The following is a 72,089-nucleotide window of genomic DNA, read 5'->3' as shown; positions in this document are numbered from 1 at the left end:
GGTGCGAGCAAAGTAAGATAGTATGCCACCATACCCACTCGATCTAGTATTTGGAATGGGCCAATGAATCTCGGTGTGAGCTTTCCCTTCTTGCCAAACTGAAACACTCCCTTCATGGGGGAAACTTTCAGAAATACATGATCCCTGACCTCGAACTCTAGTGGTCGCCACCTCGTATCGGTGTAGCTCTTCTGTCTATTCTGTGCTGTCTGAAATCGACACTTGATAATGTCGATCTTCTCTGAGGTCACCTGAACTAACTCTGGGCCGATCAGGCTCTCCTCGCCAACCTCTGTCCAGCAATGCGGTGCCTAACAGGGACGTCCATACAAGGCCTCACAGGGAGCCATGCCAATACTCCCCTGAAAATTGTTGTTATACGCGAACTCTGCATAAGGAAGACAATCATCCCAACTATCCTTGAAATCAAGTACACAAGCTCGCAGCATATCTTTCAACACCTAGTTTATTCATTCTATTTACCCCTCAGTCTATGGGTGGAATGCGGTACTGAAGTTCAGTTTCACACTCATTGCTTCCTGGATACGAGTCCAGAAGATAGATGTGAATCGTGTGTCTCGGTCCAACACGATCTCTAAAGGAACTCTATGCAGACGTACAATCTCCTTGATGTACAACCTGGCCAACTTGTCTGCTGAGTTCGAAACTCTGATAGGGAGGAAATGAGCCGATTTCGTCAGTCGATCCACGATCACCCATATGGAGTCATGCCCCTTCCTCATCGTTAACAACCTTGATATGAAATCCATAGAGATGAAATCCCATTTCCATCCAGCTATGGGCATGGGCTGAAGCAGTCCAGGAGGTTATATTTGGCCTTGACATGCTGGCACGTGAGACAACGTGATACATACTCTACTATGTGGGCCTTCATGTTATCCTACCAGTATGATCTCTTCATATCTTGATACATCTTCGTACTTCCAGGATGCATTGCCAATTTCAAACTATGTGTAGCCTTGAGAACCTCCTGTCTCAAGTCAAGAAGATCCAGGACGCATAGGCGGCCATGGTAACGTAAGCCCCCATCCATACCAACTCTACACTTGGCGTCCTCATCGTTGCTAGCCTGCTCTCGAAGCTCAGACAATCGTCCATCATCCTTTTGGGCCTCAATGATCCTATCATCAATAAGTGGCCTCACACGAGCATGCGCGACACTCTCGAACGGCTCCTCCACAGTGAGCTTCTGCTCGAAGTCTCTCACAAACTCTACCATACCCCATTTTACCATCATCAGCTGAGCCGCAGACACTATAGTCTTCTTGCGGCTCAACGCGTTAACCACAAGGTTAGCCTTGCCCGGATGGTAGGAGACCTCGAACTTGAAGTCCTTCAAGGTTTCTATCCATTGCCGCTGCCTCATATTCAGGTCCAACTAAGTGAATATGTATTTGAGGCTTTGTGGTCACAAAATATCTCAAACTCCTCTCCATAGAGGTAATGTCTCCAGAGCTTCAGTGCAAAGATGACGGTCACTAACTCTAGGTTGTGTGTAGGGTAGTTCTCCTTGTGTTTCCTCAACTAACGCGATGCAGAGGCAATCACCCTATCCTTCTGCATAAGGACACAACTCAAACCAATGTGAGATATGTCGGTGTATATGGTATACTTTAACCCCTTGTGTAAGCCCCATATCCTAGACCGTACTATTCCGTGGACTTCCGTGGTCTTCCCGGTCAAATTTCGACAACCTTCGACCCTTAACTAGTATTTACACGCGACCCTGATTCACACGTCGTCAACCTGAGTCGACTCAACCCGAGACTTGTACCCTAGCGACCACACCGTCGCCACGGTTCCGATGCCACGTCTCGCGTGCTGATCCGATACTCTGGCCAAGAGATGTGGGCCAACGTTCGGTGTGATAAAAACGTCGTGCGTGTGAATTACGAGAGAATCTTTACGAGATGTCACCTCAATCAATCAATCAATCCATCCCATCATGTTAAGTATACATTACCTCTCACCCTTCCCCAAGCAACCCCCAAAGTCAAAAGTTTCTTACACAAGCCATACTTTTCTTACATAAATTACCTCAAAAGTCAAAAAAGGGCTCTTACACCCATCACTCACCACATCAACACATCCATCACCCATCTCTCTCTCTTTACAACCCTCACTCTCTCACTTTTTCAAACTCATTTCCAAGCAACCAAAATACCATACGTCCAAGCCTTCCAAGCCCTCCAAGAGAGCCACAAGTGTGGCCCACTTTCCTACCCTTAAATCTCCTATCTCAACCATCCAAACTCCATCTCCTCCGTTGAGATCAAAGATAAGGAGCAAAAGAAGCCAAGGGAGTAAGAAGATTGAATGGTGGGGGTGCTTCTATGAGCTAGTTTTTCTTGTTTTCATAATGGGCCAAGTGAGGCATATCGATCAATCGTATGGATCTCACTTTGGATCCTAGGTGTGGCCGATGGCCCACCTTGATCCACATGATCATTCCATGATGGGGCCATTCTCCATGAACCCCATCATGATGTTTATTTTCTTTGCATGGCTAGAGGTCATCTAGACCTTCCATTTTGGTGGAGAAGGGATCTCCACCATTGATCTTTGATTTGTTGGGCCCACATGTTATGGGACCCACTTGATGTATGATTTAGTGCAAGGGAGGGCTCATAGTGGCGGAGCCCTTCATCACGCGTGTCCCACTCTCTCTTTCTCTCTCTCTCTCTCTCTCTCTTTTTCATTTCTTTTCATGTGATGATATGGCCGTGTGGCCCACCCGGATGACCCCACCATAAGGCATGTGTTTAGTCCAAGTGATCCATAGGTGGGGGCCCACTTATATGTGTTGTATCCACACCGTCTGTGCATTGGTGGCCCACCTGAGTAAGGCCCACCTTGAATGCGTGTGTTATGGCCAAGTCGTCCAGTGTTCAGAGATGCTGGACGTGAAGTGAACTAAATATAAGCTTGATTCAACAAGCTTTTGAGTGGACCATGAGTGTAGGCCCCACCTTGATGAATAGTTCTAATCCAAGCCGTCCATTCCATTCTCTAAATTATTTTAGGTGTTGAGCTGAAAAATGGGGCCAATCTGCGGGCCATAGCATAGTAAACAACATATTTATCGTTGAAACACCCTCCAATGTTTCTATACACCAAAATATGCTCAATATTGGGCTTGTTTTGCTTGTCTTGAGCCATGGAGGGCCATTGGACGAAGTGAATTCTCAAGATGTGGACCTCACCTGTGAAAAACCACAGGAAAATTGGAAAATAAAAAAAATAAAAAAAAAAATAACTTAACACAGCAGTCGACGCTGCTGTGTCAAAGGCGCAGGCAGCGCCTGCTGCGGGCAGACGGGCGAACGGGCAGCAACCCACAGCCCCTACTGTGGGCCCCACCATGATGTATATCTGTCATCCAACCCGTTCATTGGGTAGGCCACTCCCTGAAGTGGGCCCACTCCAAAAATCAGCTTAATCCGAAGCTCAGGTGGCCCACACGATAGGGAACAGTGAGGTTGAGCGTCTACCATTGAAACCCTTTTGGGTCCTCGTTCTCAGCGGTTTGGATGGAAAATGAACATTTCGGTGGGCCCCATGTGGGGCTACACCTGATGTGTATGCTGGCCAGGCCGTCCAGCACTTGGACGATCACGATTTTTTTATATTATATTTTATATACTATATTATATGGTATAGTGTATATAAATCATATATAGTATATATTATATTATATATATTGCATACAGTACGTAGCACTGTCCAGGCCATCCAGGGCCTGAACGTGGATATATTATATTATATTATATATATATAATGTATACATGATGGTGGGCCCTATGTGAGACCACCTTTGCCCTCCTAGTGCAGCTCAGCTGCCGGTGCAGCAACCATCTAGCTGCTCCGTTGTTGGCAGCAGGCCCCACATTGATGTATATTAACACTATCCACTATTTGAACGGTAGGGCCCACCATGATGCAGGTGTTGTATCCATGCCCACCAATTGTGAGATTATTTTATAGCATAGATAATGGGTGAGTTAGATCTAAAGTTCTGGTGGACCCCACCATTTAAATAGTAGATAGTGACATCCACCATTCCAATGCCTAAGAACCACAGTAGTTCATGATTAAGTTGATATTTATTTTCATTTCATCTATCTCTATGTTAAATTATGAATAGATCGGATCACAAAGTATATAAGGGTGGGCCCGATTGATATACCTGAGGCCCATCAGTGCGGCCCATTTAATCAGCCCATTTGACTCAGCCCATTTGATTGGCCCATTTAATTCGGCACATCTTAATATATATATATATATATATATATATATATATATATATATATATATATATATATATATATATATATATATATATATATATAAGGCCCATATGATTAGACCCATCTTGATATAGTTATGGCCCATCCATTAAGGCCCACCTGATATACATAAGGCCCATGTTATGTGGCCCATTTGTTATATCTAAGGCCCATGGACCGAGGCCTAATTGGATGTACCCAAGTCCATTACAATGTGTGACCCTACCATGGTTTGAGTAATGATGTTTATGGCGGTTGTACCTTGGGAGCAATGTTGGTTTGACGTCCACATTGTAAGAATAATATTGGTTAAATGTCCGCATTATAATTCTCCCTAGGGCCCATTGTTAGGCCCATACTTGTAGGCCATCTGGGCCAATCTTCGTTATGAACAGCGTCCTTCACCATATAACATGTTTAGTATAGTTCCATGATTCATGATCATACGCATCATATGTATGCTTGATATGAGAAGTGACTGATCATAGCATATGCCTTCGGGTAGATTGTTTAGGGGCTCCCAGATAGGCGGTGTTGCCCTACATGAGCGCACGATATGCGTAGGATTGTTGTATGACTGGATAGTATGATTTATGCATTCACATTGTGTGATATGGTTACTGTACGCCCTAGCGACATCAGGGCCGTAGCCTCCACAGACGTATCGTGGTTGGCAAGATTGGATATCGAAAATCTTGTTCTACATGGGGTGCTATAGATATCCCTGGGTGAAAGTCCTAAACCCTTATGGTACCAAGAGGTTGCTCCAACGTCTAGACCGAGTGGGTGCATGAGCGCCAAGTGCCGATTACCAGACGGTCGCGCTTTCCACTATGTCGTGGTTGGTTGGAAAGGGGTGCGGCCTTACCTCCCCGAGATGAGGGGGCAAAGCTAGGTTGAATTTGACCAGCTCGAGGAATGGGTCCGCTATTGACGAGCCGAGCCTGATATTGGTAGGCAGATAGTGAGGTCTCTTCCACTCCTCTTATTGTGCGCGATGGGGCGGCAATTTGGTTGGAGTGTACTATACCCCGGTGATATTTCAGAGTTGAGCTGTATTGATATGTGGACTTAGATGAGGGTTCGCATGCTTGAGATGCATTTCGCACTACATGGCCTTAGTACGGCTAATAGCATTCATGGATTCATTAGCATATTTCGCATTACTCTGATACTGCATAACTGTATTACTACTTTACGCACACACTTACACCACCCTCTAAGCTTTCTATAGGCTTATGGACGACCGTTGTATGCAGGTGACGTTGGAGCGCAGTAGCGCTGAGGCAGGAGTGCTTTGTAGATCATCTTGGAGCTTTTTGTTCATTATCATTGTATTGCCCTTTATGCTCATTGTACTTGTAAAGTTTTTTATCATAGTGGAAATGTGATGGAGTTTTTGGTTGTTGTTTGTGGGTTATGCCTTTGGTTATGCTTATTACAAATTAAACTGATGTTGAAAAATCCTCCTCGTAGCATCCCAAGATCGGAACCTGGCGAATGGGCGCTGGGAGCCGAGAATGGGGTTCTATGGAGGTTGTCAGCGCCGGATTCGACGATCGGGAATTTTGTGAGCCTGGTTTCTGAATTTGGGGCATGACACCTTGCTCTGGAAATACTAGCACAGGGGCGGACGTTAGCTTATCCTTCAGCTCCTGAAAAGCTGCTTCCGCCTTCTCATTCCATGCGAACTTCAGATCTTTCCGTGTCAACTAAGACAAAGGTCTGGCTATCTTGGAGAAGTCCTAAATGAATCATCGATAATAAATTACCAGACCATGAAAGCTCCTCACCTCAGTAACAGAATCGGGCTGCTCCCAGTCCTGAATCGCGGCTACCTTAGTGGTTCACGGCTATCCCTTCCTTGGACACCACATGTCCCAGGAACTTGACTTCTTCTTTCCAGAAGTCACACTTCTTGTACTGTGTGAACAATTGGTTCTCCCTGAGAGTAGTAAAGACTGCCCGCAGGTGCTCCTCGTGCTCTTACCGACTATTGGAGTATATCAGAATGTCATCTATAAAGACGATGATGAATTGGTACAAGTACGGTCAAAATACCTGGTTCATCAGGTCCATGAACATGGTCGGTGCATTCGTGAGTCCAAATGGCATCACAAGGAACTCGTAGTGTCTAAAATTGGTCCTAAAGGCCATCTTCTGCACGTCCTCATCCCTGATGCGCAACTGATCATACCCTGACTGCAGATCGATCTTCGAGAAGTATCGTGCCCCCTTCAACTGATCAAACAGATCATCTATCCTGGGCAAAGGATACTTGTTCTTCACCATCACCTGGTTCAACCTGCGATAATCAATACATAATTGCAGTGAACCATCTTTCTTCTTTACGAACAATACGGGCGCTCCCCAAGGTCGTATAAAACCTGCCTCTAACAAATCATCAATCTGCCTCCTCAGTTTCTCCATCTCACATAAAGGCATGCGATACATTGGTAGCGAAATGGATGTCGCACCGGGTGCTAAGTCAATGGTAAAATTGACCTTGTGCTAAGGAGGCAACTTAGGTATCTTCTTGAACACAACCTCAAAATCTCAAACTACGGACGTGGTTTTAAGTGTTGGGCCATCAACATTCTTCAACAAGGAAGCGTAACAACGCAAGCGGCATGGTAAACTGACCTGAACTATAAAAGTAAAGGTCGTGCCCTTAGGTGCATGAGCTATCACCACTCTAGTATCACAATCGATCTCAGCCTTCATCTCGGTGAGCCAATCCATACCGAGGATAACGTCATAATGCCATAGTCGGGCAACAATCAGGTCGATGAGAATTGACCTGCCCCCTAAGTCTATCGAGCAATCCTTACACATCTTGGTAATGTATGAAAAAGTCCCTATGACGGCAAGAAGTCTCACTCCCTTCGTAGGACTAGTTTCCAACCCCAGTCGCTTAACTGCTGCACATGATACTATAGAGGTAGTGGACCCAGTGTTCACCAATAAGAAGACCGGTACACCTTGCATATGCGTTATGACTCCGAAAGCCGGTGGTACTGTAACTGTCATCTCAGATGCCTCAGTTGAAAGTGAGTGCACCTGAGCCTGCTGTGAATGGTTCGGTTGCGGTGCTAGAGGTCGCTGAGGCCGCCTGAATCGAGGGGCAGGTGGCCGAAAGGATGGATGTGCCGGTGCTGACCGCAGAGGTGGAGCTGAAATAGCCTGAGGAAGCTGACGGTTAATCCTCTGAGGCGGCGAGAAGCTGTTTCCCTCATCCTAGTGAAGCAATATGTGTCAGTGAGGCCTGGCCTCTTGTAGTAGGTGCACAATAAGTTCGGTCGCCTCAACTGAGTCAGGGGAGCCTGAAGTCTAGGAGGCGAATATGCACGAGGCCTCTTGCCGAGGAACGGCCTGCTAGACAACTCGGGTCGTGGCCTAGGAACCATAGGCCCATGAGTGGGGGATAACCTATCCCTGTCCTGCTCTGCTCGCAAAGACATGCCCACTAACTCAGCATAGGTAGATATGCTGGCGCAACACATCTTCGAGCATATCTCGAGTCGCAGGCCCTCTTCACTTTCCGTTTCATCCTCACTCTCGTCGAGTAGGTCGGGCTTGATACTGATGTGGCCCAATCTCCATGTTGTTGAGAGTGGTGTCATTGATGAAATGGATCGGCATAGGAAGTTCTACGCCAAGTCTGTAGGTGAATTCACGTGCAAGCTTGCATATAAGTTGGCCAAAGGAGAGTGAAATGGACATCCTGAAAGAGTGCCCAATCTGCACTATTTATGCAGCACATCGTAGACACGCACAACTTCTCTCCCTGCCCAGCTTGGTACTGAAAGTCTACCATCATGCGTGTGCACTCACTGCGATTGCTCCACCTAGGGTACACATTGTACGTGAATATGTGGTGGAGTAGGCGGAAGTCGTCGGTCATATTGGATGCCAAGAGACTATTGTTTGAATTCCAGTGGGCCAGTTGGCCACAAAGGAATCGCATGTGGCGATCTCTTTCACGTGCACTCCAAAGATTCTTCTCGCTAGCATGGACCTCGCCAAGCGGCACTCCCATAAGTCGGGCTATCAAGCCAGCATTGACTGTGAGATCTCGCCTTCCCACGGGAAATTTGAACTGCAAAGGCTCCAGTGTTGGCTCCCAAATGTGGGCGTAGAAGGCTCGGACAGTGTTCACGTTCACACGAGACTTGCCCTCAAATACGAGACCCCACCCAGCCTTGACCAGGCGGTCCATCACCAGATATTCTCCAAAGAGCTTCTCGTCTACATGTGCTTCAAAAATAACCTTATGGCCCTGGAATCGTCCATGGGACAGATCTGCCAGTAGGGCCCTCTCAAGGGGAGCCTCTGGATCGAGGTCCCACTTTGTCCTTATCTCTCGATCGACGCTTGCACTAGTGGTGGTGCCTCTCGATCTCCTTGAACGAGTAGGGTGACTAGGCCCGGCCTCATCCGTAGGAGCCCTCTTCTTCTCCATGAGGGAAAGAAGTATAGAAAGTGAAAATAGGGCCGTCACAAGCTCAAAAAGAGCCATTAGAGAGGAATAAAATGGGGAAATAGGATGGGTTGTTGGATCCCAAGATTTTTGAGACACAAAGTGGTGTTGGTGTGCTCAAAATGAGAGGAAATAAAGGAAGTAGGAGAGGGGTTTTGGTAATAAACGGTGGAGGGGCATAAGTCTTGTAGGAAAATGAGAAAATGGGAGAATGGAGGGGAGATTTGAGAGAGGAAAAGGGTTTGGGCCCATTTGATTCAGCCCGTTTGAATTGGTCCATTTGATTGATCCATTTGTTTTGGCCCACTTGAATCAGGATTTTTGGTGTGGTCCAAGCCCACTTGAGATCCATTGGTGCGGCCCGTCCATGGGGGCCACCTACCTTATATTTAAAGCCCATATGATGGGGCCCACCTGCTTGAATCTGAGGCCCATGGGCAAGGTCCATTGTGATGTATTCAAGGCCTATGGGCAAGGCCCATTGTGATGAATTCTAGGCCCATAGGCAAGGCCCATTGTGATGAATTCGAGGCCTATAGGCAAGGCCCATTCTGATGTATTCGAGGCCTATGGGCAAGGCCCATTGTGATATATTCGTGGCCTATGGGTAAGGCCATTATGATATGTATTAGGCCCACATTGGTGCGGCCCATTTGATGTATTTGAGGCCCACATGATGCGACCCATTTGATGTATTTGAGGCCCACATGATGTGGCCCATTTGATGTATTTAAGGCCCATGGGTTGAGGCCCAATGTAATGTATATAAGGACCATGAGTGGGCCCAACGAATCATATGTGAGGCCTTTACATGGGCCGAATGTGATGTATATGAGTCCCATGGTGATGTATATTATGCCCTTGTGTGAGGCCATGAGCCCACTATATGTTTGGCCCTATGTGGGCCACTCTTTAGGATCAATGTTAATTAAATGTCCACATTAATGGACAATGATGGTTGAATGTCCATATTGTGACCTTCCTTTAGGCCTTTTATTAAGCCAAGTCAGATTGTCGAGGCCGATTCCGATTCCGATTGTCGAGGCCAAGTCAGATTCCGATTGTCAAGGCTAAGTCAGATTGTTGAGGCCGATTTCGATTCTGATTGTCGGGCCTAATTGTCAAGGCCGAGTCAGATTATCGAGGCCGATTCTGATGCCGATTGTCGAGGCTGATTTCGAGGCCGAGTCAGATTATTGAGGCCGATTCTGATTTCGATTGTCGAGGTCAATTCCGATTCTGATTGTCGAGGCCGATTCTGATTGTCGAGAATGATTCCGTTTATCGAGGTTGATTCCGATTGTCGAGGTCGATTCCATTTATCAAAGCTGATTCTGATTGTCAAGGCTGATTTCGTTTATCGAGGTCGATTCCGTTTGTCGAGGCTGATTTCAATTGTTGAGGCTGATTTCGTTTATTGAGGTTAATTTCGATTGTCAAGGCCGATTCTGTTTATCGAGTCTGATTTCGATTGTCCAGGCCGATTCTGTTTATCGAGGTCGATTCCAATTGTCGAGGCCGATTCCATTTATCAAGACCGATTCCGATTGTCGAGGCCGATTGTTGTGGCCGATTCCGATTGTCGAGGTTGATTTCATTTATCGAGGCTAATTCCGATTGTTGAGACCGATTTCATTTATCGAGGCCGATTTCGATTGTCAAGGCCAATTGTATAGGCCGATTATCGAGGCCTAATGTGATGTATATACTGCCCATATTTGAGGCCCATTGTGATGTTTATTCAGCTCGTGTTTAAGGCCCATTGTAATGTATATGACGCTTATGTGATGAGGCCCATTATGGTGCATTTGAGGGCCAGGCGATGGAGCCCATTGTGATATATATTAGTCCCATGTGAGAGGCCGATCGTGATGTGTATTAAGCTCTTGAGTGAGGCCCGTGTTGTTATATTTTTGGCCCTTGTGTGAGGCCATGGGTCCACTATATGTTAGGCTCTATGAGAGCCATTCCTTGGGGGCAATGTTGGTTAAATGTCCACGTTGTCGAGGTCGATTGTTGATGCCAGTTATTGATATCGATTATGAGTATGTGACAGCATAACATCATGATACATGCCCATATGTGTCATCTATATGTTTGTTATGCGATGTGGTTGACCATTGCATATGATATTGGGATTGGACAGTTTGTTATGAGACTCCCAGATAGGCAGAGGTTATCTCACATGAACGCACGATATGTGCAGGATTGATATATAATTGGATTGTATGACTCGTGCATCTTGCATTGTGTGTTATTACTGTATGCCTTAGGGACATCATGGCCGTAGCCTCCACAGGCATATCGTGGATGGCCAGATAGAAAATCAAAAATCTGTTATTAGCATCGGTCTACCATAGATGGCCCTGGGTGAAAATCCCTAAACCCTCTTGGTACCAGAGGACGCCCCAACGTCGAGACCGAGTGGATATATATGAGCACATGAGGGCCGTATACCAGTAGGCTGTGTCTTCCACTGTGTCGGGGTTAGTTGGGAGGGGGTGTGGCCTTACCCGCTTGAGGGAGTAGGCATAACTAGGCTAAGTTTGACCAGCTCGTGAATGGGTCTGCTATCGACGTGCCAGGTAGATATTGGCTGACTATTAGCTAGGCGGATAGTGAGGTCTCTTCCACTAACCCAGTTATGCGCTTGATGGGGCGACAAGCTGGTGTAGAGTGTACTGGACCCCGGTGATGATCCAAGAGATGAACAGTACTGATATGTGGACTTATTGGACAGGAGTTTCATACCCATTCATTCGTTCATTTACTATCCACTCGGGCTGGTGGTACACAATCAAGTCATCATGTGTACTTTCACAATGACCAGGATTTCAGTTGGGGCGCGTGACTAACCTGAGATCAGGAGTTTACCACATTGTGTCTATGTATCCAAATTTAGGTATGGGACTGGTTTAGATAGAAGTCCTTTGTGGTAAACCCCATAGCTTACGATATCACGTACTATCATCCTGACTTCACACTCCAGCTTGGTCATTTCATTCGCATCGCATATTGCATTATATCCGCAGGCATATGACATTTTGGGTTGCTATGTTTCTGCACTTATACGGCTTAGATGGACTTAACAGGATTTACATATTGCATTGGACCCTCAGCATCTGATATTTGGTTCTATTTGACTCTTCATTTGCATAGTTGATCTGTATTGTGTATTCTGATATTGATTGACTCATGAACTTGTCTGTATTTCCTCTTACTTTGATATCATATGATTCATGATCTTACCAGTATTTCCAATATTGTATGATTATGGCATTGAATTGAATACTTGACACTTACCTTGTGCACACACTTACACTACCCTCTAAGTTTTCTATAAGCTTATGCACAATAGATGCGTGCAGGTAATGTTAGGTTACAGCAGCGTGGAGCTTAGAGCATGTAGCTGACTTCTGGAGCTTTGATTTTGACATATGTATTTCCCTTTCAGTATTGTATTCATATGTTTATATTAGTGGATATGTGATGATGATGTTGCCTTTGTGATTTTGGGTAAACTTGTGGTCATGCTTCTTACGAGATAAATGTACGTTGGAAAATTCTCATTGTAGGATCCTAGGATCGGAATCTGGCGTATGTGCACTGGGAGCCGAGAATGGGGTACTATGGAGGCGTCGGCAATGGATTCGGTGATCGAGAATTTTGTGAGCCCGATTTCCAAGTCTGGGGGGTGACAAATTGCCTCCAAGTGCAGAGGTTCGTAAGTAATATCTTGTGAATACAAGGTCGATCCCATAGGGAGATGATTTATGAGAATGAGAAAATTAAATGTAAAATTAACTAAGTAATGGAAACTAAACAAACAAAATGATTTTGAAGCTTTTAAATGTATGAAATTCAATTAATATGAAAACAACACCCAAGCTTCAAAGTTTCATACATAGGTTAATGTTTCATAAGTCATGATGACTTTGATAACACAACTAGGATCTGAGGACTATGGCCAGCCTAATTGGAAAATAAAACAATTTAAATATTTTAATAAATGATATAAAAGATCAGAGAATCATGGATTAGCATCATTGATATATATTCCCAAGTGCCAGTGATTTTAAGCATTCAATATCTATGAGAAAATGAATTAAAGAAATGTAGCAGGTTGAGAACATCTCCCATCTAAGAAATCTAACTAATCCAGTTTAAGCCTATCCATCAATATGGATCTCATATGATGGAAACATATAGATCTCATGTGAGGATAAAAAACCTAAACCTAGATAATTGATAACATGCATACACCATTCTTCTCATCATTGAAAACAATCGATCATCATAATTTATAAAATCATTAAACCAATATGCTTCCCTTCTAGCTTGGGCTAGAGGGGAACTAGAAAAATATAACTAAATTACAAAATATAAAAGCAACAAGAAAGAAATAACTACAAATAGAAAAGATCTAAAAGAAAAAATAATTTATAAAACTTTAATAAAATTGAAAACTCTTTAAAGACTCTAAATCTTGCTATTAAATGCTTTGAATGAAACCTAGGAATGCCCTGAGAAGCCCTATTTATAAGTGAGGAACTCCCTCCTTCAAACTGATTTGAAAAATCCCGAAACCGCCTCAAATTTACGTATTTGGTAAAATAAACTTTATTCTGCGCAGTTTTCCAAAACAGACTAAACTCTACGCAATTTCACAAAATGACCCAGTGTTTCAGAATATGTTTTTTCAGGACGATTTCAGGATTCCTTTTCTTCATTTCAAATCTTTAATTCTCTTCATTCTCACTTGGTTTTCTTGGATCCTTGGCATGTGAATTCTTCAATCTTGGTTCCTAAGATCCATCCCTTACCTTGGTGATTCTTGAGCATCAAATCCTTGCTTTTAACACCCTTTTCAATCCCAGCTCTTAAATTCACCTTGTAACACAAACATGAATAAAATAGATCATTAAGCATTATCATGTTCATAAAACTAAGATATAAATGGGGGATAATATGCAATATTTGACCCTCAATACTTTACAAGATGAATATTAGATAATAACTATGTAAGAAAAGTTATAACAATTTGAAAGAAATGAGGTGTGCAGCTAGTTCCTAGGCCACAAAACACATATTTCGTCGGGACCAAATAGATATAAAAAAATAAATCCGATGAATCCGATAATGTGGTGAGAAACAAAGCTAGACTAGTTGCGCAGGGCTACTCTTAAAATGAGGGTATTGATTTTGATGAAACATTTGCCCCTATAACGCGACTTGAGTCTATTCGAATCCTTATGTCCATAGCTTGTGCCTTACAATTTTAATTTTTTTTTCTAATGGATGTAAAAAGTGTCTTCTTAAATGGTGTACTTGAGGAAGAAGTGTACGTAGAATAACTAAAAGGATTTGTTGATCCCAAATATCCTTATTAAGTGTATATATTGATGAAAGCACTTTACGGTCTTGAACAAGCCCCACATGCGTGTTATGAATGGTTAACTTAATTTTTGATTAACCACAAGTTCACTAGGGGGACTGTAGATAAAATATTCTTTTTTTCAAAAGATCAGAGATTCCTTGCTTATTGCACAAATTTATGTGGATGACATAGTGTTTGGTTCCACACGTGAAGAAATGGCTCATCAGTTTGCCCACTTGATGTAATCTAAATTAAGCATGGTGGGAGAACTTGTTATGCCCCAAAATTAGAAACCGGACTCACAAAATTCTCAATCACCGAATCTGGCACTGACAACCTCCGTTGTACCCCATTCTCGGCTCTCGGCACCCATTTACCAGGTTCTGATCCTGGGATCCTAAAAGGAGGATTTTTGACGTGAGTTTGATTCGTAATAAGCATAACTAAAGGCATAACCCACAATAACAACCGAAAAACTTCATCACATTTCCACTATGATAAAAAATTTATAAGTATAATGTGCATAAAGGGAAATATAATGATGATAGACAAAAGCTCCAAGATGATCTGCCACATGCTCTAGCCTGAGCGCTGCTGCGATCCAATATCACCTGCATCAATGATCGTGCATAAGCTTTTAAAAAGCTTAGAGGGTGGTGAAAGTGTGTGCGCGATGTAGTAATATAATTATACAATATCAGAGAATGTGGAATATACTGGTGAATCTATGAAGACTATCATCCATATCGAGGTTATGCGATGCAAGGTATGAATGATGTTGGCCATACCAAGGCCATGCGATGCGAGATACAACTCAAGCACACCAATCCTCATCTAAGTCCACATATCAATACAGCTTAATTCTGGAATATCACCGGGGTCTAATACACTCCAAGTCAGATTGCCACCCCATCGCCCGCAACAAGGTGAGTGAAAGAGACCTCACTATCCGCCTGCCAATATCAAGCTTGGCTCATCGATAGCGGACCCATTCCTTGAGCTGGTCAGACTCAACCTAGCTTTTCCCCTCTTCTCGAGCGGGTAAAGCTGGACCCCCTTTCCAATCGACCACGACATGGTGAAAAGTGCGGCCTTCTAGTAATCGGTACTCGACGCTCATGCATCCACTTAGTCTAGACGTTGGAACAACCTGCTGGTACCATAAGGGTTTAAGAAATTTCACTCAGGGACATCTATAACACCCTATGTAGAATAAGATTTTTGGTGTGCAATCCTACCAACCACGATATGCCTGCGGAGGATACAGCCCTGATGTCGCTAGGGGGTACAGTATACATGTCACACAATGCTAGATGCATGAATCACACAATTTAGTCATACAGCTATCATGCACGTTCCGCATGCTCATGTGGGCATTTCCCTTTATCAGGGAGTCCCATAACAATCTGCCCAATGACATATGCTATGATCAATCACTCATCTCATCACAAGCATGTAGATGATACGTATGGGCATGTATCATGATGTTATGTTGTCATATACTCATAATTGGCATCGATAATCAGCATATAAATAAGGCGGGGTTCATAGATGAACAACTGATCAACCATAATATAAAGATCGGCCCTCGGCCGTGGTTATATCAAATCCGATGGCACGGAACCATCCATCTATGGAAAATGGGGCCCACTTATTTGGGTTAACCCACTAAGAGAATGATGAGAATGGGTCTAAAAGGCCTAAGGGAAGGTCACAATGTGGACATTCAACCATCATTGCCCATTAATGTGGACATTTAACCAACATTGCTCCCAAGGAGTGGTCCATATAGAGCCATACGCATAGTGAGACCATGGCCACACATAAGGGCCTAATATACATCGCCATGGGCCATGTATGCATCACATTGGGCCTCACCCATGGGTCTCAAATGTATCACAATGGGCCACGCCCATGGGCCTCGAATACATCACAATGGGCCTCACCCATGGGCCTCGAATACATCACAATGGGCCTTGCCTATGGGCCTAATATATAACGAGTGGGTCGCATCATATGGGCCTCATACATATCAAGTGGATCGCGTCCACGGGCTGCACCAATGGGCCTCAAACACATCAAGTCGGGCCCACCCTTATATATTTTTGAGATCCGACCTATTCATAATTTAACATAGAGATAAATGAAGTGAAAACCAAATATCAGCTTAATTGGAAACTACTGTAGCTCCTAAGAAGTTTGAATGGTGGATGTCACTGTCCCCATCAATTTTCGATGGTGGGGGTCCACTTGAACTTTAGATCTAACCCATTCTTTTACTCATGCCATAAAATGATATCTCAAATGGTTGAACAGTTGGATACAACACATGCATCATGGTGGGTCCCATAGATAGTCGGCGTGGATGAAACAGGTGGGACCCACAGAACATGCTGTCATTAGTACAGCAGCTAGGCAGCTACATATGATGCAGTTGTGTACAATGCAGCTGTTGCTACTTCACGTAACATAGGTGGGTCCCACGTAGGGCCCACCACAACATTTAATATATATATATATAATATTATATTTAATATAATAACCACGTCCAGGCCCTAGACGGCCTGGACAGGCGCATACGTCAAGGTATCACCCTACCCGTGGGGTGGGTCCCAACAACACTAAGCCCTGGATGGCCTGGACAGACGCATACATCAGGGTGTAGCCCCACATGTGGGGTGGGTCCCACCGTCCAAGGATGGTGTGGATAAAATACATGATGTGGGTCCCACGTGATGGCCCACCCTCCCCATAAAGTAGTAATATTATATTATATATTATAATAATATTATGAGTTTTTTTTATAGCTGGTTAGTACACCCCATTGTCAGTTCACTTTCCAGGTGGGCACCTCCAGTGTCCAGGTACACCGGACGGCCTAGATGCATGAATCAAGGTGGGTCCCACGTGGACGTGGCCCACTTGATTCAGATCAATCTAATATTTATGTTTTCCCATCACCAATAAGGTAGGGCCCACATGGCCTGGACGATGTAGATCCAACACAACCATCAAGTGGGTCCCACGAATGTGGATGACATGGATAAGATGCATACTTCATGGTGGGGTCATCCGGGTGGGCTACACGGCCATACCATCACCAAACAAAATGAAAGAGAGGGAGAGAGAGAAAAAAAAGAGAGACGAGTGATCGAGGGACCCCGACACTATGGACCCTCCCTTCCATCCTTTACAACATACATCAAGTGGGTCACATTACATGTGGGCCCATCGATCAAAATCAACGGTGAAGGTCCCTTCTCCACCAAAAGCAAGGTCTAGATGACCCTTATTCATACAAGAAAATTGAACATCATGAAGGGGTTCATGGAGAATGGCCCCATCATGGGATGATCATGTGAATCATGGTAGGCCATCGGCCACACTTAGGGTCCAAAGTGGGATCCATATCATCAATCAGTAAGCCCCACTTGGCCCCTCATCAAAAATATAAAAAATCTAAGCCTACAGAACACCCATCATTGATCTTCTTGGTCTGAAGGAAAGGTAGTCTCCTTACCTTCGATCTCAACGGAAGATGATGAAAATGAAGGGTTGAGATGGGAGATGGGGAGGTAGGAAGTGGGCCACATACAAAACTCTCTCATGGAGGTTGGGAGAGCTTGGACGTGTGATTTTTGGTTGCTTGGAAAATGGGTTTGAGAAATGAGAGAGAGTGGGTTGTAAGGAGAGAGAGAGAGAGAGAGAGAGAGAGAGAGAGAGAGAGATGGGTGATGGAGTGATGGGTGAAGTGAGTGATGGGTGTGTAAGAGATTTGTTGACTTTTGGGGTAACTTGTGTAAGAGGGGTATGAGTTGTGTAAGGGAATATTGACTTATGGGGTTGCTTGGGGATGGAGTGTGAGGTGATGTGTACTTGACATGTACTTGACCATTGATGGGATTGATGTGACATTTAGGTAGAGATTCTCTTGGGTTTTGCATCGCGCGACATTTTTCCTTGAACTGAACGTGGGCCCACATCTCTTGGTCAGGGTATCCAATCGGCGCATGAGACGTGGCATCAGAACCACGGCGATGGCACGATCGCTAGGGTACAAGTCTTGGGTTGATTCAACTCAGGTTGATAGTGTGTGTCTTAGGGTCTCACACAAATGCTGGTTATAGGTCACTGGTTTCTAGAATTTGACAGGGAGGATCGCGGGAATCTACGGAATGGTATGGACTCTGATAGGGGTCTTACAGAACTGAATTTCTTTTTAAGCTTACAAGTCAAGCAACTCAAGAATGATATTTTTATAAGACATACCAAGTATGCAAAAGAATTACTAAAATGGTTTGGACTTAAATCTGGTCGTACACATTACATGCCTATAAGCACCACATTGAAGTTATCTAAGGACATATCTAAAAAAAATTGAGGATCAACACTTATATCGTAGCATGATAGGGAGCCTTTAGTGTAGGAGCATGTGCTTGTTTCAGGCCGAACCAAAAAAATCACATATAAGCGTTGTGAAGAGAATCATTAGATATGTGGCTGGGACCATAGATTTTGGCCTCTGATACCCGTTTGACACCTCGACCACAATTGCCAGGTACTCAGATGCCAACTAGACTGAAAACATGGATGATAGAAAATCGACTAGCAGCGGGTGCTTTTACATAGAAAACTGCTTAGTATTTTTCCATAGTAAAAAAGAAAATTTTCATTTCATTATCCATCGCCGAAGCCGAATATATTACAACAGGTGGTTGTTGTGCCTAACTTCTGTGAATGAAACAAAAGTTGACGGATTATGGGATTAAACAAACTACAATGACATTATTTTGCGATAATACTAGTGCCATATATATCTCTAAAAATCCGGTGTAACATTCTAAGACAAAACACATAGATATCTAGCATCATTTCATTCGAGAGCTTGTTGAGGAGCATATCATATCACTGGATTATGTGCATACTTAAAGACAATTAGCTGATATATTGACTAAACCCCTAGACGTAAATCAATTTGGAAATCTTCAAAAGTCCATTGGGGTATGTGCTACTTAGGTAATTTTCAGCTTTTCATGACTTATTAACAAATCTGAGGATTTCGAGACTCATTTTGTAACATTTTGTTGTTATTTTTAATTCTTTTTTACTTACTTTCGTCTTCTATGGGTGGGTAATTATAAATCTTAAACTTCAAATTTTATATTCACTTCAAGTCAAAAAATTGCTATATACACTACTAAAAGAACAAAATTCATTTTCTGCACTTCAATGACACTTTGATGCCATCAAAGCTACTTCGATCCCATTGAAATATCGGGTCTATGTTTAAAAAGGGCACAGTTGTTCATCTTTCAAACTCACCTTTTGACATTTTGAGCTCCAAACCTTTGTACCCACTGTCCAAAAGTGATTTTAGGTTTCTAGCACACCGTGTTTTCCTCCATTTGCTCCGGTCCACATCGTGCATCTCCGAATCTTATTTTACTCTGCTTCACCATTGTGGAGTAGGTTGTATGAACTTGGCTCTTTCATTGATTGTTTTGATTTCATCTCGTTTACACGCTCTCTTCTTCAAATTTGCATGTGCTTGAGTTCTACATTCCTTTCCAAAACAAAGCAAATCAAGTCTCATAAGTGCTCCGTCTTATTCTGGATTGGTATCATCCCTAGATTTGTTCCCTTTCCAAAGCTTAGGGAATTCATCCGCACTGTCTTTGTGAGCCCAAATCCTCTTTAAAATGCCTAAAGGCAACAAGGGCAAGGCCCTGGAAGTTGGTGAAACTTCTCGACCCACTCAGGTCAAGAACTTGGCACCTCGACAGTCAAATCACACAACACACCGATCATCATCACCTTCACCATCACCAACTCATTCCAACAATATCAAGGAACCTTTAGTACCCGAGACACCCATAACCAACTCGCCATTGGCCAAATACATTGGCTGTAAGATCATCTTTGAATGAAGTGTCGATATCCAGAGTGTTCAACCTTATAGTGTAGAGGAAAGAACATACCGAAGTTTGGAGGCATGACCCATAAAAAAGCAGGTCTATAGGTTTCTATCAAAATGTAGAAGCCCAACTCTCTAACGTCCATCCTTTAAAGTCGATGTTAGTGGTCGCCTCGTCAAGGTAACACTGGCTCGTATTGCCTCCCTAATTGGTATTCATATATCAAGGGAGCCACAACCAAACTACGATCTTACCTCTCCTCATATACAGGTCATGATGACCAATTTTTATGCAATGGGAGGGAGGAGCAATGGATCCAAGGTTATGCACTCCAGTCCTCCACTATGTCAAGTCAGTTTCACATCTTCCATTCAATTTTCTTTACTAATGTCTACCCCAAGGGGAACTGATCAAATGGATCTCACCCTGTTCATGGTAGACATTATCTATAATGTTAGGATGGGAGCACATCCATGTATGCAAACCATCATAGTACATAAAGTTGCACAACTATTGAGAGGGAGTCGCCCTACATACCTTCCCTTTAGCCATCTTATTTTCCTTCTAGCTCAAGAGGTTGGATTCTCCCCAACTATTGATGTACTGGTTCCACCATTAATAATCACAAGTGACAATATTAAGAAAATGCACCTCCCGGCCCCAGTAGAAGAAAATACTAAAGCAGACATGGGTGTACCCATAGTAGTAGATGCTGGACAAACGAGTGCCGAGGAAAAACAAACACAGGAACCCTCCCCATAATCCGCTCTTGATATAGCCATCACGTGACTATTCATGCGACACCAGGACCACCTTAACCAACCGATTGCAAAGTAGGCATGATAGGGAGAGCACCTCTCCAGGGTGGAGCAGATGGTCCAATCCCTGTAGTAGACAGTGCAGGAGATTTTGGCATTCCTAACATGTCGCCGCAATGATGTCGTCACACCAGGACTAGGCATGTATAGTTAGGATAGTCATGTTCTTTCGAGTGTTTTGACATTTGGACATATCGGTCGTGTGATACTGTTTGAGTGACTGAAGATGAACACATAATGTTATGTTTCATGTATATTTTGGATTTGAGTGTGTGGATGCTTATTTTGTGATGATATTATACACATCTTTTGGATCATAGTTTGTCATACATCATCTTATTAGTTGCTACCCTTGAGTATTTGCTTGTCTATTGTTTCTCTTCTTGTTCTAGTTTATGATATATATACATATTTTCAAGCTTAAACTAATAATCTATGTGTATGTATGAGTCCTATGCCAATCACTGACAAAAAGGGGGAGAACCATACTCCCACCAATGTGTTTTATTATATCTTTTTTATAGCACTTGTGGTGCAGAGATTTAGGAGGATCAATAAAGTGTGTTCATACGAAGATCTACATGTTGTAAATGTATTGAGTCATGCTATACTTGTAAATATAATATAAGGTCATGAACAAGTCTATTGAGTTGCATAGGTTTTTTTTTTAAAGGTTTTCTCACCTAATTGACAAAGAGGGATATCGTAAGTGCCCTAGTTTGTCAATTAGCGTGAGTTATGAGTCATCGAGTTTAAAGAGCCCCAAGGAAGATTCAAGACTGAAGACTCGAAGATTGAAGGCGTCCAAAGTACTAAAAATTAAGGAAATGGAAAAGTACTAGGATCTTATCAAAAACCTATACCCATCCTATAAAACTTGACCTTCCATCTAGCTCAAACTCTAGAGGAAAAACATATTCAAAGAATGCTAGTAAGAAGTTGTGGGAAGAAATCTATTTAAAAAGAAAATCATAAAAATAGATAAGTTTCGATCCCATTAAACTCCCATCGAACTGTCTTTGATGGTATCAAAGACAACTCGATGGCATCGAACTTGGAGCCCAAAATGTTTAGCAACTTAAAGGCAAAATTTTAGATTTTTCCAATGGCATCGAAGCCCTGTGGATGACATCGAACTGGAGCTCCAAAATGTCTAGCAAGTTGAGGTCATAAATCTTGATGTTTTCAATGGCATTGAAGACCCTTCGATGGCATCAAAGAAATACTTCGATGACAACAAAGGTCACTCGATGCCATCGACAAAACTGTCTAGCAACATATTGAAGAAAATCCTGATTTTCTCGATGGCATCGAAGAGACACTTTGATGCCATCGAAGATCAATCGATGACATCAACTCTGACTGTTTTCTTCCCATTTTTTTACCATTACAAAACTTCTCTACATATACGAAAGAGGGCTCTTTTTTATTTTTTATTTTTTTACAATTCGGTGAGAAATAAAGAGAGTCTTGTGTGTGTGTGTGTGTGTGTGTGTGTGAGAGAGAGAGTAACCCTGGTTAATACCCTACTTCTCAAGCTCTCTTTCCTCATGGAGTTCATCTTTCAATCAATGTCTTAAAAATATTTATTGAGCATTCAAAGCTTAGATTGAAAAATGAATACCAACATTCATTAATGCTCTAGCAATTACATTTATTGGTAAATCATTTATACTAGATAACATTGAATGCTCAGCCATGGGAATCCTAGACTTATTCATAAAGACTTATCATTATTAAGTTAGGATTCACCAAACCCTTAACCCAAACCTTGGCATCTCCAAAGGCATATCATCAAAATGGTTGTAGTGCAAGGAAGCTGAAGATGCTTCATGATTCGAGAAGATCTTCATCAAATGTACTTTAATGGGGCTCAACCACTTTAGGTAAGAAAGTATTTTTGAGTCATTCATGTCTAGAAACCATTCCTTGTGTAAGATTGGGTTTCAAAGTTTAAAATACCAAACTCAACAAGTCCTTGTGTAGGCCTCCAACGAGAGAGTACATTCGTCGTCCTTGTGTACGACTTCATAAGACCTTGTGTAGGTCATCGATGGATGAAAATCATGTAGACTTTATGTAGGTTATGAAAGTTTATGGTGAACCTGATTTAAAACCATCTGAATAGTGAAATTCGGCACACTCTAGGAGAGAGTGTGTCAACTAGGAGTGGAGTAGGCACGTAGCCGAACCATTATACATCTTGTGTAATGGGCTGAATGTTTTAATTCCTATCTATTATATTTTACTAAACAATATAGATGAATTACTTATTGCAGCAAACATATTTGACAGAATGGCTAAATGATATTTTCACTTGAGTATACTTTTTAGCTACACTTCTTTCTGTTTGTATTACTCTATGTAAATGTTTAATAAATAAGTGCATGCTAATTATCTAGTTAAATTTAAAAAGTCATATTCACCCCCTCTAGGACATTAGCCATATATTCAAGATTCGCTTGTAGCAGTAAAATCGTAATTTCATAATTCATCGCCTAGTTTAAGGGCACTAAAAATCATTGCTCGATGATTCTCCCTAAGATTGAGTTCACCGGACTCACCTTAGAAGGTATGGACTTCAAGCTTTGTAAGAAGTTTGAGGGTATGCACTTTGGATATTTCTTTGAAGCTATCAGTCAAGGCCACCAAGTGTGAACAAATCCTCTGGGAGGAGAAGTAACGAATGAGCGCATCCTAGGGCACGCTTTTCTGTGACCCAAACTATGAGCTGGCTTTCACAGATATAATTCGCACATGGCTAAGCGAAGACCATGATGACTGTTATAAAGTAGTCATGGCCGAATTAGTTGGCGCCTTACATAAGGACTTTGATTTATACCATACACAAGAGGTAAGGTCCTACATAAGAACCTAGTCAAGTTTGGCAATTTAAACTGTTACACTCGATCCTACACAAGGAATGAGTGTATACGAATTCTTACACATAACAACTTACTTATTAGATTGAGCCCCTTTTGTAGCACCTTCTCAGGTTGCCTGATCAATGATCTCCCATACTTCAATTAGCTCCCTTTTGCTACCCCATTCGTGATGCCGATGCATTACCAATGCTTCAGCTCCAAGATCAACCACCTTACATGTGATGCTCCTTTAAGGAGACCAAGGTGATGAGAGGATGGTAGAATCTCCAACAATTAATGGGAAGTTGTAATTCCTAGGGGATTCACCTATATGAATCTTCTAGAGGATTTAAATAAGGCTATACCTATAGAGCTTGAGTTTAATATCTAGAAAATGGTGGAGTTCAAGCAAATCTTCAAGGTGGAGGTTGGAATCCTCATAAGAGTGTTAATATCAAGGAAGATGACTTACAATTCTTTGGTTTATAGGCCTGGGATGAGGGATATGATCACAGAATCAGCTAAGCTTCTAGTGCACTAAAAGCTGAAAAGGCCAAGCTATATGTCCTAGAGGGGGGGTGAATAGGACAATGCCAAATAAAACTTATAACAGCGGAAATAAAAAGAAAATGATAGCCAAAGTAAATCACAAACCAGTAAATTAAAATAACCTCAAAATTCAGATCTTGAGAGGTTGATACAAAAGTTGTTCTAAGGACAACCTTACACCAAAAACCAGAGTTTATGGTAGGACAACCTTATTTCTAGAAAGATCTTTGTATCAAATCTCAAATCGAAGAGGAATACAAAATTAAATACAAACTGAATAAATTGTAATTAAAAATGTATTGTTCTAGGGACAGCCATACACCATAAAAATGGCAGGGCAACCTTGCTGGAACAACTTTCAAATGAAATTAAAAATCAAGCTGATAAAGGAATAGCAGAAAATAAATTCTAAACTATTACAACATTCTCACAAAGCTTGAATTAAATAATTACAACATTCACCACCATACATACATCCCACAAAAATTAATTAAAGATTAGAAGAATAAATCAATCAACCACAACACAAGGGTTTATAGTAGTTCGCCTGTGTGTTCACTAACTGTTATACAACAGCCACGCAAAATGCTACTCCACTCCTAATATCCTCACACAGGGGATATTAGCATTCACTAAAAATAGGTTTTCCCAGGTTCACCCAAAACCTTTACAATTGTGTCTTTGTCTGTGGGCTTACATAATTAAAAAACCCCACTTCTGAGTTTTCCTGGCTCTCCTCAGAAAACCAATACAACAAGATTTTTCTGGCAAATCTTGAAAGAAACCAAAATAGAAAGGAATTTACAATTAAATGTAAAATACCTGAATATCTCCTTCGTTGTAGCAGCCCGGTAGAACCAAATTAGAGTAGATGATTGAATGTCCAAGTTCAATGTCCAGTACTCAATTACAATGGTTCTAATTCTAATAGATTTTAAATTAAACCAAATAGGGCTTGCCTTAATTGATTTTGATTCCAAAGAAAGGGAATAATAATTCCTCTTATCAAATCAGATTGGAATAGCAGAAACAAAATCAATTAAAATAAAGCTAAGGAAAGAGAATATTAAATAAGCACACTTAGCTTAGATGAAGCACAGAATTATCTCTCAGAAGTTCGACGAAGATTGGCTTGAACAGATTAATTAAATCGATGATTTCTTCTGAGATTCGTGCACTATTTATAGGTGAGCAGATCGGGTCTTCGACTGGTCTAGGGAGCTCTTCGACTAGTCGAAGCAACAACAGATATTTGAAAAATTCGGCGGGATATGCTCTGACCGTTCTACGACTGGTCGACGGTCTCCTACGACTGGTCGTAGGTCACCTACGACTGGTCGTAGCTCTCCTTCGACTGGTCGTAGGTCCTAAAAAGCTTCGCTGGAATTCGAGTCGAAGATTTTCGACTGGTCGTAGATGCAGTCGACACTGTTCCTACGACTGGTCGAACAGATTCCTGGACTAGTCGAAGCCTAACAGATTTCATCCGGAATTTGTAACAAACTCACGACTGATCGAGGAATTTCTTAGACTAGTCGAAGCAACTCTAGGACTAGTCGAAGAAGGCCTAGGACTAGTCGAAGAACAGGCCAATCTCATGTAAAATAAACATTCGGTTTATGTATCCGAAATGACCTACTTCTAAGGTTAACCTATGGTCAGTCAAACCTCAACTATGAAGTATGGACATTGAAACATTAGGAACAAGTGACCTTAAAGAATGAGTCTTGAGGTGATCTTGATGTAGCTCAATCTTGAAAGGGTCTTGAGTTCTTTACCAACTGCCTTGTACTCTTCAGCTTGAGTCTTGTCTTGTGAGCTTAGTTTGTTCATGAATGTTGATCCTTGTACTTATGAGCTTTACTTGTTGTGAGCTTAGCTTGTTCATGAATGTTGATCCTTGAGAGAGCTTCACTTATGCAAGTTATATATAACATAACAGTGATTTTGGCACCACAAATTTGACAACAGACAGGGATATAAACTATAGCACTTACAATCTCCCCCTTTGTCAAATTAGTGACAAAACACATAACCAAGATAAACAAAAGTAAAACAACTGGTTAATACCTGCAAATCAATATTCAATATTCAATATTCAACATTCAACCAGTTTCATTCAACAAGATCAAACATATACTCCCCCTGACTCCCCCTGAGTAACATAACCAATGCTACTCCTCTCATAATCACATTAAGAACAAACCATTCTCCCCCTTTTTGTCACAATATGACAAAGGAGAACTAAATAAAGAAATTCATGAGAGTAAACATGAGGAGGTAAGCATAAAACATGAGTATAGCAAAAGAGTGATAGCATCACATAGAATAAATATCCAGCATAAAATATAAATAGAATCCAACTCTAAATCAGCCAAGTGCAAAGTTATAAAGTTATTACAGACCAGAAGTCTCATAAAAACTACTCAGAACTAGAACTTGATGACGGAGCAGGAATAGAGGGATCAAGTTGGTGCATGCCGTTGTTCAAGCGCCTAAGATATTTACGCATGTACTTGAATTGCAAATCTTGAGCAACAGACATGTTTTCCAACTTTACATTTATATTCTCAACTTTACCCTCTAATTCACTCAGACGTGCATCAACATCAGATGGTACAAAATCTGGATCATTTGGTGAGTCAGAATCCAATTCCTCAAAAATGTCATCCATATTAATGTCATCACCAGCTTCTTCAGGACCACCACCATCACCACCACCTTGTTCAGGAAGCAGATCCAACTTCATCTTATTGATATTAGTATTGTTGAAGATCAGATGATGGATTAGTGCTTCATCAACCGGCATATCGACTAACATATGTGTAGCCAATACAGTCATAAAATAGGCAAAAGGAATGTCACTATGACCAGGATGGAGTCGAAACTGAAGAATGAAATGACAGATTAAGGATGGTAAACAAATCTGAGTACCATTGGAAATAGCATGGATAACACAAACCATAAACGAAGTCAAGTCAGATTTATTACCCGAACGAGGATACAGATTAGACACAAAGATTCTGTAGAGAATTCTGTATTTGGGTAACAAATACCTTGCGGGGAGCGCATTCCCTTTTTGAGTCCATTGAACATCCATGTTGCACAAGTCTTTAGTGAGCATGCATTTTTCAGACATTGAGGGTTTATCAGTTAAGTTATAGATAGGAATACCCTCATCATTCACAGGAATATCCATAAGGGCTAAAATTAAATGACGATCAACGTCAAAAGGCCCTTCTCTAGTAGAAATTTGAAAAGTTAAATTATCCTGTGAGAAAGCACTAATACATGTAAACATGGATTGGGCAATGGACCGGTATGCAGGCCCACCCCAATGCAATAAGTTAACCCAACCTACAGCTTCAAGCATAGGAAGGATGTCAAAAGGTGCAATATGATTAACATCAACAGGATGTTCAACAATAACATTACGTGATCTAATGTCCCTAACATATGATGGATCATCATTGGGAACAAGAAGATGACGTTTAGAGATAGCGGTTGATCTGGAGGAAGAAGAAGGACCACGTGAAGTAGTTTTTCTACCTCTAGAAGCCATTTGCAACAAGGATTTCAAGAAAATAGGAAGTTGCAAAGGATTGAGAAGTGGGTTTATACAAAACAGATTTTTTAAAATCCAAACCCCAAATCTCAATGATTTTCAAAATAGAAAGCTTCAAGAGAGAAAAGGAAACAATCTAGACACAAATCTGTAAGAAAAAGTGATTTGGAACACTAAGCTTGAAGAACTTGAAAGATGGGTTCGATAAGTCGAAGTTCGGCTCCAAGGAGAAGAAAGAAGAAATGAGGAAGAAAGTGAAAAATCTCCAATTTGAAGTGAAACCCGTGTTCCACGACTGGTCGTGGGTATCTACGACCAGTCATAGGACGACTGGTCGTGTATACTCACGACTGGTCGAAGAAACCCCAAAAATTCAAATTACTTGCAATTTAAACAAAAATTGGAATTCAATCTAGCAAATATATACACTATGATACAAGTAGGCATAAATAATCAATTTAAAATGCACATGCCAAGATCAAATTTCATCTTTTTGAACCTGCTTTTATCGAGAGGTTTTGTGAAAATGTCAGCTCGTTGATCTTCAGTAGGAATATATTCTAGAGATATAACTTTTTCTTCTACTAATTCCCTTATATAATGAAATCTAATGTCAATGTGCTTAGTACGAGAATGTTGAATAGGATTTTTTGAAATATTTATCGCATTGAAATTATCACAATGTAATAACATAGAATCCTGTTTAATTCCATAATCACTTAGCATTCGTTGCATCCAAACAAGCTGTGTACATGCATTACCAGCTGCGATATACTCAGCTTCAGCTGTTGAAAGTGATATAGAATTTTGTTTCTTACTAAACTAGGAAACTAGACAATTTTCAATAAAAAAAACAACCACCACTGGTTGATTTTCTATCATCTAGATTACCAGCCCAGTCAGCATCCGAGTACCCAGCTAATTGAACATTGGTTTCATGAGGATACCAGAGACCAAGATTTACAGTACTTGCGACATATCTAATAATTTACTTGACAGCAATCAAGTGAGATTCTTTTGGATCAGATTGATATCTTGTGCAAATACCAACACTTAGAGAAATATCAGGTCTACTAGCAGTTAAATATAACAAACTACCAATCATACTCCGATAAAGTTTTGAGTCAACATTTTTACCATTAGAGTCTTTTGATAGTTTCAGGGTAGTACTCATAGGAGTGTCGAAATTCTTGCCATTCTCTAATCCAAATCTCTTGATTAGATTCAAAGCATACTTAGATTGAGAAATGAATATTCCTTCAGGTTGTTGCTTTACTTGCAATCCAAGGAAATAAGTCAATTCCCCAACCATGCTCATTTCGAACTGTGATTTCATCAAATCTGCAAACTCAGTAGTCAAGTCAGTACAAGTTGATCCATAAATGATATCATCAACATAAATCTGCACCATTAAGATATGATCATTATGTTTCTTAACAAATAGAGTTTTATCAACAGATCCCATTTGAAAATTATGACTTAAAAGAAATTTTGTTAGTTTCTCATACCATGCCCTAGGTGCTTGTTTTAATCCATAAAGTGCCTTTTTAAGCCGATATACATGATCAGTATTTTTGGAATCTTCAAAACCCATTGGCTGTTCAACATAGACTTCTTCATGTAAATCGTCATTTAGAAAAGCACTTTTTACATCCATCTGATAGATCTTTATCTTTCTAAAACATGCAATGGATATAAATAGTCTGATAGATTCAAGACGTGCTACTGGTGCAAAGGTTTCATCGAAATCAATCCCTTCAATTTGAGTATAACCTTGTACCACCAGTCTAGCCTTGTTTCTAATTATATTTCCACATTCGTCAGACTTATTTTTGAAAATCCATTTTGTTCCAATGATGTGTTTATCTTTAGGTCTTGGTACGAGATACCAAACATCATTTCTTACGAATTGGTTGAGTTCATCTTGCATCGCAACAATCCAGTTCTCATTAGCCAGAGCTTCTTTTACGTTAGATGGTTCAATTTGGGATGTAAAACATACATAATTACATATATCCTCAAGTTATCTACGGGTGCGAACACCGGTGAGAGGGTTTCCAAGAATTTGTGTGGTTGGATGATCTTTAACATTCCTCAACTCAAAATCAGTCTGATTCAATGAAGTATCAGGTTTATCAATGATTAGTACTTCATCATTATATGAATTAGAAATTGGTGTGTTTAAGTGATTATCAATGACAACATTAATGGATTCTTGAATCACACCAGTCCTTTTGTTCAGAACTCTATAAGCTCGACTGTTTAAAGAATATCCTAGAAAAATACCTTCATCACTCTTCGTATCGAATTTTCCCAAATTTTCACGATCACGTAAAATATAGCACTTCGACTGATCGAGGTATTTAACAGTAGGCTTTTTATTGAACCATAATTCATAAGCCGTTTTATTATTATCTTTGCTAGTGTATACTCGGTTAATAATATAGCAAGCTGTGTTGACTGCTTTAGCCCAAAGATTTTTAGAGAGCTTCATGTTATTCAACATGACATTAGCCATTTCTTGAAGCACCCTATTCTTTCTTTCTACAATTCCATTTTGTTGTGGAGTTTTGGGAGCAGAGAATTCATGTAATATTCCTTGGTCGGTACAGAACTTCTCAAAATTGCTATTCTCAAATTCAGATCCATGATCACTACGAATTTTACTGATTTGAGAAGATTTTTCAGTTTGAATCCTTTTGAGAACTTTTCTTACTTCTTCAAGGGTTTCAGATTTATCCCTTAAGAAGACTACCCAAGTAAATCTGGTAAAGTCATCAACTATTACCAGGATATACTTTTTACCATCACGACTTTCTGTTCTGGTAGGTCCTATCAGATCCATGTGGAGAAGTTCAAGTGGTCTTGATGTGGTATTTGAATTCACCTTTTTGTGTGAATTCCTTGTTTGTTTACCTATCTAGCACTCACCACATATTTTATCTAATTTTTGAAGTTTGGGTAAACCTCTTACAAGTTCTCGTTTGCTCAATCGATATAAATTTCGATAATGTACATGTCCAAGACGTTTGTGCCATAAATCCGTCTCGTCTGTATGGACCATGTAACATGTTTGATTAGATGAGCTGGATTCGCTAATAATATAGCAATTTTCAGACGTTCTATGTCCAGTTAATATTACAGAACCCTTATTGTTTATTATTTCATAGCTTTGATTAGTAAACCGAACATTATGGTTATTATCACATATTTGTGATATACTAAGCAAGTTATGTTTTAAGCCTTCAACGTATAAAACATTTTTAAACACAGGAAGATTAAAAAGTTGAACCGTACCTTGGCCTATAATCTTGCAATTGCTACCATCACCAAATGTGACTGAACCATCAGTCATATCTTTCAGATCCGTGAATAAAGCTTTGTCACCTGTCATATGCCTGGAGCATCCACTATCTAGGTACCACTTTGAATGACTTGTTGCTTTGAAAGCAGTGTGAGCAACCAAGCAGGTAACTTTAGGAACCCATTTCATAACTGTTTTGGGTTTAGGAACATAGTTGGTCTTCTTTTGTGTACATTTGTAGGAATGACCTATAAAGTTAGATTTTAAGAGCTCCTTGAGTAAATCAACTATCTTTTCAGCTAGTGGATTTCGTTTCTGATTAAAGTTGACATGGCTGCTTCTAGATTTTTGAAAAGTTTTTGAATTTCTAGAAAAATTTTGATAAGTACTTTTCCCTTTTGAGTTTGAGGACTCTCCTTTAACAAACATAGGAGGAGTATACTTTTGTTTAGGAGGTAAATTTTTATCATAGCCCAACCCGGATCGATCGCCACATTTTCTTGATCCGGATAAAAGTTTCTCTAACTTTGGATCACCTTGGGCATATTTCCATGTGTCCTTTAAACTCAAGAGAGAAAGACTTCAGTTTTAAGTTTCTCAATTTCAGATTTTAAATCAATAATTAGGGAGTTTTTGAATTCCAAATCGCATTTTGATTTTTCAAAACAATCTGAAATTTGTGATTTTTCTAAGACAAGTGAATCAAAACAATTTTTGAGTTTAGAAAACTTTTCTTTTTGAAGTTTAAGTTTGACAGCAATTTTACAACTTTCCTTATATAGGGCATTGTAAGCGTCTTGAAGATCATCTTCATTTTCACATTCACTATTCAGATTTTCTTCACTTGTAGAGTCATTATCTGAAAATGTGAATTTGGCTAGAGTCATAAGAGCTTTGACCTCATTGCCCGACTCGATTTGATAGTGCGTAAGTAGTACCTTCAGAATCAGATGATTCATCCCATGTAGCCAACATACCCTTCTTCTTGGGTTTGTCCCTTTTAGGACATCTATTTGCTAAGTGCCCATAATCTTGACAGTTGTAACATTGACTATCTTTCAAAGATTTTCGAAATTTGGGTCTAAACTTCTTTTTATCATTTGATTTTTGAAAATCAACCCTTTTCTTGCTTTTGAAAATCTTGTAAAATTTTTTAGCTAAAAGAGCCATATCATCTTCTGAATCAGAATTTTCTTCTGAATTACATTTAGAAGATTTTAGTGCGATAGATTTACCTTTAGGAGCTTTAAAGTTTAACTCGTAGGTTTGTAGAGAACCAACTAGTTCTTCTACCCTCATATTATCCGTATCACGAAGTTCCTGGATCGCGGTTACTTTAGAATTGAACCGTTCAGGAAGTGAGCGTAGTATTTTTGCACACACTTTACTTTCTGGAATTTTATCGCCAAGACCCCACATTGAGTTTACAATGTCATTCAATCTAGTGTAAAAGTCCATAAACATTTCATTTTCCTCCATATGAATTTCTTCAAATCTGGTTGTGAGGAGTTGGACTTTAGATTTTTTGACAATTGTAGTACCCTCGTGTGTCATTTCTAATATATCCCAAGCTTGCTTTGCAGTATCACAGGAAATGATTCTTTTGAACTCATCCGGTGATAGTGCGCAAGTAATTGCATTTAGTGCTTTAGCATTTGCACTACTCTCACTTTTCTGAAGAGTGGTCCATTGGTAATATGGTGTGACTTTCATAGATTTTGAACCATCAATCCCAGTAACTTCCATGATAGGAGGATTCCATTCAGTCACTGTGGCTTGCCACACATTTTCATCCATTGATTTGAGGAAGATCCTCATTCTGGCTTTCCAATAGGCATAGTTGGAGCCATCAAAGGGTGGAGGCCTAGTGACTGAAAGGCTATCAAAATTTGACATCTTAAATAGCTTAAATCGTTAGCTCAGGAATTAAATCCAAAAAAAAAGAGCTATTAGGCTCTGATACCACTTGAAAAGGCCAAGCTATATGTCCTAGAGGGGGGGTGAATAGGACAATGCCAAATAAAACTTATAACAGCGGAAATAAAAAGAAAATGATAGCCAAAGTAAATCACAAAGCAGTAAATTAAAATAACCTCAAAATTCAGATCTTGAGAGGTTGATACAAAAGTTGTTCTAAGGATAACCTTACACCAAAAACCAGAGTTTATGGTAGGACAACCTTATTTCTAGAAAGATCTTTGTATCAAATCTCAAATCGAAGAGGAATACAGAATTAAATACAAACTGAATAAATTGTAATTAAAAATGTATTGTTCTAGGGACAGCCATACACCATAAAAATGGCAGGGCAACCTTGCTGGAACAACTTTCAAATGAAATTGAAAATCAAGCTGATAAAGGAATAGCAGAAAATAAATTCTAAACTATTACAACATTCTCACAAAGCTTGAATTAAATAATTACAACATTCACCACCATACATACATCCCACAAAAATTAATTAAAGATTAGAAGAATAAATCAATCAACCACAACACAAGGGTTTATAGTGGTTCGCCTGTGTGTTCACCAACTGTTATACAACAGCCACACAAAATGCTACTCCACTCCTAATATCCTCACACAGGGGATATTAGCGTTCACTAAAAATAGGTTTTCCCAGGTTCACCCAAAACCTTTACAATTGTGTCTTTGTCTGTGGGCTTACACAATTAAAAAAACCCCACTTCTGAGTTTTCCTGGCTCTCCTCAGAAAACCAATACAACAAGATTTTTCTGGCAAATCTTGAAAGAAACCAAAATAGAAAGGAATTTACAATTAAATGTAAAATACCTGAATATCTCCTTCGTTGTAGCAGCCCGGTAGAACCAAATTAGAGTAGATGATTGAATGTCCAAGTTCAATGTCCAGTACTCAATTACAATGGTTCTAATTCTAATAGATTTTAAATTAAACCAAATAGGGCTTGCCTTAATTGATTTTGATTCCAAAGAAAGGGAATAATAATTCCTCTTATCAAATCAGATTAGAATAGCAGAAACAAAATCAATTAAAATAAAGCTAAGGAAAGAGAATATTAAATAAGCACACTTAGCTTAGATGAAGCACAGAATTATCTCTCAGAAGTTCGACGAAGATTGGCTTGAACAGATTAATTAAATCGATGATTTCTTCTGAGATTCGTGCACTATTTATAGGTGAGCAGATCGGGTCTTGACTGGTCTAGGGAGCTCTTTGACTAGTCGAAGCAGCAACAGATATTTGAAAAATCCGGCGGGATATGCTCTGACCGTTCTACGACTGGTCGAAGGTCTCCTACGACTGGTCGTAGGTCACCTATGACTGGTCGTAGCTCTCCTTCGACTGGTCATAGGTCCTAAAAAGCTTCGCTGGAATTCGAGTCGAAGATTTTCGACTGGTCGTAGATGCAGTCGACACTGTTCCTACGACTGGTCGAACAGATTCCTGGACTAGTCGAAGCCTAACAGATTTCATCCGGAATTTGTAACAAACTCACGACTGATCGAGGAATTTCTTAGACTGGTCGAAGCAACTCTAGGACTAGTCGAAGAAGGCCTAGGACTAGTCGAAGAACAGGCCAATCTCATGTAAAATAAACATTCGGTTTATGTATCCGAAATGACCTACTTCTAAGGTCAACCTATGGTCAGTCAAACCTCAACTATGAAGTATGGACATTGAAACATTAGGAACAAGTGACCTTAAAGAATGAGTCTTGAGGTGATCTTGATGTAGCTCAATCTTGAAAGGGTCTTGAGTTCTTTACCAACTGCCTTGTACGCTTCAGCTTGAGTCTTGTCTTGTGAGCTTAGCTTGTTCATGAATGTTGATCCTTGTACTTGTGAGCTTTGCTTGTTGTGAGCTTAGCTTGTTCATGAATGTTGATCCTTGAGAGAGCTTCACTTATGTAAGTTATATATAACATAACAGTGATTTTGGCACCACAAATTTGACAACAGACAGGGATATAAACTATAGCACTTACAAAAGCCCATCCAAATGCCCAAGAACCAAATACCATTTATAAGAAGTTTGAGTTCTAATTATAAACATACGCAAATAACGGCTCTTTCGATGTGATTGAGCAAGGCTTTGATGTCATCGAGCAGGGCTTGCATGGCATCGAAGAAATCAAATTTCCAGCTAAATTGTTGTTGGACGGTTTATATACTACTATCCGATGTCATCAAGGTCCTCGATGGCATCGAGGGTATCCTTCAATATCATCAAGGTTCCTTGATTTCATCAAGAAACTCAAATAACTTGCTGGACATATGTGGTCTTCGGTGCCATCAAAGACCCCTCGAGGTCTCCTCTATGGGATCAAGCATCACTCAAAATCTACTATTTTGGGTATATGATTTCACATCATCTTCGCACCTCTTCAAGTCTTACCAATCATGTTCTAATTACGTTTCTAAGGCTAAGGGATAATCAACAAGGTTTACCTATTAATCCAAGCTCATCTAGAGGTTCAAGGGTTGTTTTAAGTCAAGGGTTAGGGTCACCAAGTACCTCATTTACCCGTTCTTTTCTCCTTGATGCTTGTCACCGTATGTCATCGGTCTTCAACTTCTAGAGGCTCAACTGACTGCATGACACAATCACTCATGTGATTGATAAATAAGATTCACAAATTAGTGCATTAATAATTTCCCCCCTTTGTCAATTATGTGATAAAAACCTAACGTAGACCATGTCATGGTCCATACCAATGACATACCAAAACAACTCAAAATATTACAAGTCAAATATAAATAATTTACAACTCGTTACACTAGGACATGTAGAACTTACAATGCTTCTCCTATTTCATCAATTCCTACAATAACAAACAAACCCTGCAAAATAGAATTCATTATTTTTTATGAGACTTAATCTTTCTCCCCCTCTTTGTCAATATTTAACAAAGAATTAGTTCTATTAAATATACCAATACAAACATATCATGGAGCTACTTTACAAGTCATAGATTTACCATTTATAAGGCACATACTAATAAGGGTTTAAAGGGTGTATATTATCTTTAAAAATATGGGGCATGCTAATTATGGTCATTCAAGGGATATATACTAATTAAAATGAGAATGACTAATGATAGTTTAAGGTAAAACATGTGATACCAAAATTTAGCAAATTTAAAGCTTAAAATATCAAAGAAAATGAGGCTTAATTCTCGGATATACCAATATGCTCAATATGAGGCTAAATCCCAAGGTTTAACTATAAAGCACTAATATTCAGCCCAAGGAGACCTTCTAAGGTCACCTTCTTGAGGTATTATGGTCTCTTAAATCTCTAAGGAGGGATGTTGTGGTGTAGGACGATAAGACACATAAGTGACTAAAGTCTTCAACACTAAAGGAGTCTTCTGAAGTGAATTTGGACTCCTTTGTATCATCCCATGTTGCTGCTATAACCTTGCCTTTAGATCTTGTTTTGATAGGAAAATCAAGGGAAAGATGTTCATAACCCTTACAATTGTAACAATGGACTAGCTTAGGTGGTTTAACAAATTTACATTTACGCTTCTCAACAATCTTTTCCTTCTTGTCATAACTCTTTCATATGCTAAACTTGAGGAATTTCTTAAATTTTCTCGATAATTCCTTCTCCTCATCGTCATTATCACTATCACTTCCAGGTTTAATCACTTTATATTCATGTGAATGCCTATGAGATGTTTTGAGGACAATTAAATTCTTTACTCTAAATGGGGTCTTAAAGTGTAGTTTAAATGTTTGTAGGGAACTAAGAGTTCTTCTACTTTCATCTCATCTATGTTCTTATACTTTTCTATCGAGGCTATCTTAAGAGTTAACCTATCCGTTAGGGATTTAAGTATTTCCTACATATACGCCCTTCCGGAATGCTCTCTCTTAAACTCCACATGGAATTATAAATATCATTCAGTTTATAGTAGAATTCCATGAAAGTTTTAGAGTCTTTCATTTTAATGTTTTTGAAATGGGTCATTAAGAGCTGAAGCTTCAATCTTTTTATTGTACTAGTCCCTCATAGGAGATTTTCAATATGTCCAATGCTTCCTAGTTTCACATGTGTAAATGTGTTTAAATTCATTAGAAAAAACTGCATAGTAAATAACATTGAGAGCTTTGACATCATAGATATACAACGTTCTCTCATGGGCACTCTATTTAGATCTATCTTTGGGAGCGCTAATGGTTTTACCATCAACCACAACTTGTTCCATGGGCATCGTCCATCCTTATTTGACAATAGGCCATACCATAAGGTCAAAGGATCTTAAAAAGACCCTCATTCTAGCCTTCCAATAGGCGTAGTTAGACCCATCAAAAATTGGTGGTCGTATGACAGAACACCCTTCTTGGATAGACATCATTCTTAAGCCCCTTAATTAACTCAAGGCGATAAGCCATTCAAGAGCTACCTGCTCTGATACCAATTGAAAATTCACACGTGGTGTAATGAGATTACCACGACTGCACTGTAGAAGCTATGTGGGCTATGGAATGAAGGCTATGTCCTGAGGGGAGTGATTAGGACCAATTAAAATTTACATATTTTAATACCCAATTGCATACTTAAGCTAATACGTAAATCAAGCTAAGTAAGACAATTAACTCTAGGGCTTTTAAGCTATTAGATGGTCCAATCACATAGACTACAAGATATATGACAATTAAGAAACTGATCTATAAACATGTGTACATGTGTGTGTGGGATGTGCTAACTATCAACTCCTAGCATCTATCTAATCATGCATATATATAATTAAGCATTCACCACATAAGCATAATTAAACAAGTGCTCAAGTATAATCCCAAACACAAGCATGTATAGTAGTTTGGTTTCCCTACTCCACTCTGACAGACGCACTCAACCCATGAGTGTACCAGATTTTACTATCGGAAGTTTTAAATCAGGTTCACCTCTAACTTTTACAATCATATACAAGGACCGTCTCCCTCAAGAGACTTTCTGTGATTTTCTATAAGATCGCCATGAACATCGGTCCTACATAAGAACCTATTAACGTATACTCCTGCCGGATTCTCTCGTAAAAGACTTTAGTTGGTTTTCCTTAAGCTAACCAATAACCTTGATTCTAATCCAAGGACCTCTGTTTACTCCCACTAGATTCTCCCACAGTGACTAACACATACACACTCTTGTCTGGTGGGCTACATAAGGACTTTGATTTAGGCCATACACAAGAGCCAAGGTCCTACACAAGAACCTAGTCGAGTTTGGCAATTCAAACTATTACACTTAATCCTATACAAGGAATGAGTGTATACGGACTCTTACACATCAAAACTTACTTATCGGATTGAGCCCCTTTTGTAACACCTTCTCAAGTTGCTTGATTGATGCTCTCATGTGCTTTAATCAGCGCCCATTTGCTCCCCTGATCATGATGTTGATGTGTTTTCAATGCTTCAGCTCCAAGATTAACCACCTTGCATGTGATGTTCCTTTGAGGTGACCAAGGTGATGGGAGGATGGTAAATCTCCTACAACTAATGAAAAGTTATTATTCCTAAAGGATTCACCTAGACGGATCTTTTAGAGGATTTAGACAAGGTTATACCAATGAAGGTTGACTCTAATCTCTAAAAAATGGAGTTCAAGCACATCTTTAAGGTGGAGGTTGGAATCCTCATAAGAGTATTAATCTCAAGGAAAATGACCTAAAAATCATTGGTTTAAAGACTTGGGGTGAGGGATATGATCTTAGAATCACCTAAGCTTCTTTTGCACCAAAAACCCATCCAAATGCCCAAGAACCGAATGCCCTTTATAAGAAGTTCGAGTTCCAACGGTAAAAAAAGAGAGGCAAATAATGGCTCTTTTGATGGGATTAAGTAGTGCTTCGATGGCACGAGCAGTGCTTTGATGGTATTGAAGAAATTAAATTTTCAGTTGAATTATTGCTGGACAGTTTACATACTATTATCTGATACCATCGAGTGGTCTTTGATGGCATCGAGCGTATCCTTCGATGCCATTAAAGGTTCCCCAATTCTATCGAGAAACTTAGATAACTTACTAGACAAACCTGAGTTACTACTCGATTCCATTGAGTGGTCTTGGATGCCTTCGAAGATCCCTCGGGTCTTCTTGAGGGGATCGAGCAACACTCAAAATTTGTTGTTTGGGCATATGATTTCACAGCTGCTTCACACCTCTTATAGCCTTACCAATCATGTTCCAATTAGGTTTTTAAGGCTAAGGGACTATCAACAAGGTTTACCTATTAAACCAAGATCATCTAGAGGTTCAAGAGTTATTCGTCAAGGGTAGGTTCAATAAGGCACATTATTTACTTATTTTTTTCTCCTTAATGCACGTCCTTCGTGTATTTAGTCTTCAGTTTTCAAAGGCTCAACTGACTACATAACACAAGGACTCACGTGATTAACAAATAAGATGCCCAAATCAATGCATTAATAATAACTGCATCGAATTGGGTTCTGTAATCGCTTATTTAAACCATTTTGGACTCCGTCCTAAATTCACACTAAAATCCCAATAAGCTTTCCAACTCCCTAATTTTTATAGTCATGGCTTCCAACCCAAGCTCTCATTCCTTCCTTAATGGTGCAAAGAGCTACCTAAAGAAAATCATCGACCTAGGGCTCATCAACTACAACCAATCCTCACTGCTCTTCAATGTTGATTTCTTTGTCAGGGGAGCTTCAGCGGCAGACAAATCAGACGCCGTGTTAAAAGAGCTCATGTAAGTACTGCAACACTAGCATTTCCTTTGGAAGTGCTACTTCTAACTTACCTTCGAGTCCGAGTAGCGTGCCAAATATATGAGGCAGCAGGCTAGGGTTAGAGAGGATTCCCTACTAGTTAATGAGATATATGAACTGACATGGAATGACTGATTACGGTGGAACTGAATTCACTAGTTCAGCCATACCTTGCTTCGTGTACTGTAAGCACAACACACTGAGCTGCTAGAGGACATCAAGGAGGAGCGTACCTACTCTCCTAAGGATCGCACCGTCCTAGAGGATCTCCTCTCCTTCATTGATTCGAAAATCGTTGACTACCAGGATCAGTCAAAGGTAAGTCTGGCTAGGAAGAGAGAGGTCGAGGATCAAGTCTCTTTGCATGGCAATTGTGTCGACTAGCTCTTGCATTTTCTACCCATCCTTGTGGTTAAATGAGCTGACTGAAAATCACAGCAAGAACAAGTTGAGGCTGAGAAACAACAACTCCTCGAGGAGTTTGAGGAAATAAAGGTAAAGAATGCCTAAACATCTAAGTCGCTTGGCCGCTCCTTTTCTTTTGCTCTTTTTTTTCTTTTTTTTTCTTTTGCCCACTCCTGTAATGCAGCTGATGGCCAGCTTACTTTCGAATAAACTTTGCCTTTATCAATTTTCGTGTTGTTCAAGTATCTGCCAAGATCTATTTTTCCCTATAACGGAGAACAACATATTCCTCATCAAATTGTCATTCCAGGATATCGAGTATCGGCCTTACCACTTCAATTGATCATTGGTCAAGATATTTAGAGTAATCTGCTGACTAGAACCTTTCACTACTCCTATACTAAAGGGTCGTTGAATGATTACCTCTATAGTCAGCCGATGTGGAGCCATGATGTCGACCAAACTATTGGTGATCCTCACTAATAAGGTTTCTTCAAAACTTGACCACGCAACACAGTCTCTTTTTATAATTATTTGCTAATTGGACCGATGTGGATAGGGATTTGCGTGCCCCTTTCTGAGGAATTGTCATTTATTTTAGTTGTACATCCCAACTTTTTAGGAACTAAACTGGCGTTGCACCGCTTGACTCAGGTATCCCAACCGTCGTGCCTTTCCCAATGCGAACATTAATTACTCCTAGCACTACTTAAAAATCATCACTTCAACCCGAATTTACATTACACCTCCAGCTTTTGTTCAACAATAAGCTTCAAACTCCATGGCCTCCACAATGTTCCACTCACAATTGGTGACCATTCTGAAGGAGATATTCGAAGAAGGGATCCAATACTTCTCACATTCTCATCTCCTTCACAACATATATCCATTTTCTAGGGATGCCCTTAAAGCGGCCAAAACTAATGAACCTCTACAAGAAATCCTAGAGGTTATTTCCATACTGTAGTGTCTTGGAGATGTTTATTCCAAGGCTGACTTGGAATTACAACATTGTGATGGTCCATTGAAAGAGCAGACATCCATCTGTGCTGAGTCCAATACTCTCTCAACCCACTATGATGTTACGTAGAAGGATTGATTGCATTAGGCTCATTAGCATCACTTCGACAGGGTGATGTTGTGGTCGTTAGAAGCCCAACTCAATGATTTAACCATCGACCTTTCGGAAGCCATGTGTTTACATCCCAAACGGAATCAACTAGACTCTCAAAAGCTCCTGGCTTTCATCAAGTCCCAGATAGAATTCTATCAGGCTTGTAGAGAAGCAATCAATTCTGAGGAGAAGAAGGCTGAGCACGAGGTCGACATAATCAACCACTACCTTGACATTGTGATAGACTTTCTTCACCAATCCATAGCCGAGCATTCGTCATGGACGAGCAAGCAGGTGCAAGCTCGGAAGGTGAAGGAATTAACTATGAAGGAATTCAAAGAACTCAGAGTGGCTCACAATTGAGATAGTCGATCAACTGACTATACCAACCTTTTTTATTCATGTAATTAGGCGGCCGACGACTTAAGGCCCTCTTCCTCCAAAAAAAATAAAATTATTTTCCTTCATTTTACTGTCTGCAATAGGACATTTTCTATTCCTCTTTTTTTTTTTTTTTTTTTTACTTGGTCTGCCCTTACACTACCTCCCATAAAGGAGGATAGTATGTGTAAGTGCAAAAATGATTAAAAAACACTTTAGTTGTCAAATCTCGTATAGTCAAAACAACTTGACAAGAGATCTTCAAGATCAGTCCAAGATCAAGAAAAGATCAAGGTCAAGATCAATAGAAGATCAAGCTTAAAGTCTGGTACATTCTCAAGAGAAGATCAAGCTAAAGATCAACTGATATTTAAGTATAAGATCAAGCTCAAAAGTCAAGATGAAGTCCGTAATCAAGTTCAAGACAAAGAAGTTTAGATATTTCACATATCCCAAGTAGTATAAAACCCTAGAATGGCCTTAGGATTAGGTACTTTCAAAAATTATTTAAATTGGGGTTTTATACCTGTGTTTGCTTGGAATTTAACCAGCTTAAGGTTTGGTTCGACTAGTCTGAGTTTTCTCGACCAGTGCAAGTTCAAGTCAAAGTAAAACTGTCTTTTAGTTGCAAATTTGACTGGTAAAATTTTTAGTTCAACTAATTGAAGCTTGACCTTCGACCAGCCTGAGATAATTTGACTCAAAGTCCAACAACAACAACTTTTCAGATTTTCAGATCTTTGACCAGTCGAACGGAGCTCTTCGACTAGTCGAACTGGTCCTCAATCTAGTCAAAGTTTGGATAAATCTCGTTGATCTGAATCCGATCTTCTTTGACTAGTTAAAGACTACCTCGGGCTAGTCGAAGATTCAACTTCTTTGCCTATAAATTGAGTTCTTCTCTCAATCCAAAATATCTAAGTTAATTATCAAAATCCTTTTGCAAGAGAGAGAGAAGCTCAAGTTATCATCAAGATATTGAACGGTAGCTTTTCTTTAATTCCCTTAATCTCATATCTTTTCATTCTGATTCTAAAGAGAATAAACTCTACTCTTCTTTTGAGATTTAAGTGAATTAACTCAAGTAGCCATTGGTTTGAACTTAATTAAAATCAATAGAACCCTGAACCCTTTTCTATCTGACTGAACATTGAACAATCGACATTCAAGAAAGTGGTTCTTTGGCTATAAATTCTGATATATCTTCTACGGTGAAGATAAGTATACCTTCTTATTCTTTATTTGGTTTTTTTGAGATAACCAGAAAATCTCAGTGTAGGTTTTGTCTGAGATAGCTTAAAAATCTCAGTAAGGGGATTGATTGTGATAGCCCGGTAAAATCACAAGATTTGTATCAGGTTTTAAGGTGATCTTGAGAAAACCTTTTTCGTAGTGAAAGCCAAAATTATGTGGAGAGTTAAGATGGAGTAAGTGTGGCTATTTTAGAACAGCTATTAACACACTGAACCACTGTAATTCTTTGTATTATGTGGTGAATGCTTTTACTTCTTATGTGGTGAATGGTTGTAATTTAATTTCAGTTAAAGTGGTGAATGTTGTAATATTTACTTTTATTTACTCTTGCAAAGTTTGAGGTTTTAATTTTAAAGAAATTCGTGAAATAAGGTTGTCCTGCCTAAAACTTTAGGTGAAGGTTGTTCTACGAGTTATTTGGAATCAACGTTTCAATACTTAGCCAGTTGAGATCTATGATTTATTTACATATTCAACACTTAGTTCGCTTATTAGGCATAGTCCTATTCACCCCCCCCCCCCCCCCCAAGACTTCTTAAGCCCACCTTTTCAAGTGGTATCAGAGAGGGTTACTCTATTTTTATTTTTTTTTGGATTAACCTCCTTGAGTTAGATCCAGAGCTTTGTTATATCAAATTTCAACAATTTGTCCATTACTAGGCCACCTCCTTTTGATAGCTCTAATTATTTATATTAGAAAGCCAGGATGAGGATCTTCCTCAAATCCTTAGATGAAAATGTGTGGCAACCCACTGTAACTAAATGGATCCCTTCTATGATGGAAGTAAACAGCTAATGATGGAACCATATCAATGAAAGAAACCACATTTGCTTTTTGGACTATGGTTCAGAAAAGTGAAAGAAGTGCAAATGTAAAAGCCTTAAATGCAATAATTTGCGCTCTATCGCCTGATGAATTCAAAAGAATTATTTTATGCGATATGGCTAAGCAAGCATGAGACATTCTTGAAATGACATATGAAGGAACCACTATTGTTAAGAAATTAAAAATTCAAATCCTCACAACTAAATTTGAGGAGATTCGTATGGAAGAAAATGAGTTTTTTATGGACTTCTATATGAAACTAAATGATATAGTGAATTCCATGTAGGGTCTTGGAGATAGAATCCCTGAAAACAAGGTTTATGCAAAAATACTACGATCACTACCTAATAGGTTCAATTCAAAGGTTACTGCTATACAGAAGTTAAGGGATACTGATGTTATGAAGGTTGAGGAGTTAGTTGGTTCTCTTCAAACTTATGAGTTGAATTTTAAGGATCCTAAAGTTAAGTCCATTGCTCTTAAATCTTCTAAATCTAATTTAAAAGAAACTAATTCTAATGTTGAAGAAAAGGAAGATGATATGGCTATGTTAGCAAAGAAATTTTATAAAATTTTCAAAAACAAGAAAAGAACAGATTTTCAAAAACCATCTGATAAAAGAAAAGGAAAATTTATTTCTTGGAAATCTAAAATAAAAGATAGTTAACGTTTTAATTGTCATGAATATGGGCACTTGGCTAATAAATGTCCTGAAAATGATAAATCTAAAAGAAAGGGCATGATAGCCACTTGGGATGAATCATCTGATTATGAAACTACTTCTGAATCTGATGAATCAGACAAAGAAAATGCAAATGATATGAAAGCCTTTATAACGATAGCCAGAGTCACTTCTTCAGATAGCTGTAATATGTCTGACTAAGAAAATCTCAAAAGTGACCTTAAAAATGAAAATGAAGAGGATCTTCAAGATGCCTACAATGCCCTATACAAAAAGAGTTATAAACTTGTTGTCAAGTTGAAAATTCAAAAAGGAAAATATGCTAAACTAAAGAAGAATTTGAAAAAACAGTTTTAGAAAAATCTCATTTTTCCTGTTGTTTTGAAAAAATAAGATTAGATATAAGTTTTAAATCTTCTGAATTACAAAAACTCAAAATAGAAAATGAGAAACTAAAACTAGAAGTTTCTTCCCTTCAAAGTTCAAAGGACACTTGGAAATATACCTTTAGGGACCAAAAGTTTGAAAAATTGTTAACCTCATTAAGGTGATGTGGTGACAAGTATGGTCTAAGTTATGTTAAAAATAACTCTTTGAAAACCAAAGATTCAGCTCCTACTTTTGTAAGAGGAGAATCCTCGAACTCTAAAGGAAAGACTTTAAGAGATTCAAATAGTAATGATTTCAAAAATTCAAAACCTTTTCAAGTCTCTAAAATAAATAATAATGTTATCAGCTATAAACATCAAATGAATAATAAACCACCCTTAGTTGAAAAATTGTGGACTTGCTTAAAGAGCTTCTGAAATCCAACTCAGATGAAATTGGAGTTAATAGAAAAAAGAGAAATCCTAACTCCCAAATACAGTGAAAATCAAGAGATACTCCTAAACCTAGAACCGTAATTAAATGGGTTCCAAAGGTTAAGTGTCTTGTTGCCCACACAGCTTTCAAAGCCATTAGCCACTCAAGATGGTACCTGGATAGTAGATGTTCTAGACACATGATAGGTGATAAGGCGATATTCACAAATATCAATATATTAAATGGCGGCTCAGTCACTTTTGAAGATGAAAACAACTGCAAAATAATTGGCCAAGGTAATGTACAACTTCCTAACTTGCCTCTCTTTGAAAATATGCTTTATGCTGAAGGATTAAAACATAATTTTTTGAGCATATTTCAGATCTGTGATAATAAGCATAGTGTGAAATTTTCAGATCACGGATGTGAGATTATAAATGAGAAAGGTAGTGTAATATTAAATGGTCGCAGGACATCTGAAAATTGTTATATAATTGATAACTCTTGCTCAACAAACTATTCATGTTACATGGTCCAAACAGACGAAACTGAACTATGGCATAAATGTCTTGGACATATGAACTATAGAGATTTATATAAATTGAGCAAAAGAGATCACTTACGTGGCTTACCTGAGCTGAAAATGATAGAAAATGTTTATGGCGCATGTCAAATTGGTAAGTAGATTAGGATTAGTCACAAGAAAGTGAACTCCTTAGCCACGGCTAAACCTCTAAAACTTCTCTACATGGATTTAGTCAGACCAACTAGAATGGAGAGTAGAGGTGGAAAGAAGTATTATTTTGTCATAGTTGATGACTACACCAGATATACATGGGTAGCCTTTTTAAGAGGAAAATCAGATACTATTGATGAAGTCAGAATTTTTTTTAAATGTATCCAGACTGAAAAAAAGATATATGTGGTCAAAATTAGAAGTGATCATGGTACCGAATTTGAAAATAACAATTTTGAGAAGTACGGCAATAATCATGGTATATCGCATGAATTCTTTGCTTAAAAAATACCTCAACAAAATGGAATTGTTAAAAGAAAAAAAATAGAATTCTACAAGAAATGGCTAGTGTAATGTTAAATAGCATGAATCTACTAAAAAAATTGTGAGCACAAGCTATTAGTATTGCATGCTATATTATAAATCATGTTTATATTAGAAAAACTAAAAACAAAACAGTTGATGAATTATGGTCTAATAAAAAGACCACAGTCAAATTGTTTTAAACTTTTAGAAGCAAATATTTTATATTACGTGACCGAGAAAATTTGAGAAAATTTAAAGCTTAAGAGTGATGAGGAAATATTTTTAGGTTATACTTTAAATAGTCAGGCATATCAAGTTCTTAACAAGAGAATTGGGGTAATTCAAGGATCTATAAATGTTGTGATAGATGATCAACCGATCACACCCAGTCTCAATAAAGATGATGATGATGATGTCAATGTGATTAATATACCTGACTCATCATCTAAATCAGACAATACTGAGATTGGATTAGTCAAAGACCATCCGACTAATCAAATACTTGGTAACCCTCACACTAGCATTCAAACAAGAAGACAACTAAAAAATATATGCAATTATGTCTGCCTCACTTTCCAAATTGAATCAGCCATGTATATGAAGCACTTGCTGATGAAAGTTGGATAAATGTCATACAATAAAGATGATGATGATGGTGATGAAAGTTGGACAAATGTCAAAAAAGATGATGATGATGATGTCAATGTGATTAATATACCTGACTCATCATCTAAATTAGTTAATACTGAGATTGGATTAATTAAAGACCATCCGACTAATCAAATACTTGGTAACCCTCACACTAGCGTTTAAATAAGAAGACAACTAAAAAATATATGCAATTATGTCTGCCTCACTTTCCAAATTGAACCGGCCATGTAAATGAAGCACTTACTGATGAAGTTGGATAAATGTTATACAAGAAGAATTAAATCAATTTGTTAGAAATGATGTATGGTATTTGGTTTCCAGACCTACTGATAAACATGTGATTGGAACCAAATAAATCTATAAGAATAAAACTGATGAAATGGGTAATATTATTATAAATAAGGCTCAACTGGTTGTATAAGGGTATACTCAACTAGAAGGTATTGATTACGATGAAACCTTTGCACCAGTTGCATGCCTTGAATCTATAAGATTATTTATTTTGATTATATCTCATAAAAATTTAAAATTTATCAAATGGACGTTAAAAGTACATTTTTAAACTGTGATTTGCATGAGGAAATATATGTTGAACAACCAAAAGGTTTTGAAGATCCCAAACTTTCAAATCATGTGTACTGTCTTAAAAAGGCTCTTTATGGGTTGAAACAAGCTCCCAGAGAATGGTACGAAAAATTGACTAAATTTCTACTTAGTCATATTTTTATTATGGGTAGTGTTGATAAAACCATATTCGTCAAGAAATATAATGATAATGTTCTGATAGTTCAGATCCATGTTGACGATATCATTTATGGATTTACATGCACTAACTTATCTATTGAGTTTGCAGATCTAATGAAATCCAAGTTTGAAATGAATATGGTTGGTAAACTAAACTATTTCCTTAGATTACAAGTTAAATAACTTGAAGATGGTATAATCATCTCATAGACTAAATATGCATTGAACCTTATATAAAGGTTTGGTTTTGAGAATGGAAAAAATTTTGAGACTCCAATGAGTACGACTCTTAAACTCTCAAAGGATGAATCAGGTAAAAGTGTTGACTCCCGTTTATACCTGTAACGTCACGGCTTTTCGTTATTTTCAATATTCAAAAACCCTTAAAAATTTTCATTATGATTAACTTATGTTGTTACTTACAGACCATTAATACTCAATGTTAGCTTATACCGAGGTGGTACCAATAAAGAACCACACAAATCTGATTAATCAACCGTAGGAAGCAAACGAATTCATCCAATAACTTAAACATTGAGTTTAGTCTGGTGATTTGTTTACATGGGGCTTAAATCTATCCGACTTATCACTAACTAATCGAGACAACTGTAACTAAATAAAGACATGCCAAAAGTTTATACAACTAGGGGGTCAGATCTTAATTAATAAACCAAATCAATCCAGTTACTCCTTTAGCCTAAGAACCAACGGCTTAGACTAACTTTATTCGAATTGCCATTTTGCTAATTGTGAATAGGTCATATTACAAACTTAGCTAATCCAAACCCTAATCATTGCGCACAAGAAATCTAGATAGCCAATTCATTTCAAAAATGCTTTAATTATCCAAACAAGTTCTAGACTACTTATTAGTGGCCCACTAAATCCAAAACTATAGAATAATGTCCGTCTCACTCGGCTTGATGCCCATCACGGGTGGTAAACCAAGATAGTGCCCATAACTACTCAACTTGAGATGGAATCTAAGTGCTTCAAATGCGTGAATCCCCTAGGTTGAAATCTAGAACTTAAGTGAAATTAGTCACTTTGTTCTTTCATGAAGTTGTGGCTTTCAGATGGTCGATTCATGGTCAAAGTTGGGGTACTGACTAAAGATATTTCTCCAAACATATCCATATAGTCGCAGCCCCGATCGATCATCGATGACTGTTGAACAGAGTTCTAATCATATCCATCGATCGGCGCATCCAAATGACGGGCTGATCATATCCATGCATAGATCATCATCATGGCTAACTATCATACGGTATATATCAACCTCTACACCCCATAGTGGGCCCTAAATGTTAAAAGCAACCTCCTGAAGGGTTATTATAATGAATAAAGGGCCATTAGGGCCATATGCAAAATTTGGTGCTATAAATAAGGCATTTGGAGGCCTCATTTACTCCCATATGAATTTCATCCCATATAAGAGAGAGAAAAAAGAAAAGAGAAAGAGAGAAAGAGAGAAAGAGGAAGAGAGATTGTGAGAAAGAGGGAAGGACCTTGGTGCTTGGGGGTTAATAGCTTATTGATTAAACCCTTTAACTTACCGAATCCTTCACTGAATCTACCGCCACTTGCAACTGGAGGTATGACTTACTTTCGACCCTTCGATTTCACAACTTATACTTACTTTACTTGTGATTAACAATACTTCCTTGATTTACATTAGGAATTGGTGATTTTTTCCAAATTTCCAATCCTAGGAGCTCAAAGATTGGAAATCCCCTCTTAAGGTATGGACCCTTATCTCTAGGTTATCATTTATTGACCCTTGAAGATCTCAGTTAATGATTAGATACTTTTAGATAAATTTATACATGCTAATATGTAAATATTTTTATTTGTCTATAATATATGTTATTGGTTGATATGGGTGCTCACATGGTTGATGAAATGTCTGAGTGGTGGAATGTGTTGATTTATCAATGCTCACATGTTAGATTAAATGCTTAGGTGATTGTGTTATCTTATGCATGCTCATATGCTTGATTTAATGCTTTAGTGAATGCAGTACCATGTTAATGCTTACATGTTCGATGAAATGCCTAGGTCGTTGCGTAGTAGAATGTATGCTATAATTGCATGATATAGTATTTAGTTCATAGCGATGCTTAGGATTGCTATGATATTGGGTCAGTTGGCTAACCACCCAAACTAAAAGGGTGGCTCAAGTTATTTCGACCACCCTATGCTTGTTCAATCGACTCGGGTTAAACATGGACGACTGACAGTAACTAGACTATATGAGATGCTTGCACCTAATGCCGGTTGTGCGAGGGTTCTCTGATGCTAATAAAATTAGTCCACTAGCCAATTGATCATATATGTTCAAAATATGTGACAGGCCCAAATAAAATCTAAGATACCCGATTCCCAATGGATGTGTTCATTTATAACTGTTAGTGCGATACGATCCCTTGAGACTCATGAGTCGGGCATGGTGGTATAGGACACCGTGTCTGAGCTGTAAGCCTATGCTGGGGTGATGAGTCTCCCCGTAGTGACCAGTGAGCACTAATGGAGGTGATAAACCATTGTTTGAACGGCCTCCGTCAAATTACTCGACCGATGGTTGCGTGTCAGATTACCCTTCGAATGACTCGAGCATGAATGGAATTGAGTGATGAGCCTTTCCTTTCTGGTGGTTTGGTTTTATCTGATAAGCCCGCACCTCAGAACTGAGTGATCATACTCGGTGTTTGGGTGATGACTCATACCGGGTTGATCGTCATACCTTTGAGTGTCATCCTATACCTTTGAAATTATTGATTGATGAGATAAATGGGCGATACCTAGAGTTGGATCAAGGGACACTGGTAAGGAACCACTACGTGCGGCAACGAGCCACGTGATTTTTATAAGGACTTGTGATATAACATCAGTATCCTAACTTCGCCAACATGTTTGATAAATGGAACTTAATAATTACTCGGCTAACATATGCACCAATCATATTGCATTAGATAGGATGTGGCGATTTGGCATTGGAGTCGCGTGATGAGGGAGCGTTGACATTTGTGAAATAGGCATTAAAGGCACGTGTGAAGGAGTGTTGGATTGAAAGGTGCATGTATTATTTCATAATCTCATTCATATATTTAACAAGAGTATTTAGAAAATGCTTAATGTCTTATTTATCATTAACTACGCTGATTAAGTCGATAACATATGTAACTTAGAACTAATGGAACCACTTAGTTAACACTCACTCCCACCTAGGACGGTGGTTTAAAACACCAACAAGGCAATATATTGATGCAGATACTAGCAAGGCCTCCGGTGGATAAGCTTGGATCGGCTTACACTTTCGTCCTGATGTCTTGAGAGCGTCAGACGAAGCTGAAAGTCCTTTCGTTTACTTAATTTTGTGCATGTATATGTTAAAGTCATGCTTTATGTGTTAGTTTTATTGTGTGTTCATTGTGGCTTGTATAATCCCCATTTTGGGCGATCACCAATATCGGAATTATATTTTTCACCAGTAGCCCTACATTTATGGATTTTTGTTATCTCCGCCTTGCTTTAGTTGCACTAAGTTGAATTGCGCAACGCTGATTATCTGTGTGTGAAATGAATTTGAATCTGAATGAAGAAACACATGCGTTTTCATTTGGTTAATACCTGGACCTCGAGATCAGAGTATACGTACTCAAGTGTCAATTTTCAGGGCGTTACAATACCGTAGCATGATTAGTAGTCTTCTATACTGAACTACTAGTAGACCAGATTTTGCTTTTAATGTTGGACTATGTGCTAGATATCAATCTAATCCTAAAGAATCACATTTAATTGCTGTTAAATGGATAATCAGATATGTAGCAAGTTCTGATAACTTAGGACTTTGGTATCTGCATGATACGTCTGTACATATTGATGAATATACTAATGCAGATTGGGTAGGAAATATTGATGACAAAAAATCTACTAGAGGTGGATGTTTCTACGTAGGAAACTGCTTAGTATCTTAGCTCAGCAAGAAACAAAATTCAATATCTCTCTCTACAACTGAAGCTGAATACATTGCAGTAGGAAATGCTTGTACTCAGCTAATTTAGATGAAAAGAATGCTAGCTGATTATGGAATTACATAAGATACGATAGCTTTGTACTACGATAATTCAAGCACAATTAATATTTCAAAAAATTCAATTTAACATTCTCGTACGAAAATATTGATATTTGATACCATTATATTTGAGAATTAGTTGAAGACAAGTCTATCATGCTTGAATACATTCAAACTGAGAAGCAACTTACAGACATACTGACAAGCCGCTTGACAAAATTAAATTTTTCAATTTAAAGCATGATATTGGTTTGTGCATTATTAGATAATTATCTTGTTTCTTTTTATGCATTGTTTATTTATGTTTATTTCTATTAAATGCATAAAATGTTAATAATGATAAATTTTAAAATAAATAAGTCAAAAAATCAAAATTTTATGATTTTCGACAAGTCGAAGATTTTGCGATTTCACCTAAAAAGGGGGAAAATCACTTTTTCTATTCATTTCTCTTTTTCTTCCTCGACTAGCCGGTACCTCACTCGACGAATCCATCACCTATTCTTGCTTGTAAATGTTTTTCTTCCAATTTTCTTATAGCATTTGGTAAATCATTGCTAGCAAATATCTTTTCGGTGTTGTATTCTTGATTTAAAACCCTTTTTTGGGTGGGTTTTCTTCAAAAACTGATTTAGTTTCATTCCTTTCACTTTCTTTGATTTCTATCTTGTGCAAACCAAAATGGAGTATTAAACAAAGAAAATGGCATACAAAAATCATGCTAGCTAATCATCTAGGAATTTTCACACAAAGGATATTATCATCGAGAGATCAGTCAATCTTGATCATATTTCTTCCTTTGGTCTTGTTCCCATTCTCACCGAAGTCGGTTGGGAATGTATTTTGGGTTGGCGTGAAACGACTTACCACTCCATTGCACAAGGAATGTATGCATCGATTTGTGATGTATCCATTGATGATCTAACATTCACGATTAAATTCGTTGAAGGGAAATTTATAGTTACTTGGTACATTATTTGAACGTTGACGGAAATTGCAGTTGAGGATGATGGCATACCTATTGCCACATTAACTGATAAAATGTCCAATACTAAGAAGAAAGAAAAAACACATAAATTGTGCCGCTTTAATGCCGAATTATAACACCCCATACTTTTCAGTACACGAGTGTTATTATGGAAACTTAATTTAGTGAAAACATCGACCAAATCTATGTAAACGTTCAACTTCATGCTAGCCCGAAACCAACTGTCAAAGTGTAATTTCACTAACTTTGAAAACCTGTAGGACCACTAAGATTAGGGTGTTAGAAGGATTGTAAGAATTGATATTTACAATACTAAAGTTCAAACCACAAATGAGAGAAACCTATCTGTAAGAACAATCATAAACGCAAACTCATTAACAAAAAAACAACAATAAGGACACATTTTTAACCACCAAGAGACTTACAGAGACTAAAACAACCGTCAGACTGGCCATAGTCTACAATTATACGCATATTCTCCTTCTGTGGCCCACCTAATCTTTAGAACCAACCAATCTTCAGCCAAAAAGGCATTTAATGGACCACCCAAGAATAATGGACGGTGTCGATTGGTACAAATCACCACATGGATACCACGTCTGATTAGTGCGTGTGCACAGATGATGTGCACACGCCATGCACGAGACTAAGGATCGGGTCAAATGAACTTTGACCTAATAAAAGACCAAAAATCCATGATTTCAGCCAAAACTCCCGCCCGACGCACATTCAAACAGACGTACCCGTCTATAGCTGATGATGACCCTTTATTTGATCTCATCATCAAAATCTAACCCGTTCATCTTCTAGATAGGGTCCCACCGACCTAAACCACGTTCGAACCTCATGTTTTGAAGCTTGTACGTGTGCAAAAAACACGCCTTAAGCAATGTAGCGTTGGAACGACACATAGATGGAAAGTATCCATCTCAGCACTGCATAGCTGGCGAATCCGTTCACCCAACGGCTCTAAAGGATACAACTATGCCTAGATGTGGAAGCCAAGCCACCGTCGGTTTCCGGAAATAGCTCTGCCCTGGGAAAGGCAGAAAAAATATTTCCATTTCGGGATTGGGCACGATCTCGTCCATTCCCTGGCTTCTAAAAGGATTGCTCAAACAATCCTGGACGTCGGCCCTAGGGCTCTTTGAAAATCTCATAGCTATCCGAGAATTCAAGGAGAATCTGACGAGATAACGGATCGGTGCAAACCGCCTCCATGCGGCTAATCATGTTTGATCTTCAGCCCTCTGTCACCGTACAGTGGACCACATATGCGTCCCAAGAGACATCTGAATTGTCTTAACGGACCTGATCATGGGATCAGCTGGGCATTGCAAAACGGCCATGGCCAATGTGTCATCTTCGTAAATCTGACCATTGGTAGCGCGTCCCAAAAAGGGAGTCCTTTCTTTAATTTGAGACATTCATCGTGTGACCCACCGCATTTAGTGACCATCAGGAGTGATCGTATGTACCCATGTATACGATCCGACAATTACAAGGACCAGATGGTGGGTTTTCTCGACATCATTGTGTTGAAAACAGGCACTAATCTCTTCGATTAGCCATTGAAAGATCTAGAAATAGAAAGGCTATAAATACCCGGGAATTAGGGCGCCTTTTAAGGAGACTAAAGAAATAAAGGGGAGAGAGAGAGAGAGAGAGAGAGAGAGAGAGAGAGAGAGAGAGAGAGAGAGAGAGAGAGAGAGAGAGAGAAGGAGCCAGCTGTTGGAACGAGTTCCAACTGCGACCCAACTCAGTCCCAACGAAATTCGGGCTAGAATCAGATCTGGCCGTCCATTTATTGAGAAGAAGAAGAAAATTAAGAAGAAAAAAAGAAAAAAGAAAAAAAAGCGGATGCCTGTCGATTGCCACACCAACTCAACCGACCGAGTCTCACCCCTGGTTGAGCTGTTGGGCGCTGCAGAAGAAGAAAAGAAAGAGAGAAGGAGCGGAAGAAAAGAAAGAAAGAGGATGAGGAAGAAATAGAAGAAAGCTAGAGAGGGAGAAGAACCAAGTCGAGCTGAGTTAACTCAGCTGCCCAGAGAACTCAGTTCGAGTCGGGTCATGTGTTTTTGAGTCTTGGCTAAGTCCAGGCCGTGTAAGGCCGAGAAAAGAGAGAGAGAAGTAAAAGAAAGGAAGGAAGAAGAAAGAAGAGAGGGTGAGGGTGAGCATAGGGTGCTACCAAGTTCAAGTTGACTCAACTGAGTCGGACTGGCGCGGGTTGAGTCCGTGGGTCCAATGTCCATCCCTGGACATGGCTAGTTGAGAGGAGAAATAAAGAGCAAACTAAAGAGGAAGGAAGAGAAGAAAAAGAAAGAAAGGAAAAAGAGAAAGATATATGGAGAAAGAGTCAAACTGAGTTGACTCAGTGAGTTGACCCACTGTGTCAAGGAGGAGTTGGGCCAAGCATGGGTCGAATTTCACAACAAGGTGAGCTGAGTTTCAATTTGTTATATTATTCCCATTATTATTATGTTATTAATAACTATTATACTATTGTTAATATTAAGGTATTAGCTAAGGATTAGTATAATAATATTTTAAAAATAATATCATTATCATTATTATTTTCATTATGAGTTATCATTTTTAAAATGATTATTAACATTAGTTCCTATTAAACTATTGCTGGTACTTATTATATATGACTTGCATCATTTATTAAGACTGTTAGTTATGCTATAATAATATTAGGTATTGTTAGAATATTAATATCAACTTGTGAATTATCCTTATTAATAATACCAGTTAATACTTTTAATATGAATATTATTCTAGTCATTGCACAAAAATTAGAATTCGAGTTCTAAAACCTAAGCTTAAAATTAATTTACGTGATTTAAACCCTAAGCCTTGATCTTAACTGTACAAGTTTAATAACATTGAAATCTAACTGCTCAAATTATTCCAATCTTGTTAGATCTTGATTCTAGAGCATGTACGATTAACTCTAGCATCATCGGGAGATGAATCAACTCTTGAAAAGTGAGGATCACTCTTCAAGCTTTTCAACATCTTGATAGTTGGCCTATTTATTCATCTTCTTTCGTCTGTTTTATTGATTAATTAATATGGTTGATTGTTCTTACTGAGTTTGATTTTTATAAATGATTGACGAATTGAATTGAAAATCAAATATTTGAACATGCTATAGATTTGAATATCCCTATTCAAATTTGAAATGAACGCTTTAGATATGCGTGTGCTATATTATACATGATCTAATTTGCCATTCATGATCACTTGACAGTGTTTCAAGAGATCCTTGAATTAGTGGCCATCTGTAAAATGGGTTAAATAAATTTACGTTTTGGACTTACCACCATGTGGACCATTTGTGCCTATGTGGCTTTTGGGAAATAGTCCATTTTAATCACACCATTATGTGGAATATTTGGCCCTTGCGGCTTTTATGGAATACTTGCCCTTTTGCAGCTTTAATGGATTATTTTATATAACCTTGCGATAGTAAGTTCTACTTGTTGGACTATAATCAACCACTATTTGAGTATGTTACCTTAAAACATCTTATTTGTTAGTCTCATGACCTAGGGATTGTCATGCCCCAAACTTAGAAAACAGGCTTGGATCCCGGTACTCACATGCCAGATTCTGATCCTAGGATCCTACAAGGAGGGTTTTCAATATGATTTTTTATTTTTATTTTGTAATGGAGCATAACCATAAGTATACCCAATTCACAAAGGCAACATCATCATCACATATCCACTAATATAATCAATTGAATACAATGCTAAAAGGGAAATACATATATCAAAGCTCCATAAGACAGCTGCACGCTCCAAGCTCAACGCTACTGCAACCTAACGCCACCTGATGCATCTATCATGCATAAGCTTATAGAAAGCTTGGAGGGTGGTGAAAGTTTATGTAAGGTGGTGCTAAGTATACAATAAAGCTCATAAGTCATACATCATCGGGATAAGCAGAAATTTTGACAAGATCAGGAATCATACAATATCAGAGTAAGCGAAAATATACTGGTAGGTCCATGAATCATACAATAACAGAATACGCAATGCAGATCGCCTATGCAAATGTGGAAGCTAAATATCAGATGCTGATGATGCAATGCAATATACAAATCCTGCTAAGTCCGTCTAGGCCATATAAGTGTAAAAACATAGTAACCCAAAATGCTAAGTACTGCGGATGCAATGTAATATGCGGTGTAAATTAAATGACCATGCTGGAATGTGAAGTCGGGATGATAGTACATAGTATCACAGGTGATGGGGTCCACCACAAGGGATTTCTATCCAAACCAGTCCCATACCTAAATTTGGATAGTCAGACTCAATGTGGTAAACTCCTGATCTCAGGTTAGTCACGCGCCCAACCGAAATCCTAACCATGCAAAGGTACATGTAACAAATAGTTACGCACCACCAGCCCGAGTGGATAGTGAATGGATGGGTATGCAATTCCTGCTTAATAAGTCCACATATCAGTACAGTTGCTCTCTGAAAAATCACTAGGGTCTATTACACTCTACACCGACTACCGACTCCCTAGCTGTACAGCTCAGCGAGTGGAAGAGACCTCACTATCCGCCTAGCCAGCAGTCTGTCAATACCTACTCGGCTCGTCGATAGCGGACCCATTTATGAGCTGGTGATACTCAGCCTAGCTTATAGCCCCCTCACTTGGGCGGATAAGGCCACACCCCCTCCCAACCGACCATGACACAGTAGGAGACGCGACCTACTGGTATTCGATACTCGGGCACTCATGTTCCACTCGGTTTCAACATTGGAGTACCTCCTAGCTTCAGAGATTCTGAGATTTTCACCCAAGGACATTATAGTGCCCACAGTACTAGAACCAAGTATTTTTGGTGTCCCTTTTAGCAATTCACGATGTGCCTGTGGAGACCACGGGCCTGATGTCGATAGGGTGTATAATGATCAAGTCACATATATGCAAGATGCATGAGTCACACTATCCAGTCATGTACCAATCCTTCGCATACTGCGCGATAATGTGAGCACTCCGTCTCATAAGGAGTCCCGTAAATGTCTCAGGCTAACGGCTTATGCTATGATCAAACATTCCTCATATTAAGCATACATATGATGCATATGGGCATGAATCATGGAGCTATATTAAGCATGTTATAAAGTGATGAACTATCCTTACAATGAAGATGGGCTTAGATGGCCTATACACAACAAGTACGGGCCTATCAATGGGCCCTAGGGAGAGTTATAATGCAGACATTTAACCAACATTATTCTTACAATGTGGACGTCAAACCAACATTGCTCCCAAGGCATGGCCCGCCATAAAACATCATTACACAAACCATGGAGGAATCATACATTGCAATGGACCTTATGTACATCCCATTGGGCTTCAACCCATGGGCCTCCGATACATCAAATGGGCCTCATAACATGGGCCCCATATATATCAAAGTGGGCCTCAACAATGGGCTAGAAATGCATTAAGATGGGCCTCCTCAAATGGGCCTTATAATATCAAGGTGGGCCTCAACAACGGGTCTTTTATATATATATATATATATCAAAGTGGGCCTAAGCAACGGGCCATAACTACATCAAGATGTATATAATATATATAAATGAATCATATCAAAAGATCAACTGGACCACACTCCAAATATCAGTAGTGACAATGATTTCTACCGTTGAAAACTCCACAGGGCCTACCATTATATATACTACTGTGGCCCTTAAGAAGTTTGAATGATGAATGTCACTATCCCCACTATTTTTCAGTGGTGGGGATCCACTTGTACTATGGATCTGACTCATTCTTTAGCTCATGCCACAAAATGAGCTTTCATATTAGTTGGATGGTTTGGATGCAACATGTGCATCATGGTGGGTCCCATAGATGCACAACATGGATGAGGCAGGTGGGACCCACAGAAAACACGTCCATCATGGTGGCTTGCAAGCACCGTCTATATGGACGGTGTGTGTAATACACATGCATCTTGGTGGAGCCGTGCATGGCACGTGGGCTACCCAGAGAGATGGACGGGCCGCTGGGCCTCCCACAAACAACATAATGGGCCCAGCAGGTTTCAACGGTGGGTGTTAACCCTCTGCCATCCAGCAGCGTCTGCTGCTGGACGGTGGGCGTGGAATACCCACCTTCATTAAAGGGGCCCCACAACATAGAGATGGACGGTGTGGATGGGGTCCACACCAACCTTGCGGACATCATATAGCTGTTGTTTGACATTAAATAACACAGGTGGGTCCCACGTGGGGCCTACCCCATCTATATATAAAAATATATATAATAATATCATATCTATATATATATATATATATATATATATATATATATATATATATATATATATACATTACAAAACACAGTCTAGTGCCCAGAGAGTATGGACACCCAGAACGGTCAGTGAGGATTCAAGATCCATACACTGCCATTGGGGTCCACACGTGATGAAGGTGTGGATAAAAATCATATCTCGTGATCCAGGCCCACCGACTTGCTGTCGTTGCTGCAACAGTAGCTATATTCGCTGGACCAGTAATGAACGGTTTGGATGTGATCCACGTCCAATTGGATCAGTGGATGGACGGCGTGGATGTGTTCCACACAGCAGCTCGGCCCCATCTGCTGCTGACGTCATGGCCATGGGACACACAGAGTTTGGTGCGCCAAACACCAGCTATAAAGCTGGTGTGAGGTAGCCGGTATCTAGGCCATTTGTTTTCAACAGATAGGTGGGTCCCACGTAGGGTGAATGGCATGGATAAAATATATACTTCATGGTGGGCTACACACACACTATCATCCAAACAAGAGAGAGAGAGAGATGGAGATCGGAGTAGCGGAGGGACCCCACCACTATGGGTCCCTCTTGATACAAATCATACAAAAAGATGGGTCCCACCATAAGTGGGCCCTCGAATCACAAAATTAACAAATAAAAACACTCACCGTCGATCTTCTCTTCCTTCTTCCGCCAACACGATCTAGAGCTCCAAGGAAACAATTTCAACAGTTGAGATGGACTTTGGATGGTGGAGATGGAAGGTAAGAAGGTAGGCCGCACTAGCTTCTCCATGGAAGCCATGGACATTGGGTGCTTAGGTTGCTTGGGAGAATGAGAGAGATATGAGAGATGAGAGAGATAAGAGATGTAAGTGATGGGTGAGTGAGTGATGAGAGTACTTGTGTAAGAGAGACTTTGGGGATGGATAGTTGTACTTGGGGATGAGTGTGAGTGATGGGAGTGATGTGTACTTGATTGATATGATTGATGGGATTGATGTGACGTATCGAAGAGATTCTCTCAGAATTGCAACACGCTATGTTTTCCTCGAACTGAACGCGGGTCCACATCTCCTGGCCTGGGTATCACCTCGGTGGGTGAGATGCAGTGTTGGAACCACGATGACAGCACGGTCATACTAGTACAAGTCTTGGGTCGAGCTGATTCTGGAATATGGGATACGACTCAGGGTCATGCGCAACTGCCGATTACAGGTCGCGAGTCACCGAAATTCGACCGGGAGACCTGCAAAAGCCTACGAAACGGTACGGGATAGGATACGGGTCTCACAGCAACAATCTATTCGGTCAACTCCAACAACTCTTTCTTTGAACTTCATTATTAGGGAATTATTCTTTAATACTGCTCCTACTGCAACAATCTCTTCGATTGTCTCTTTTATTCATGGTCTGCATAATCCAGGATTTCGAATGGTAATCTTTCCTACCAAATTAATTGGAATTATTACTCAAGATATCATAATTTTCTAATTTAGTTTCATGAAGTATTGATAATTTTGAAATATATTGAAAGCTTTTTGAATTATTGTAATATTTACAATATGATAATGATTTAGTTATTCCATCTTTGTGCTTGTCAGCATGCTTTGCATTACATTTGTTGCATTCTTTTCTCATATATCGTGCTTTTGGAGATGTCATTTTCGGCTCTAAAGGTTCAACCATTGAGTCTTTTCTAGTTCGTACTCCTTAGCATTTCTTCATAGGCTGGCTAGGAGTGTATTTTCCTTGGACCTTTGATGATTCAGAAAAATAGATAAGACTTCTTTCAATTTCCATTTACTAGCTTTCCGAAGGTCATAGAAGTGGCTGATGATAGTTTTATCTCTTTTGATGATCATTCATTTCTTGTTTCTATCAGGTCCAATACTCAGAGACTTGCGATATCATTACTAGAACAGTGAGAAGTTATGGCATCGGATCATATAACTGGGCCTTGATATGGAAGCAACTTTTAAACGTTCACACTAGATCACGCTTCATAATTCCCAACTATAATTATCCAGTTCATGCTTCTTATAATTGGATGCGTTGGTGGATTTATTAATATTACTTAATGCATGATTATTGCCCAATTGATTATGCCATATCGATTCCTCCGCCGCATATAAAAAATTATCAAAAAGATCAAGGCATAGATTAATTTAAAGAATTCGAAGAATGCATTTGAATTTTCAGATCTTTCAGAAGAAAAATAATGATTCTTTGCGATTTCATCTTCCTCTGCCCTTGGAAATTTTACAAGATAACCTTCCTTCATCATCAGAAAAGCAAGAGACAGGAAGACATCATAGTTCTCTTCAAAAGCATAAGAAGATTATAATCGAAAATCCATAATTCGTATAGCTGATCTCAAAAAATTAACTTTTGAATAGAAAGTAGCAAATATTTTGAACAAACTTGCTATCGCTGTAATTTGAACCTGATTCAAATAGATAGGTGAATATATGCATTTCTATATGTTGTTTAATCAGTGTTTGAGATTTTCATGATTTATTTTATCATATCAGGTAATTGCATATTTAAGCATATTTTAAGTAAAATAGGCTAACATATGTATTTGTAGTATTTTGATGCTACACATAGTTTAAGCTCTTGAGTAGTGGAGCTAGTATACTTTTGACTTAACATACTTTGACTGGACTTAACTTGACTTGACTGGACTTGACTTGACTGGACTTAACTTGACATGACTTGACTTAACTGGACACTTTCACACAGTTTAAGCTCTTGAGTAATGGAGCGATCACAGTCTTTTAGACTCATGAGTAGTTGAAATCAGGTCTTACGCGATTGGTCTTTATAACTCTTATGAGTTCGCTGGACTTATCACGGCCGGAGAGTTCACAAACCATGATCCATCAGAGGGGCCTAGTAAAGCTACCGGGGCAGTGAACTCAGTGAGTTTTAGGCACAGGGTTGGTCGTAGTAACTCTTTAGAGTTCATGGGGCGCAAAAGGCTACCTTAGGGTACCAAATCCAAGGCCGTCAGTCCATCAATGATGGGGTAATTTGTTATAGAGACCCCGTCCTCATGAGTTACTACTGAAATTAAGCCAAGAATCTAGGGGGTCTTATACATGGTTGGCCTATCTATGGACAATTGCCAAAGAGTGCACACTACAGCCCACTATTTCTTCGTCTGCCAAGTCGAACCCATTCACGAGAGGGCATTTTCTCTCACCTTCTCCCGTGACGCTGTCAGAAGTTGTACAGGCAGCATTGGTCTCACGCGTGACTGGTCGTTATGGACTTTTTAGCCGCTTAGGGCTTTTAGTCGCTGGCTCCATCCGCTGCCCACATGGGTCTAAGCATGTGATGGCCTATATGGGATTTTTAGGGCCACTAGCTTCTCACTATTGCCTGTATAATATTTGACGTATTGCTGATTGTGGTAGGTCTTATGCGTGATATTCCGCTACCATAGAAATAAATCGATAATAGTAGTACTTATGCCGTAGACAATAATATCAATTCGATAATAATGGCTTTTATAATATTGGTTCACAATGATTAGCGATGGTGATAAATATCAATTTGACGATAATCATTAGCGCTTGGTGATAATCAGCGATAAATTTGATACGCTTGATATGCTTGAGAATCTGCCTTTAATATAAGGAGAAGAATACATGGCATTGTCTTTTGAAACTTTTTCATCATTCTGCTTGTCTTACTCCCTTTTGATTGGGAAGTATTATAATGATAATCTTCGAAATCAAAATTGCAGTGATCTTCAAGAATATACCTGCCTTTAGTCTTGTGAATATACTTGTCTTGTGGCTTCACATTTCGATCACAAAGATATGAAGAGTCGTGTCCATATTAGAACACTGTTCTTCATTCAAATGATCATGATTATCTTCGATCAGGATTGCGTGATATTACTTTCTCTCTTATATCATACATTTTCCTTATGACTATTTCACCATTGTTCATCATTTTTTATAAAATATTCTTCAAGGCGAAGCAATTCTCAGTTAGATGTCCGAGAAAATGATGATAATAGCAGTATTTTTCTCTTATCTTCTTCAATTCCTTTGGACACTTTGGCCATGGCAATTTGATTTTCTTTACGGCTAGCAATTGGTTCATCATAGGAAATTTATCGTCTTCTTCAAATGTATACTTCCCGCAGTTCTTGAATCGTCTGTATCCTTTCTTTACTTTCTTAGTTGTGGAATCACTCGTATTTCTTTCACCAAATTTTTTTTTATCCTAACAATTCTTCTTTTTTCTTTCCTCATTAGTAGTATCAGTCAAAGTTCTTTTGAGAGTTTGAAATAGCAGGCTCATATGAGAATCGAACACTTTTGTACTAACCTTTTCTAGATTGCAAGCCTTCTCGATCAGATCTTGAAAGGTTTATATATTTGGACCAATAAGACCCAATGCAATATCTGGTCTTATGCATTTTATACATATCTTGATTTGTTCTTCTTCTTCCATAAATTGTGGGCATGATGCCCCCAAGATTCTTCATTGATCGATGAATTCTTTGACCGGTCCGTCTTCTCGTTGGCATATAGAAGCTCGATCGTTCAGACTAATTTCTTCAGCGGATGGCCCAAGAAGCCATGAATAATGACTAATATTCTTAACGAAACTCGTTGTAGGAAGTATTGAAAGTGACAACTCCCATGTCGCAGTAGTTTTCTCCTTACCTCTCCATATCTTTGACGGATCTCTTGCAAACGTCATATTTATAGTTACTTTTCCATCTCGTTCTTCGCCTTTCCTTATTACTATCTTTCCTTGTTTTATTATTTTATGTAACATATCCTTCAGTGTGAAGCAGTCTTCTACGGAATATCCTAGGAAACAATGATAACGACAATAATTCTTTTCTTTTGTCATCTCAACTTCCTCTGGATATTTGGGCTGAGGTAACTTGATAGCTCCAGCAGTTTACCATTGATCTATTTGATCCTCTTCTTTCTATTCTGTTTTGAAACGCTAACATTTTCCTAGCCATCAACTCCAATGCATGTGCTTTTGTAGCAAGATTTCAGAATGTCTTTATGTTGGATGCTTGTGAGTCCGAACGTAATTCTTGTTTCCATAGAGTTTAGGTACATCTTCACCGGATCATCTTGCTTGTAATAGTTGACATTGGTTACAGCTCGAACGTATGTATTGTATCGTAATTCTTTCGATCGGTGCTTAGCTTTTGCATTAGAGCTTTGCATTGAAGCTTTGGGGGTGGAGCATGGAGCTTTATATTGGAGTCTTATTGTTGATTTGCCCCCTTTTGATTGGGCGAGATTTTCTTTGAGAATCTTCATAATAAAAACTATTTTACCTTTTGGCCCTAGTAATAATTTGATTGCCATAATATTCCCAGGTTTGAGCATTATCATATAATACTTCAGCCGTAGTAATTATACTCCTTCCAATGTTGACCTACAAAATTGATACCGACAATTATTATCTCAGAAAATCAACAATTACCTTTATCGATATCAAAGAATCAAGAGTTTCGCATGACTGTTTAGAAGGATATGTTTAAAAAGAATATTTAGAAATCATATTTTTCTCTGATTTCTCTATTCATTGAGCATTCTTCATTCTTGCTTCATCAAAGAACGAAGGTTCATGAAGGCATATGACCTAAATAATGCTTGTCTTATGTTATGTAGTTTGCTTTCTCGAAAAATCATCAATACTCTGGACTTGCTGTTCTCCCCTTTCTCTATCATGCTCTCTTTCATATGTCATTGTAATTGCACATTTCTATCTTCTTCATCATTATTTCCTTCGTCATCCTAAACATAACTTGACCCAATCCAATTCTCCCAAAAGATATCAACATGATGCCCCCAAGTCTTTCCATCGATTCATGAATTCGTCATCTAATTCGTCTTTCTCGTTGGTGAGCAGAGACCAATTCAGTCAAACTAAACTCTTTGGTCCCATTTATCTTTAATTGTAACTGCTTCAACTTTTTCTGGTATTTTCTTTGGTGGTGATTGTGTATTGTCGATGCGATTTTGCGCAAATCCATTGAATATGACGTAATCAATTGCGTTAGTCGGGAGAAAAGCTATTATGGTTGTGTAAGGACGGAATACTTGTTGTTCAAAACAGAGTATCAATAATTTTAATTAAATAAAATTTTACTTTGTTTTAGAGATGAAGGGGAGGATGTTCCCGTTGAGAGTCATCATTTTGGCGTCTATACGACACCAAACAGTGATGAAAATTCTGTGAATATTTTATAAGTTATCATTGAATAATAACATTCCCTAATAGAGTTGCCATTTTGTTTCGATAATAAAAGAATGTATTTGATTTAGAGAATTATTATTCAATAATATCAAAGAAAGAATGAGAGAACAATCGTCACAAAGTATTTTATTTGTTCTGAATTCGTTTACATCCTCGTATTTCCCTTGATTTTGAAAAAATAAAGTACAATGAATTAGAGGAGAAGCAGTTCAATGACAATTTCGGTAGCATTTTGGCAGCATTTCGGCATATTAGATGTTCATCGCAAAGACAGATGAGTTGTGCAGACTTGAGGTCCTTGGCTTGGTTGCGCGGTCGACACCTGTTGTCTTTCCACTCTCTCCTTTGACTTCTCCACCTCATTCCGAATTATTCGCTCCTTGCTCTTGATGTCCCTTCAAAAAATATCTTTTCTCTTTTTCCAGGCTGTTACGCGGACCAAACGATTATGCGAGTGAACCAGTTGCGCGGATGGACTCTTCCTTCTTCTGGAGCTCTCCAAACTTCACATTTTTCTCACTTTCTCTTCTGCTTCTTTATGAACTCTCTCTCTCTCTCTTCAAATGAATAAGAGAGAGAGAGGTATTTATAGACAACCCATGCATCCGCGTAATCAGACAGGGTGTGGGATGACTAATGCGCACAATCAGGGGATGTCGACGCACAATGGGGAATTTAAGCAGGGATACTGTAATGCTCTAAGTTTTCAGAACCTGAGTATACGACTCGTTCTCCAAAAACCCAAGTGTTAACCTTTAAAGATACTCCAATTCAAGTATTTTTTCTTTTCAAAGCAGTTTAGTGAAAGATGGACAAATCAAATATAAAGGAAGATTTTATTTGCATTTAGAATATACGAGCGGATGCCCATAATGACTTATACAAACCAGTGTCTCTGTAATAACAATTACAAGAATTACATGATTTACACAAGAGAAATAATAAAATGCCTATATACTTGAGCAACAAGATCGCGTAGCTCCTCCTGGCAGATACAGCCATACATCCCCGATAATTGTACCCTGCACTATATCACCCTGGACATGAGTTCTTTTAAGGCACCTGTGCTACCTGCATGGTTATATATTTGATGGATGAGTGGCTAGCTCAATGTGAATTCCCTTCAAGATTATACACCACCGCCTTAGACAAGTATAGGATGAAAGCAACAAGACATACAAAACATAACAAAATATATTCTCATTATATGCATAGATGCGTGAATGCATCATCGACCTGAGGATACTCATCTAGTCGGCAGTTGGGCTCATCAACCATGCAAAAGGTTGGTCATCAGTGTAGTACATCACATGCGTACATCACGTACAGTATAATGACCGAACCATTGTACATCATGTACGTCGATCGATAGTCGGTGGTCTGGTAGCTAGCGAAATGATACCCCAGTAAATCTAAGGGCATGTGCTACAGCATCCAAAAATATCCACCCGTCATCGCCAATATGCCATGTATGCATGATTAGCTAGGCCATTATTAGTCTAATTGTAATCAGCTAGTTTAATAAAGCTTAAGGTCACTACGGGGGGCTCGTCACCCAACATAGGCTGACAGCTCGGGTATAGTGTCTCATTCCACCATCCCTGGCCCATGAGTCTACCGCCTTAGGGTATTAGTAGAACCCATCAACACGTGGCCAATCAATTCTTAATGTATGGGAAGTTACCATCGTATGTTGAGTGGGAATGTGAAATGGCCCAGTTATACATCCTAGAGGGGGGGGGGGTGAATAGGATAATGCTAAAATAAAACATTAACAGCGGAATAAAAGAATATGATAGCCAAATAAAATAAATCAATTCACAATGCTGAAATAAAAGCAACCTCAATAAACAAGAATTGAGAGGTTGATACGAATTTAGTTCTAAGGACAACCTTACACCATAAAATCAAGGGTTTATGGCAGGACAACCTTATTTCTAGAATGTCCTTTGTATCAAAAACTCAAACCAGAGAGGAATAAATAAATAGCAAAGAATTGAAATAAATTGTAGGAATTTAAATCTAAATTATTACAACATTCCCACTGTGCTTTGAAATATAAATTTTACAACATTCACATCCACACATACATTCCACAAATCTAAATGATAAAAGATATAAAACTTAAGCAAGCATTCAAACTACAAGACAAAGATTTATAGTGGTTCGCCTGTGTGTACACCAACTGTTCAACAACAGCCACACAGAATGCTACTCCACTCCTAATATCCTCACATAGGGGATATTAGCATTCACTAACAAAATAGGTTTCACAGGTTCACCTAAAACCTTCACAATTGTGTTTTTTTAACTTGGGCTTACACAATCCAAAAACCCACACTATCTAAGTTTTCTGACTCTCCTTAGATAACCACACAATGAGATTTTTCTGGCGAATCTCAAACAAAAACCAAAAGAATAGAAATTTTACATAAACGTAAAATACCTGGATTTCTCCTTCCGTAGCATCCCGGAAGAACCATTCAGAGAGTAGAAGTTCGAATCAACGTTCAATGTCCAATACTCACTTAAAATGATTCTAAGTTCTAATTGATTTTAAATTAAATCAAATGGGCGTAGCTACATTTGATTTTGATTCCAAGAAGAAGGAATACAACAATTCCTCTATTCAAAAAAGATTGGAATATAGGAATAAAATCAAATAAACAAGCTAACAAAAAGAGAATATTAATTATGCACAACGTAGCTTAAAATGAACACTAACTTATCTCAGAATGGAGCTTTGATTTTCTTGAAGTGAGTTGTAAAACTCTGAGAATCGTGTTCAATTTATAGTTGCAGAAATCACGTCTACGACTGGTCTTAAGAAAGCTTCTACTGGTCGTAGCAACAACGACATTTTGAAATTTTAAGCGTGATCTTAAAAAACCGTTCTACAACTAGTCGTAGGGATTCTACGACTAGTCGTGGATCACCTACGACCGGTTGTAGCTAACCTAGGACTAGTCGTAGGAGACATGATTTGCACGCTGTAGTTCGAGTCGTAGATACATGACCGGTCGAAGGTCAAGTCGTGACCCTCCTACGATCGGTCGACCAGTTCTCAGGACTGGTCGAAGCTTAACCAAAAAATTCTGAAAATCTTCAACAACTTAGGACTGGACGAGGAATTTCTTAGACTAAACGAACCAATGCTAGGACTAGTCGAACAAGGTCCAGGACTAGTCTTAGAACAAACCAAAATCATCTATAAAGATTCATCTTGAATTATGTAACCAAACTGACCTACCCTAAGATCAATCTAAGGTCTATCATACCTTGATCATTAAGTATGAACATTAAACTTCATTCTTTTCAGATAATGGTTGACCTTTGAACCTTATGAAGCTTGAGATCTCTACTTGATGTAGCTTGATCTTGAGATCTTCTAAAGCTTGAAATTAAACTTCATCTTGAGTTGCACTTGAGTCTTGAAATGTACTTGAGTCTTGAAGTGTTTAACGATGTAGCTCTGAACATTGATGTTTACAGAAGTTGACAAAGTGCATGGCTTGACTTGGCTTGAAGTAGTTCGTCGTTCTTGACAGAAGCAATGTCTTTATAGAGTTAATGCGATGTCTTGAACAATGTCTTGAACATATATACATTATCATACAAACACAAGACACAGATAGAGTTTTGGCACAACAAAATTTGACAACCAAAGGAGCATGAGACCATAGCACTTACAGAATGAAACGTCAAAGTTACTAAATACAACGATTAAAATGAGTCGGTATGTATGATTTAAATTCAAATAAGCAACAGCGATAAAAACGTTGAATGTTTCATACCATAGTCAGATAGGTGGAATCACCCCCTAAATAGTAAATCCCACAAATCAAATTGCCACTAACATAACCTCCCTGTTGAGGGTCTATTCTTAGCACAACCAATCTCATTGCACCCTAAGTACGGACTCTCTTTCATAGGTAGAGGTTCCCCTCTTTAACTATATTTGATCCATATTTGTCTTGCAAACAGTACAATAGTATGTGAGAATAACATAAAGATCAGGTAACGATCTAGGATACCATTCTAATAAAGCAAAACTTAAGTACAAACGTATTAACAATCCAAGAGCTATTAAAAGAATCAGGGTCTAGCATATGCATTTATGATCGATTCTCAACATGTATTCAAGTAGGCTAATCATATAATTAATCCAACTCTAAGGCATCATTTATAATCAATATAAAAAAAACTATTCTTGATCTAATTTAGAGATGGAAAGCCCAAGGAGAGAAGTCATCACCTTTCTAGTCGTAGTTCCTCCCTTGATCCAAATTCCCACGATTAACTTACAGTCCAATACCACACGATTAATCACCTAGGGTCACTCCCAACAAGGGCTTGAGATTAATAACCGAATTAGATGAATGATTTCCAAGAATCCTAGCTATTTATGCCATTTCAAGTAGGTGGGGTTTATAAGGACCCAACCAAGTGAAAATTGGGCCTGCACCTATGTGATCAGGCCCAACAGTTGCGGCCTAATACTGTGGCCCGAAACTGGGCTTAACTTTGGCCTGAATTGGCCCAACACTTTGTTGCCCATTTATGACCCGAACTATGCCTGGTTCGGCCAAGCCATCATTGTCCAACGGTGGTCCAGAAACTGGACTAAGCTGAACTTGTTTTGGCCCAGTCGCTGCTATTTACTAATAGCCCAAGAGCTGGGCTGGGCTGGACTGTTTCTGGCCCAGCCATTGTCACTCATACGCAGCCCAAGGACTTCAGCCCAAATCCATGATTGGACTTAGTACAGACCCGACCCAGATTGGTGGCTAGACTCGACCCAGGGACTGAGGTTCAGGATCGGCCCAAGGACTGGGCCAACCCACTGTGCCTGTACAGGGTGCGGCCCACTGAGTTTCCAATTTAGGTGCAGCCCACTGTGTGAATAGGGTGCGGCCCACTGAGTTTTCAACTCGGGTGGGGCCCACTATGTGTGATCAGGTATGGCCCACTGAACCTGAACAGGGTACAGCCCACTGAGTTTTCAACTCAAGCGCGGTCCCCCATGTTTAAGCTGGGCTTGAATCTAGTGAGGGCCGCTATGGTTATCTGAGGCTGGGCCGACGTTGGCCCAGCATGGCTGCCACCATTACAGCTTGGCCCACTAGGTTTTAAACCATGTGAGGCCCATTGTGGTGGCTCTAAGGCCCCTCTTGCACTTAAAACGGAGAGTCAACCAACTGAGTTGACTCAATTAGCCCGAACCCAGTCGAAGGAGATACCTGAAAGGTGGTCTTCGGGTCGGGATTCGATCCAGGTCCTTTACGTTGCCGGTTGGTCAGCTGAGTGGGTCCCTGAAATAAGGTGGCATTGGGTCAATTCTTGTGACTCAAGGTGAGTCGACTCAGACTCTGTGGAAGGCTACTTACAACTGAGTGTGGCTAGTAGCTTGGGTGGTTTAGCAACCACGAACCAGTCCCGACAGTTACGATGGTTTGCCCGACGAGCTCTAAATGTCAAGCCTGATTGGAGCAATGTGAACGGATTGAGTCGACCCAGTACAGTCGACTAAGTAGAGTGGTGCAGTGCGGTCCGAGTCCACACAGCCACTTTCCCCTCTCTCTCTCTCTCTCTTCGTCCCTCCTTTCTCTCCTCTCTCTCTCACTCTCTCTCTCTTTCTCAGCTCGGGGTACAAATCATGAGGGTAGATGGTCATTTTTATAGGCATGGAGCGAGTTCATCCCACGGTTGAGAAGAGGTGGCCCTTCCCAAGGACGATCCAAAGATCTTTACCTGCATGGGACCCATCCGACCTCGAGAATGCATTTCGGCCGCTCTGGCCCACCAGAAAAGTAAGTTTTTACTTACTGTGGGGCCCATCTCATCATGGTGGGTCGGGCGAGTTAATGAGGAAGATGACCTGGCCATTGATGGCCGATTTTTGTCTACCGTGTTTCTGAGTGATCCGGTCTGTTTGAACGGACTAGATGGGACCGCTGATCACTACGGGGCCCACTTTTTGAGCCATTCATCGACATTTCAAAGTATCACACGAGATACTCCTCTTCTCGTCATCTTCTCGTGAGACGAGAAGACTCTCGCTTTCAGACCGTTGTTGCCCTAGAAGGGACGGTCGGGGTTAGCCCACATGGCCTAGGGAGGGCTCTGATCATGCCAAAGACACCTTCCCAAAGTGGAAATGTTTTCCTTTACTTTTCTTGGTGCAGGCGGTTGCCTGACCGTTTATGGCAATGGAAGAACGGTGCGGATAGACGCCTGGACGGATGGCTGAGATGTAAGGAATGGGGCGGATGCGAATAGCCAATGTGACGACTGTACAACCCTCCCTTCTTGGCTAACACCATCACACGGTCGCTTTTGGCACCATCCCATGCCTGAGTATGTTTGATGGGTTGGATCTGACCACTAGGGCTTGGTCTCTGGGGTCTGCGCATCTAATAGACGGTTTGGATCGTCTGGACAGTGGCCCGAAGTGAGCCACTACGAGATTAGGATGTCCGTCCATTTGAAAATGTTTGAACAAGAGAAAATTCTTCCTTTTCTCATGTTTGATTCGGTCAAAGCTAGTCAAACCAGCCTGCGTGGTCTGGTGCACCTTATGCATGACGGCTGAGGTGCACGCGCACCCTGTGTGGGGTCCATCGTGATATTTGTGATAGATCCACTCTACCCATTCTACATAGAGGGCCCAA

The sequence above is a fragment of the Magnolia sinica genome, chromosome 2, assembly GCF_029962835.1.
Source record: "Magnolia sinica isolate HGM2019 chromosome 2, MsV1, whole genome shotgun sequence".
Classification (NCBI taxonomy): Eukaryota; Viridiplantae; Streptophyta; class Magnoliopsida; order Magnoliales; family Magnoliaceae; genus Magnolia; species Magnolia sinica.
This window is presented reverse-complemented; position numbering follows the sequence as displayed.